The sequence below is a fragment of the Odocoileus virginianus genome, unplaced genomic scaffold (genome assembly GCF_023699985.2).
Source record: "Odocoileus virginianus isolate 20LAN1187 ecotype Illinois unplaced genomic scaffold, Ovbor_1.2 Unplaced_Contig_23, whole genome shotgun sequence".
Lineage (NCBI taxonomy): Eukaryota > Metazoa > Chordata > Mammalia > Artiodactyla > Cervidae > Odocoileus > Odocoileus virginianus.
In genome coordinates this window covers 1,198,808-1,266,299 of record NW_027224340.1, presented here as the reverse complement: position 1 = coordinate 1,266,299, position 67,492 = coordinate 1,198,808, and the positions used below count along the sequence as shown (strand labels likewise).

General features: G+C 55.6%; 6 protein-coding genes across 19 annotated transcripts; 5 read left to right on the top strand and 1 right to left on the bottom strand.

Annotated features, from left to right (window-relative positions):
* Window positions 1-10,628: 10,628 nt before the first annotated feature.
* Window positions 10,629-41,995, bottom strand: LY6H (lymphocyte antigen 6 family member H). 7 transcript variants are annotated; one of them, XM_070464438.1, is made up of 5 exons: window positions 41,905-41,995; window positions 33,644-33,724; window positions 13,492-13,619; window positions 12,650-12,769; window positions 10,629-12,353 (listed from the first exon to the last, which is right to left on the bottom strand). In XM_070464438.1, exons 3-5 carry the CDS (start codon window positions 13,556-13,558, stop codon window positions 12,118-12,120), a joined length of 423 nt encoding a protein of 140 aa, XP_070320539.1. In that variant the 5' UTR covers window positions 13,559-13,619; window positions 33,644-33,724; window positions 41,905-41,995; the 3' UTR covers window positions 10,629-12,117. The 7 variants fall into 7 exon arrangements, with proteins under 7 accessions (XP_070320539.1, XP_070320537.1, XP_070320538.1 ...); XM_070464436.1 differs by lacking the exons at window positions 33,644-33,724; window positions 41,905-41,995 and adding exons at window positions 14,144-14,215; window positions 14,487-14,606; XM_070464437.1 differs by lacking the exons at window positions 33,644-33,724; window positions 41,905-41,995 and adding exons at window positions 14,096-14,215; window positions 14,487-14,603.
* On the top strand, window positions 24,985-27,133 carry GPIHBP1 (glycosylphosphatidylinositol anchored high density lipoprotein binding protein 1). Its single transcript, XM_020881064.2, has 4 exons — window positions 24,985-25,297; window positions 25,851-25,970; window positions 26,573-26,683; window positions 26,786-27,133. The coding sequence occupies exons 1-4, from the start codon at window positions 25,246-25,248 to the stop codon at window positions 27,019-27,021; spliced, it is 519 nt and encodes a 172-aa protein (XP_020736723.2). The 5' UTR covers window positions 24,985-25,245; the 3' UTR covers window positions 27,022-27,133.
* Window positions 31,961-39,725, top strand: ZFP41 (ZFP41 zinc finger protein). Its single transcript, XM_070464432.1, is given in 6 exon segments — window positions 31,961-32,475; window positions 36,906-37,110; window positions 37,113-37,311; window positions 37,314-37,398; window positions 37,400-37,542; window positions 37,545-39,725. Coding segments are annotated over 5 exon segments (675 nt in total). The 5' UTR covers window positions 31,961-32,475; window positions 36,906-37,083; the 3' UTR covers window positions 37,766-39,725.
* A 2,363-nt stretch (window positions 41,996-44,358) lies between the features above and the next one.
* Window positions 44,359-50,652, top strand: GLI4 (GLI family zinc finger 4). 8 transcript variants are annotated; one of them, XM_020881051.2, is made up of 6 exons: window positions 44,431-44,467; window positions 45,107-45,176; window positions 45,764-45,932; window positions 47,429-47,604; window positions 48,748-48,820; window positions 49,589-50,652. In XM_020881051.2, the coding sequence occupies exons 3-6, from the start codon at window positions 45,803-45,805 to the stop codon at window positions 50,509-50,511; spliced, it is 1,302 nt and encodes a 433-aa protein (XP_020736710.2). In that variant the 5' UTR covers window positions 44,431-44,467; window positions 45,107-45,176; window positions 45,764-45,802; the 3' UTR covers window positions 50,512-50,652. The 8 variants fall into 8 exon arrangements, with proteins under 8 accessions (XP_020736708.2, XP_070320517.1, XP_020736712.2 ...); XM_020881049.2 differs by lacking the exon at window positions 45,107-45,176 and having other exon boundaries at window positions 44,359-44,467; XM_020881050.2 differs by lacking the exon at window positions 44,431-44,467 and having other exon boundaries at window positions 44,474-45,176.
* Window positions 50,653-54,240: 3,588 nt separating this feature from the next.
* ZNF696 (zinc finger protein 696) lies at window positions 54,241-65,356 on the top strand. Its single transcript, XM_070464381.1, has 4 exons — window positions 54,241-55,147; window positions 55,756-55,827; window positions 61,047-61,150; window positions 63,727-65,356. Exons 1-4 carry the CDS (start codon window positions 54,711-54,713, stop codon window positions 64,797-64,799), a joined length of 1,686 nt encoding a protein of 561 aa, XP_070320482.1. The 5' UTR covers window positions 54,241-54,710; the 3' UTR covers window positions 64,800-65,356.
* Window positions 65,357-66,666: 1,310 nt separating this feature from the next.
* On the top strand, window positions 66,667-67,166 carry LOC110129604 (large ribosomal subunit protein uL24). The gene has a single exon (XM_070464441.1). The coding sequence runs from the start codon at window positions 66,699-66,701 to the stop codon at window positions 67,134-67,136; it is 438 nt and encodes a 145-aa protein (XP_070320542.1). The 5' UTR covers window positions 66,667-66,698; the 3' UTR covers window positions 67,137-67,166.
* Window positions 67,167-67,492: the final 326 nt, after the last annotated feature.

Below are 67,492 nucleotides of genomic sequence, written 5' to 3'. Positions count from 1 at the left end.
CAATAGCCAAGTCATGGAAGAAACTTAGCTTCTGTCAACAGACAGATAGAAAAGCTATGATAACATGGATGGACCCTCAGGGCTTCGTGCAAAGTGAAATGTCAGGCAGAGAAAGACAATACTGTATGATCTCACTTACATGTGGAACCAAAAACACCAAACTCATAGACACAGGGAAGAGACTGGTGGTTGCCAGAGGCAGGTCATGGAAGGTGGAGGAATGGGTGAAGGTAGCCCAAAGGTAAAAGATTCCAGTTATAAGATAAGTAAGACCTGGGTTACAATGCACAGCACAATACTGGAGTTAACATTGCATCATGTATTTGAAAGTTGCTAAGAAAATAGAGCTTAAAATTTCTCAACATTAGGAAAAAATAATTTGTAACTATGTGAGGTGATGGATATTAACTAAACTTACCATGGTCACCAATTCACAATGAACAGCCATATCAAATCATTGTGTTATGCACAGTAAATTCAATGATATCTGTCTGTCAATTATATCTCAGTGAAACTGAGAAAGAAACATAGCCTTGATTTATGTGTGTTCCTGTTTAAAGACACCATATTTTATATATAATGTTGATTCATGAGCACTGAAATGGTCATCAGCACTGGGGCTCATGCTTGAACAACACACGTGTTTTCTCTGTATGGCACATCTCTGCCTTCTTATGCTCAGGACACTAGACAGCACTTCAGCTCCATCCCTGGGGGCCACTTTAAACAGCATGCTCACCAACAGAAAGCACAAAAAACCCAAAACAACCTGCCACCAGACAGACCAAGAAACAAGAAAGCAGAGCCTCCTCTTTTCAGACTCAGTCAGGGACAGGCGTCTATAGGACAAGTCTTCTACTGCTCTCCGTACACCTTCAAACATCTGAGGAAGGATGGCGGCTGTTGATTTGAGTTACAAATAGACGTTAGCGAGTAGGCAAATTCACAAATACAGAATCTGAGTAAGAGGATCAACTGTAAGTAAATCTCAATGGGCACGAACGGTGATCTCTTGGTACCCAAAGAGCTTTCCATGAACACCAACCACCAGGCACCAAAGGAGCTAAGAGAATTGCTGTTTGGAATAACCAAAATCTAACAAAAGGTTAGATTCATTGGACAGACTGATGCTGAAGCTGAAACTCCAATACTTTGGCCACCTGATGCGAAGAACTCACTCACTGGAAAAGACCCTGATGCTGGGAAAGATTGAAGGCAGGAGGAGAAAGGGATGACAGAGGATGAGATGGTTGGATGGCATCACTGACTCAAACTCGATGGACATGAGTTTGAGCAAGCTCCAGGAGTTGGTGATAGACAGGGAGGCCTGGTATGCTGCAGTCCATGGGGTCACAAAGAGTCGGACACAACTGAATGACTGAACAGAAAAGGTTAGGAAGAAGTACCAAAATTAAAATCCTATTTTCTGATCATTTAATCTGCAACCCTTCTTTCTAGTCTAGTCATAAGCCCGCAGTCTCATCAGCTGTCCCCAGCTGAGACTTCTCCTGAATCAAGACATAAACCCGTCGTTTTCACGTCCAGCTCCAAAGCGCTTCTCCCTTCCTCCCCCAGGTCACCCCTGCCACCCCTGACCCCTGGTCAGCACCTGCTCTCACCTGGACGCTGGCCTGGGCTCCCTGGGGCCCCCCTCTGCTGTGTTTGCCCCTCCACTGCACCCTCCCCTCCAGAGTCTGAGTGGGCTGGTCCAGGAGGGAGGCAGTGGCTCTGCGCGAAGGCTGCTCTGTCTGCATCACAGAAACATAAGGAAGCGTCAAGCTCACTTAGCAGTTTCAACGCCAGGGTGTCTCGAGGACACATTCCCTTCAACCACCAAGTGCTTCACAGCCACAGAAATCTGAACTGTCTGCAGACCCTGGAGCCCACGGCTGCTCCCGACAGCCACCTGCCGCCCTGCCGCCCGTCCTCCCGGCTACAGCAGGTGCACAGCCCCCCGCTTAGCAGGAGCAGCCTGATCCTAGGTGTGAAGCTGAGGGCTGACTTGAGTGCAAGGGACACAGCACAGAACGGGCGCACAGGGTCCCCAAAGGAACCTCAGTGTGACCTCACTTGGAAACAAGGTCTTTGCAGGGGCAATTGAGATAAGAATGGAGGTGAGACCACGCTGGCTGAGAGAAGACGTGCATGCTCAGTCACTTCATTCATGCCCGACTCTTTTCAACCTGGCAGGACTGTAGCCCACCAGCCTCCTCTGTCTGTGGGATTCTCCAGGCAAGAATACTGGAGTGGGTTGCCATGCCCTCCTCCAGGGGATCTTCCCAACCCAGGGATCGAACCCATGTCTCCTGTGTCTCCTGCATTGCAGGCAGATTCTTTACCCACTGAGCCACCTGGGAAGCCCAGATAGATGATAGGTGATTGATAGATAATAGATAGATAAGTGACAAGTAGATAGATGATGATGATGGTAAATAGGTAGAAAATAATGATGATAAAGATGGCTAGATATTTGATAGATAACATAAAGTGTTATTGTCTATAAAACGTTTTCTATCACATCTGTGTAAAACAGTGGTATGAAGGCATGTATGTGTGAGTATCAGCTTTCTGTGATATAGTGCCAATGTGCATCCAAGTTGGTTTGTGACACCTGCTCATTCATAGCAGCTGCTGTATCATATCCCTTCCTGTGACCTGTGACCCCATCACACCTCATCAACCCACTCCTATGGGTGGGCATTTGGGCTGCTTCAGGATTTCTGCTCCTGTGAACGGTACGACCATACACATCTTCTTGGTACACACACTGACATTTCACTGCGTGATGTGCCAGAAGGAAATGGCTTGGCTATGGTAAGCAGAATATTCAGCTCCAAGAATACAACAGGCTGTGTTCCACAGTGGCCATTCCAGAGGGTCTCCAACCTGTGAGGTACAAGAGGCCCACGTGGTGTACATGGACTTCCTTGGGGCATTGTCAGACAGAGTCTGTTAATCCGAGGCTAGGACTCCGCGTCTGAGACTCAAATCTGCCTGGCAACTGTGGAAGCGGGACCTCTGTTCGTGTGCAAGTGACTTGACACCAGTGCGTGTCTTTGGAGGTCTCAGGACTCTCCTTGGCCTGACAAACCTTTGCAAAGTAGAAACAGAATGCTCGACTTGAGCAGGAGGGCTCTGCAAAAAGACTCAGGGGATTTGAGACATGGTAACCATGGTGACTACTGCAGGGAACACTGGGGGACATTCACCAAAACAACCACTTGATTTCTGATTAGCTGATCTCAGTCTCCTTCCCAGCTGTGCTCCCTCAGATGGACCAGCCCTCCCCCTGGGGCCTCCCCTGCTTCAAGACCCCATGTCTCCTCAGGAAGGCAATGTCTTTCTGTCCATCTTGAAGTCTGTCTGTCTTGTTGCCTAGCTGGGCCAATGCTGCCCGGGGCCCTGTGCTCTGGGGGGAGGGAGCAGGGAGCCACGGGCTTTCCTCTCAGCCCAGGGAGATCCGGGCAGGGGGTTGGTGGGCATGCTGACCCTGGGCTGCAGCCCAAGGAGGGCTCACTCCACCAGGTACGGCTGCTCCCCAGCACGTTCAAGAAGCCCTCTTCTCATCATCCGTGATTCTTAACGTATCTGACTTCTACTCTTCATCCCACACTCACTCATTTTTATTTTACTCATTCATTCAGCAAAATCGTGCGTGCTTGCATGCTAAGTTGCTTCAGTCGTGTCCAATTCTTTGCAACCCTATGGACTGTAGCCCACCAGGCTCCTCTGTCCATGGCTGGCTCTCAAAGTCAGTCCCAGCTGGTGGTGAGGAAGATCCAGACCCACTTTGCGGCCCTCACCTCCCCCCTCCTCCCTTGGTCAGTTCATTGTGGCAGTTCCTGTCTGCACGTCTTAGGGACAAATGCATAAACCAACAGAGAGAGTGCATGAGTGAAGGGCTCTCTGAATGTACAAACTCTGCCATTGACTGCAGAGTTCGGCTGGTGGGAGTTGGGCTGGCTCCATCCTTCAGGTAGGAGAGACGACCACACTTGTCAGTGACAAAGGCCCAGGAAGACCAGCCCTGGGGCTGGTTCCCCAGAAACCCTTGCTGGTGATGTATCGAGGCACTGGGACAAGAGCACACGGAAAGACAGCCTCCGCCTGCATGAGCTGAAGCCCACGGCAAGCTGGGGGCTAGACACAGTGCACCATGGGAAGGAGCAGGGGCCCCTCCCCATTGGGGTCTGGGCGCAGTGCACCATGGGAAGGAACAGAGACCTCTCCCCACTGGAGACACCTGCCTGGCTCCTCCTCAGGGCGACTCATGAGAGGTGTGAAAATGCAGGGAGAAGAGGGCCCTGGTTTTGCATAAAGACACCTTGGGGACTTCCCTGGTGGCCCAGTGGTCAAGGACCTGCACTTTCATTGCAGGGGACATGGAATCCATCGCTGGTGGAGGAACTAAGATCCCACATGTCTCGGGGCAACTGAGCCCTCACAGGGCAACTACCGAGCCTGCACTCTAGCGCCCACGTGCCAATGCACCACAGCAAGCCCACGCACCTGAACGAAGACCCAGCGCAGCCCAAAAAAGGCCCCTTGGGTGGACCCAGAGGAGCACGGGGCAGACAATTCTCGCCTGTGTCATTGACCGAATATATTAGCTATGGCGGAGTCCCTCACCTAATTCACAGGACTTCGGCCCCGGTGCTCCTCCCTGTCCCAGGCTGCCCCTCCGGGAAGGGTAAGGAAGCCCCTGGCACCCTCCGCAGGGGCAGGGCCCAGACTGTCTCACCTGTCTTACTCCCAGCTCTATCCCGACGCCTACAGCCTAGCACCTGGCTCCCAAAAAGTAGTGTAATGAATAAATAAGCACATGAAACCTCAACTCGTCCTCCAAGCTCCTCTGGTGGGCACCCACAACTTACCATGGGGTGAGGGTGGTGCAGACTCCTGGGGCACTTGACATCAGGATTTCTGGGCACAGGGCCTGGGCGTCTGCATTGGCACCCTCACCTGAAGGAATCCTGCTGGAGTTTCAGAACTGGTGCACGGAGCACCAGGGGAGGCTTCTCGAATCCACCTTGCTTCCTTACCTGCCTTGGTGGTGGGGCTGGAGGTGAGGGGGCGGGCACTCCTGTCCTCCCACCAGGAGAAGCCGTAAGAGCTGGGGGCTCTGTCCAGCTCAGCTCTATTCACCGATGCTTACCAACACCTGGCGCATGCAGGGCTGCACCGCCAGCTGTCCCGTGGGGCCCAGGAGGGAGGAGGAGACAGGAGCACCCAGGTGGGGGTGTTGGAGGTCTTGGGGAGAAACAAGATCCAGATGGGATCAGAGGCTCCTCAGGGGGCTGGTAGCACAGGCCAGGAGGGAGGGTGTACCAGGAAGTACACTTTGCCTAAGAGCCTAAAGTCTGGAAGGGGCTTGGACGGAAGTGGGGAGGGATCAGGGAAGCCTCGAGCCCTGAGGGAACTTAGGGGGTCGCTCACTGTCCTACACCCCCACACTTCCACCACCAGTGTTCTGCCAGCAGGGACAGAAGTGCCCAGAGCCTGGCTTCTAGGCTCAGCCCCTCCTCCACGTACAACTCTCCAGCAAGCTGAGTGTGTCCCCATCTCACAGACACAGAAACCAGCTCAGAGGGGAAACAGAACTTGGCCAAAATCACACAACAAGGAGGTGTCAGAAAAGACACCTGGGTCCAGGCATTTCCTGCAGATTCAGTGATGATTTAGGTTTGTCAGCATCTTACCTCTTCCAGGTCTGCTTCCTAGGTGTCAAGTGGGCATAGGAAGACCTATACTTGGGCTGCTATCAAGCACGAGTGGGGAGGAGATGGACAGATGCTCTGAGGGACAGACCCAGCAGGCCCGGAGTGGAGGGGGGGGAGGAGTGGCTCAGAGCACTGGCCAACCTGCAGCTCTCCTCGGTCGGTGCCAAAGACCCCCCCAGCCCCACCGAGAGGGCACTGGGAAAATGGGCCCCCAGGAGCAGACTGCTCCGGAGCATGGGTGGTGGGAAATCGCCCGTCTGTTCCACAAGGCTGCCAAAATCTTGAGCTCACCTCTGACAAAGGTATCCCAAGGCAAAGCAGTCACCAGTCTCAATCATGACTCCGGTGCAACCGTCACACACACAAACTTATTTGAAGCCAGAAGAGGTTTAAAAGAACACTATGCCGTGATCACTGGGGTTTGTTTGTGCCACAAGCACCATCAGGATATGGAACGAGAGAACCCGCAGTATTAACTACCAATTAAATGAGGGAACGCAAGGTGATAACGATAGATGGTGAAGGGTATTTCTTTTCAACTCATCAGACATTCCTAATAAAGAAATCTAATTGAAATATGAATAAATAAAGGGTCTAAGCTGAATAAAGACAGATTATCAAATCCAAAAGCAAACATCAACTCAGGGTGCGACAGGGAAGATCTTCCATTAACACAGAGGCCGTGGATCACTGCCACTATTCAACGATGCTTTGCGGGTCCCAGCTAATGCAATAGAAAACAAAATTAAAGAAGCAATGAAAATATTGGGAAAACATAGCCAAATGGTCTTCATTTGTAGATTATCTGATTGTATGTATGTATCATGCCTTGAAAGTTTAAGAGATTCTGATAAAAATAGAATTTAGGGAGATACGCATTGGAAAGTAAGCCTCTTTTCCTTCATCTGGTTGCCCGACACCCTCTGCACCAACTTGATAGTCCCTGTGTTGTGAACCCCACTTGTCTGGAGTCCAGAAGCTTCATTCTGCAGCCCCCAGCCCCTCAGGAGTCACTGCGTGGCCTCAGTTCTGCTGAGGGGATGCCTCCAGACAACACCCGCAGACAGCTCCACCGGGGCGAGGGGCAGTGCCCAGCCCACCCACTCTGCCACCGAAAGAGGCTCCCCGCTTCCCCTCAGCAGAGTCCCTGCTGAGGCCCCTCCAACCCAGGGGGCCTCTGGCCGATACACTAGAGGGTGTGAGCACAGCCCAGCCTCAGGAGAATGAGGGGCAAACTTGAATCTGTAACAATTACTCTCTCGAGACCTGTCTTACCAGGTGGTGGAAACCCGCCTGTCTTGGCCCACCTTCTTTCCCTGGGCTGTGCCCAGTGGGGGTGGCGGACACATCGGCTACAGTGCCCCTCAGCTCGACCCAGCCTCACACATCCACCAAGGCGTTCGGGCTGCACGGGTCTCGCAGCTCTAGTCTGTGGGTCTCGCCTCCAGCCAGCAGGCGTGAGCCTGTGTGTGGCCACCTGCTGCCCCCTCACCCACCCATCTTGCTCCAAGGCCCCGCCCTTCAGGAGCTTCTCTCTGGGACCCAGACCACCCTCCACTCCTTCCAAGCTCTTCCACCCAGGGGTACCACTGCCTCACCTTCAAGAGCTCCCCCAGCGCCGAGTCTGGAAGTGTTTTGAGGGGCTTCTCCCTAGACTCGCTTGGTCTTGACATCTCTCTCTGAGAGGCCCACGGCACAGTGGTCGGAGGATTTGGGAAACACAAAGGCCAGCCTTCTGAGGGCTCCTGTGGATCCTCAACCCCTTCCCTCGTCGTCCTGCTGGAGTGGGGGCCTGGTGGGGGCTGAGTACTTCTGGAATAAACACCATGAAGAAAATGAAAAACATCACCTCAGTACACCAAAATGACCTTAAAGGAAAATGGAGGGAATCAAATCCCACTTCCAACACCACAAAAACTACAGATTACTCAGAGTAAATATATCAAGGAAGATACAAGGGCCACATGAAGAAAATGATGCACTTGTATGGAGGGACTAAATACACGGTGAGATACATGGAGCTTCTGAGTGGCAGGACTTCCAACAGTGAAGAACGCTTCCTTCCCCAGCTTCAAACGGAAATGAATTAAAGCCCAATCAAAACCCCCTGAGGAGGGTGTGGAACTAGACAAGTGGGTTCTAAAATTTATCTGTTAAGAATAAACTGCCAGAAGTGGCAAGAGTCTTTTAAAAAGAAGAGAAGGCAGGCTCTTGCTCACCAATTGTTGAAACTAGCGTGGAGGCAAGCAGCTTGGTGGGACCCAAAGCGGGAGGAGGTCCCCAGGAGGGAAGGGGGTCCCCTGCCATTTGGGTGCAGACCCAAAACACACACACACATGTAGAAATGCACCCTGTTATCCACATGGTACTTAAGTCACCAGGGAAAGATAGCTTATTCAAAAAATGGCATTGAGCAAAATCACACGTGTTTCGGGGAAGTCCCTGCCTCCTGCCACACTCTAAACTCCAGGACTGGATATCTGAATGTGGTGGCCACATCTGTAACAATATTAGGAAAAAATGCAGAGATTATTTTCCTCAGGAAAACGTAGAGGACAAGTTCGTAAGACCTGAAACCCAGAAACCATAAAACAGCAATTAGATTCAGCCACACGAAACTTGAGAAACATATGTACAATGAAGACATCAAAAACAAAGATGCAAGGAGATATTTGCAAAACACACACCATGGGAAAGACTGTTTCCTTGACACACACATGAGTCTGACAAGTCACAGGAAAAGACAAAGTCACAATAGTAGGAGTGGCTATTGCCGAATCACAGAAGAAACACGGGGGCTGACACGCTTAGGACATCCAACCTCACTAGTAACTTCTTTTCAATATTTACTTACTTGGCTGCACCCAGTCTTAGCTGTGGCAGGTGGAATCTTTTTAGTTGTGGCATGCCAGCTCTTAATGTGGGATCTAACTCCCTGACCAGGGGTCAAAACCAGGCATTGGCAGCGTGGAGTCTTAGCCACTGGACCACTGGGGAAGTCCCACTAACAACTTCTTAAGTGGTGCTCAGAGTAAGATTCTTAAAAGTCCTAAAGTTGAATAATACCTCTGTGAGGGATGCGGATGAAGTTGGTGTGACTATGACTTAACGTGGTCCTTTCTGAGGCACCTATTTCATTGTTAGGTCAATGTCCTCTCCAGCTCAGCTGTCCTCATCTCGGAATGAATGTGACGGAAATAATCGCCTGACCCCCATAAGGATACGGGGACTAGCACGGTCACGGCAGTGTGTGCATGCTCAATCACTTCAGTCGTGTCTAACTCTTTGCAACCCTATGGACGGTAGCCCACCAGGCTCCTCTGTCCATGGGATTCTCCAGGCAAGAATCCTGGAGTGAGTTGCCACCTCCTCCAGGTGATCTTTCCGACCCAGGGATCAAACTGGCATCTCCTGCACTGAAAGTGGACTCTTTACCCACTGAGCCACCAGACAGCCCCAGTCACTGAAGTACTACTGGTGAAATACACTGAGGGGACCCCTGCGCCCTCCAACAAGGGGAGGCCGAATGAGTCCCGGCTCATTGGTCTAGGGGCTACTCAGCCGCTGGCACTGAAAGAGAAAGGTCCATCTAGACCTCCTGACCTGGGAAGGTGCCCTTGCTGAACTGTCCAAAAGAGGAGTCCATGGCACTCTGGTGAGAGACTCAATTCCTAGATAGGTTGATAAGAAGTTCAGGGTCCCCGAGGAGGAGAAAGGTGTCTGGGGCTCTCAAGGAGAAAGGGAGAACTTTTTTTTTTTGCTTTGTCTTAGTCAATATAACAATGTATCTTGCTCAAGGACATGTTTCTCCTTAACAAGAACCTTCTGACTAATCTTGTTATCTTAAGACTTATATTGTGGGAGTGGGTCTGGTAAGACCTTTCTATTGTTAGTTCTAATCTTGTTAATTTAAGATGTATGTTGTGGGAGTGGGTCTGGTAAAAGTATATAGTGTGTTAGTCGCTCAGTGGTGTGACCCCATGGACTGTAGCCTGCCAGGCTCCTCTGTCCATGGAATTCTCCAGGCAAGAGTACTGGAAAGTGAAAGTGAAGTCTCTCAGTCGTGTCCAACTCTTTGCGACCCCATGGACTGTAGCCCACCAGGCTCCTCCATCCATGGAATTTTCTAGGCAAGAGTACTAGAGTGGGTTGCCATTTCCTTCTCCAAAAGTATATAAGGCCTTGATAAGACTAGTGAGTTTGGGCACTCTCTGTCCCCCTTCTGATGTCTATGTCAGAAGCTTTCTCTGTCCCTTTTTATACTTTAATAAAATTCTGCTACACAAAAGCTCTTGAGTGATCAAGCCTGGTCCCTGGTCCTGAAGTTAAATCTTCTACTTCGGAAATCACAAATCCGACATCGTTCCACATAAGCTGTCACTGGCTGATCAAAACGAGTGTGCGCATGCCCCAGGGCCAAGCCGGCACACAGGCGGCGGACTTCGATCCTTCCGAGAGCTCACAAAGGTGGGGGCTACTGAGAAGCCCTCAGAGGTAGGGGTACAAGCTCAGGTCCAGTTGTGTGGAAACAGGAGCTGAGGAGTCAAGGCCGGGCTGTCTGGGCCACAGTTCCCTCCCTCTAAGCCCCCCGTCCACTCGGAATCATGCATCTTTATTAAAAGACCCGGGAGAACTTCACACCTTTTTGTGTTTTAAACACTTCCCTCAAATAACAAATTCAGCAAAGACTAGGTAGAGGTTGGTTTGAACCCCATGTCCCTGGGGTGATCCGTCCACATCCTCCCAACACCTCCAGGCATCCCATTGCTCCAGACCGCCTGGCTCCAGCTCCAGCCTCCCCCAAATCCCCAAGGTTTTCTGCCTGCTTCCCCTGAGCCAGCCACGTCTTCCGGGTCACCCACCAGCAGCACCCAGTCCCGAGGGTCCCAGAAGGAGCAGACACACTCAGTGGGTAGCACACTTTACTGCGGTTTGGGGGAGGGGTACATCGCAGAGCAGCAGAGCAAACTTAAAACGGAGAGGGAGACACCCCCCAACGAGCCCCTTGGCCGTCTCCACCAGCGGGAAGTTGGCACCGAGTTGTATCCACCGACCCTACTCTCCCCCGGTTCGCTCCCCCGGGACCTCCAGACCCCTCTCCATCATGCTTGCAGAGAAGCCCAGGGAGGAAGGCCAGGGCCAGCCCTGAGGAGAGATCATTCATTTACCACTATCATTCATTCCAGGCGGTGCAGGACCCAGGAGTGATCATGGGCTGGGTCAGCCACAGAGGGACGGAGAGGAACTGGCCAAGGACCAAACCCCAGGGAAAGCCTGGAGTGGCCGCGGAGCCTCCCGTGGCGAGCCTGGACCACAGGATGACTCACGTGGCCGAGGGGTGCAGAGGCTGGCTGGACGCGGGTGCAGGGACGGACAGAGGGCCCACTGTTGGAGCAGAAAAGGCCAGGAGAAGCCGCACTCTCGGGTCAACCTCCAGAGCCCTCCTGCATCCTCCCACCCGAAGCACCCAGTCTCTCTGCCATCCTGCAGACCCTGGTCGGGGGACTGGCCTTCCAGACCCTACCTGTGGGGGCACCCGACTCAGGGTGGGGATGTGAGTGTGCCTGGTTCTGTGGCAGACTCCTGGCATGTGAGCCTGAAATGGCCCTGACAGCTCTCGGGGAGCGGACCACCCCCAGCAGGAGAGGGCATGTGAAGCCCTGCACACAGGACCGTGGCTGTGTGTTCTCATCTGCACACACACCTGGGCCTGTGTGATTTGCCTGTGCTGGGGCATACTGATTCAGGAGCTGCTGTGCCGCAAATGTGTCAGTGTGCGAGCGCGGCGGGGGCATGAGCATGGTGTGGTGGAGAGTGTGCCCTCAGTGGGCACAGGCGTGAGTCTGGTGTGTCCATCTCCCTAGTGTGTGCACAGTTGCAAGGCCTCACCCTCAGGCCCACCCTGTGACCTTGCTCAGCCCAACACTCACCGCCCTTCAAGCTGTTCCCAAACCTTTCCAGGCCCACAGTCCCCTGGCAACCCCCAGAGGACCCGCACCAACCTCCCTGCATCCGCTCACCTGCACTTTCTCTGCCAGGAACCCCTCCCTCCCCAAAATCCCCACCCAGGCTCAGACCCGGGTATCCAGGCTCAGAAGTGATTTTATTTCTCTGCAGATATCCTCACAGCCAGGCTGTTGGGTTGGGCCCGGCTTCCCCTCAGGGACCCAGGGGCCCAGCCTCCTGCCGGACGCCTCGTCCCTGAGATGTCCTGTAGCTGCAACTTGGAGCTGGTGGGGAGACAGGGAGGTCTCACAGCTGGGGCGGGCAGGAGCCACAGGCTGCGGAGCGGAGCCAAGGCTGCCCCCAGTGCCAGCCATGCCAGGCTGGGGAGGGGGCAGCCACAGGCTCAGGTGTAGGGGGACAAGCTCGGAAGCCCTGCGAGGGGGAGGGGGCCTCAGGGTCCAGCCCAGAGGAGGGCAGGCCCCAGGCTGAGCAGGAGCCCCCCGGCCAGGGCCCAGGGGCTGCGCCCCACCTGTGCCACCCCGTTGCACAAATCCTTCTCGCAGCAGTCCACGTCCACTTTCAAGATCCCAGAGTTAATGAAGCCCATCAGATAGTCTGAGAAAAAGTGCCGCTTCACAAAGTCACAGGATGAGGCACACATCTTGTTCACGGAATGATCCTTCCTGCCTGGGGATGAAGACGGGGAGCCTGGGATTGGAGCCCCACTAGCCTCTCAGCCTCGTTTCCAGGACCCAGCCCAGGGACCCTCCAGGTCAGCTCAGGACCCCGGAACAACACAACTGAGGCTTCAACCCACCCATGCTGTCCCCCAGCTCCGCGGAAAGAGTCAGAGAGAGTCAGGTACCTGCTGACTGTCACACAGCAGGGCAGGGTCAGGCCCCCAGACACACGCCATTGTCCGAGGCCAGAGGGACTCTGATGACACCACCGATCCCCACCTCCCAGCCTGGAGCCTGACTTACTGCTGCTGGGGTCTGTGATCCAGACAGTGGCACACACCGTGTCCGATGGATGGCACTGCTTGGGAGTGCAGTGGCTGGAGTTGGTGGTCAGTGTGCAGTCCTGGCACCACAGGCCGTGAGCTGGGCAGGGCATGGGGAGGAGAATGACTAGAGGAACCGGGGCTCGGGCCAGCCAGCCTCCTGCATCCTCCCCAGCTGCCTCATCGCAGGTCCTAGCAGAGCCGCGTGGCTGTAGGAGGCCAGGCACCCCCTGACCAGGAGTGACCAGGCCAAACTGGCACCTGGAGGACAGGCTGGGAAAACCTGTGTGCCTTTGGGCAGGTTGGGGTGAGGGTGCTGCCGCTGGAACTCCGGAAGCCCCTCTGCACCCCCAGGCCCCACACATACGCACAGTACACACGCACAGAGTCACACACATCACACCTGTGGTGCCTTCCTGCACACTCCTCCCCCCAGTTCACATCCCCCAGAATCCAGTTGGTTTGATCCAGGAAGGGCAGACAGGACTTGATGGGGAGCCGAGGGGCTCTGAGAAAAGTGAGGCCAAGAATGCCGTCCCCAGGCCAGGGCATCTGCACGGTGGCCAGCCGCCGGACCGAGGCCCAGGAGGAAGAGCACGCACGCCCTCGGAGCCAGGAGAGACCCACGTGGCTGCACCCGGGGCAGCCCAAGCAGAGGGTCACACGGTAAGGGCAAGGCTGGGGTCGCAGGGGTGTGGTGGGGCGGTGGCTTGGTGGGTATCATAGGAGAATGGCCGCCCCACACCTGGTTCTCTCCGGAGCTGTCTCGCACAGACTCTCAGGTGACCTGGACTCCCCCCCGCCATTGGCCCCCAGACTTACCGGGGGCCGAGCACAGCAGAGCGGCCAGCAGCACCAGGCCGAGGCCCTTCATGGCTGCAGGCATCATGCTCCAGGCGGGCCTCGGGGAGGCGCGGGGGCTGCGTGCGGGGGTCGTCTGGGACACCGGCCTGGCAGGGAGAAGACTCGATCAGGAAGGAGTCCAAGCCCCCTGCCCAGCTCGAAGGTCCCTCCCCTTTTCTGGCATCCCAAGGCAACCTCCATCCTGGAATCCAGAGCCTGGGGTCGCCGGGGAGCTCCAAAGCCCCGCCCCCAGCCCATCCGCGAGAGCATCCACCATGGCTGCACCCCCTCCAGGGAGAAGAGGCCTGCCCTCTCGCTGGGGGACGGCCCGAAATGCCCCCTTCTGGCGCTCCGCACCTGTGGGATGAGGGGTGGGGAGGCGGGGGTGGTCGGGAGGCGCGTCTTGTCCCTGGGGAGCCGTGGGTGCGTCCGGAGAGGAAAGGGCCGGATGAGGTGCGAGTGGACAGTACCTGCCGGCGAGGGGAGGGGCGCGCGCTACCCCCACCCCCACCTCTGGGCCGGGGGCCCGGGAACCGGCGCTGAGCCTCCTCCCCTGTCTCCTCACGCGAGCCTTGGCTCTCACCGCGGGTCTAGGCTTGGAGCGCGGGCCTCGGGTCGGGGGCACACTCACATCCCTGGGGTGCCGTGACTCCGGGGCTCCGGGCGGCGGGGGCGGCGCGGGGAGCAGTGCCCTTCGGTCTCCCTGCGGACTGGAACCCGGGTGCAGCCGTGTCTTTCGGGGAACGCAGCCGCAGACACGGACCCCGCGCGAGGGGCGGGGCGGAGCCGGGGCGGGGGCCGCGCGGGGGGCGGGGGCGGCTGGAGTCGCGCGGATGGGGGCGCCTGGGACTCAGGGCCCCGCAGGGTCACCGTCCCGGGCTGTCTTGGGCCCCCTGGCCAGCAGGCACCCCGCTCCCCCGCCCGCGCGCGCGCCCTCTCCGCTCCCGATCTCTTCACCCGTGCGCTTCCCCTACCTCCGCCTCCCCCCACCCGGGCACGGGCAGGTCCCTTCCCCCTCAGCTTGGCTGAGATCCCCTTGGAATTTCTCGGAAGAACGTTTACTGCGAAAGGAAACGAAAGGCACAAAGACGCAGAGAGGGAGGGAGGGAGGGAGCGCGGCAGGTACTAGCCCAGGACCCTGTTCGCGGCCCTTGGGCCGCCCCCCCTCCCCGACCCCATCACGATCCCGATGGTTCAAGGTTATTCTCCGCGCCCCCACCCCCACGACGACCCCACGAGCAGCCGCAGCCCCAAGGACTGCTGCCTCCAACCACACCCACACTCAGAGGGCAAGTCCCAAACCCTGGTCTTGGCATTCAAGGCCCTCTGCCACCTGCTCTGGTCCACTTCTCAGCTTTGTCTCTTGCCTTCTGCTCCCATCACGCCTGTCCTGCTGTGTTTTGCGCCTGCTGTCCCTCGTGCCTGAGTCCGGTCTCTGCTGGGCACTGCTGTCCGCTGGGCGAGGAGCAAGTGCTAACGTCCTTCCTTCAGTCCCGCCCTCATCTGTCCGACAAATATTTATGCAGACAGCCTGGGACCACACTCAGGTGTGTGACTGCAGGCACGATGCCTGCTCCCTGAGCCTCAGGTCCTTATCTATAAAATGGAACCACGAAAGCGTGTGAGGGCTGCACCAAACCCACAGGGAGAGAGATCACTGGGCACCCGGCCCAGGGCAAGTGCCGGCGAGAGGGCAGGCAAGCAGGGGACAATGGGGCAAATGGACAGGGGCTACCGTGGGATGAGGAGTAAAGAGAGAGGCCGGGGTGCGGACAAGGCCTCTCTGATGGAGCCAGTGATCCTCAGGAGGAGTGTCCGCCAGCTCCAAGATAAAGAGAGCAGGAGTGTTTGGGGGAGGGCTGGGAGGATGGCTCAGGCCACAATATGGAAAAGGGTTAGCTTTTGTCCCAAAACCTATTCGGCTGGGCAGAGTCTTAAGTCTGGGCTTGAGTCCAGATCCAGCCATCCTTGTGAGAATTAACACATGCATTTCAGATTTAACACAAGGCCTTCTCCAAGGGGCTGGGGCAGGGCAGATATCCTGGGTGCCCTCCCACAAGACCGGCCTCTACACCTTTTGGTCAGGTGGACACTGACTCTCTGTCCAGGATTGGGGTGATGGTGGGGTGGCACTTGGTGGCGGTCCCTGCAGATCACAGCCAACCTGCTCCTGGTTTGGGAATCTCTGCTGAAGTTCTGTCAGAGACTTGGAAGATCCCTGCCAGACCTAAGGCAAGGCAACCCACCCCCAATACCTGGGACTGGTAGTGTGGGGGCAGGCTCTCAGAGCCCCCAGTGACCCTGGGGTATTCTTGCCCTGGTGTATCTCCTTACTTTTTTTTTTTTGCCATCCCATTTAGCTTGTGGGATCTTAGCTTCTCAACCAGGGATCAAACCCAGGCCCTTGGCAGTCAGAGTGAGAGTCTTAACCACGTCCAGGGAGTCATCCCCTCCCCACTGAGCATGGCTGGACTCACTTCCAGTGAAGAGGGGGTGAGACCAGCGGGATGTCACTTCTGAGATCAGATTATTGAGACCGTCGCTTCTGATGTGGGCTCTGCCTCCCGTCCTCTCTCAGATTGCTCATCCTGCTGGCAGCCCTGTGCAGAGGCACCGAAGCCTGCCAACAACCACCAAAGAGACCACAGAAGTGGACCCCCCACAACCAGTGGAGCCCTGAGACGAGACCACAGCCCCAGCCAACAGCAACTTCATGAGAGAATGTGAGCCCGAGGTCCAGCACTTGAGTTCCTGACCCTTGGACACTTTAAGAGCATGAACAGTGTTGTTTTAAGTGCCTATGTTTGGGGGAAGTTTGTTATGCAGCAAAAGATAGCAAATGAGTAGGTTCTGGATTGGGCATGATGGGGGCAGATGCCAGATACCCAAAGAGTAATGCCCAAGGAGTTCCCCCCCCTCCTCCAGGGAATGCAGCTCAGGCCTGTTCCTTGGAGAGCAAAGACCCTGCTCTCCCCATGCTGGGCTTGGTTGCCAGGGAGAAAGATATTCCTAACCCAGTTTCCAAGCTACTCTGCCTTCCTCCAAATACACGTGAGATGATGTTGCCCTATCAGGATTTTTGCAGACAAGAATAAAAATCAGTCATGATGGGCAGAAGAAAGGGCAGAGTGTCCATGTGTGGCCCTGGCCCTTGCAGTCTGGACAGCCCCTGCATGGAGCTGTCCTTGACCTTCCTCCTCCCCACCTGACCTGGCCCAGGTGCCTAGATGCTGGTGCTGGGATCTGGCTCTGCCTGGAGACACTCTGACAAGTACCCACAGTCTGTAGGGTGACCATGTGACTGTTGCCCAAGTCTCATGCTCTACTGAGGGTCGGGATGATTGGTGGCCAGATGCCCCCGCAGCAGAGCCGCCTCGGGTGGTCAGAACCATGGACAGCGTCAGAGGCGGGGCATGGGGGAGTTCGCTGCTGGCTGCCTTGCCTCTGGAGTCTGGAAGCCAACAGCAGCAGAGCACCGGCCTCTGGGTCAGGCCCTCGCAGGAGAGGGGCAATGTTGCAGTCATGACTGAGCTGTGCTGCAGGGTTTCCTGGCTTGTATTTTGGGCCGACACCATCAGAATCCCTCCCAGCTGTCCAAGGGTGTGGGTCTGACCGTGGCCCCACCACCCTGCCTCACGGAGAGGGCCAGCCGAGGGTGGGCAGGGACATTTGTTCACACAGTGAACACTTTAAGAAAGGCTGCTGAGCTCAAGGAGAAAGTCCTTGATCCTCAGGATCCCTAGAATAGTGGGGAATGGCCAACAAGATGAGTGCTGTGCTGAATGGTGGCCCCCCAAATGATGCCCAGAATCTGTGAAGGTGATCCTGATAGGAAAATGGGACTTTAAGGATGAAATCAAGTTAAGGATCTCGAGATAAGGCCATCCTAGATTTGAGAGGTGGGGGCCAGATCCAGTGTCTGGTGTCCTTATAAGGTAGAGAGACACAGAGAGAGGCCACATAATAGAGGCAGAGACCTCAGGGCCACAGCCACATCCAGGGATGCCTGGAGCCCCCAGAGACTGGAAGGGGCAGGAAGGGCCCCCCCTGGAGCCTGTTGGTTGTTTTAAACCACAAGTTAGAGATTTGTTGAAGCAGCAGCAGGAAAGAGTACAGAGTGCAAGAGGCGCTGAAGAGAGGAAGGCGCCCCCTCACCCCGCCCCAGCCAGCCACCCTCCTGGAGAAGCTGGAAGGGCCTCCTGTGTTCTGAGGCCCCCCGCCTCTCACCCAAGCTCCTCAGGCAGTGCGCAGGGCCCTGAACCACGGCTTCACAGCCTGCCTCAACGCCACCCCTTCCCCCGAGCGCAGGACCTGGGCCAGTCCTGCCACCCCTGAGCCTCAAATTCCTCATCCACACGTGGGGAGAGGCACACCCCTCCCCAGAGAAGTGAGAGCTGGCCCCTCCCTCTCATGCCCTAGACTCGGGTCCCAAGAGGACAACGGCGAGAAGCCATCCAAGGTGGTCATTCCTTACCTGCGGTGGTCACAGTCACTTAGACTCTGGGCAGGCTTGGAGAAGAAGCAGAGCTGGGGCTTGGCCTAGGACCACTGCCACACTCCACCCTGACTTGGGCTCCCCTAGGCCACCCTCCCCACTCCCCCAGAGGTCTAACCTCGCCCCTCTCCCACCACCTCCTTCCCCATCAAAACTGCTGGCAAAACCCTTGTACCTAAAGTTCTGTCACACAGCTGCTGGGAGCGCAGGTGGGACGTCCCTGGACGGGCCGCGGGTCCCACTGCTCCTGCAGTGTGCCGGAAGCAACCCCCGAAGGCCTTCCCCCCACGGCCCCGGGAGGGGCTCCTGCCCGGCCTGGGCCACTTCCAGGCTTCTCGCGGAGGCACGTCCCTGCCACCAAGTTTGACGTAAGTTATCCTCTGCAAGTTCAGATCCCTCATCCCAAGCTCATCAGCGTCTTCCCTTTCTTCCTGGAGCCTTAGGCCCAAGCTTGCACGGCAGGCGGGGCCGCGCGGTCCTGTGCAGATGTGAGGTTTTGCACAGTGTCAAGCCCCCTCCCAGCGCCCCCTCCCAATCCCCCCTCTTGCACACAGCCCCTGCCTCGCCCATGTAACCTCTCCCCGGTTCAGGACACAAAGAGCTTCTTCATTCCTTTCTGCAGCTACAGAGAATCCCTGCAAAATTACTTTGAGAGTTAACAAATAACTGCGAGGGAGACGGCTCCCTGCTGCGATGGAATTAAATGCCCTGCAGAAGGCGCCCCTAACGGGTGCGTTATCCCAAGGGGGCGCCAGCAGCAAGGCCTGAAGCCTCCGGCGGGGTGGGCGTGGCCGGGGGCGAGGCGGTGGGCGGAGTTGGAGGTGGGCGGGGCCAGCGCAGCCTCCTCCCAGGTCAGGGTGCGCCCTCGGAGTGCCGGCGCGTGGAGAGCCACGGATCAGCAGTGGTGTCAAGAGGTCTCAGCTTCTAGCGCGTGGAGCTGTCCCCACGGCGCCCCCCGAGAGCTGCACAAGGAAGGAGATGCGAGAAAGTTTGGGTGGAGAATTAAGGCAAAGGGGTGTTTTCAGGGGCTTTTTATTTTCTTAATGAGAGACGCCTGAGTGTGTTTACCTGCAGGAGGAGAGGAACCAGTCCGGAAATTAAACATGGTATCACCGCACAATCCAGCAATCACGCTTCTGGGCACAGACCCCAAGGAATTGGGGGCAGGGACTGGGAAAGCTGTTAGCACACCCGTGGCCACTGCAGCATTATTCACAGTGCCTAAAACACGTTGCCACCCCAGGTGCCCTCGGAAGATGAAGGCTAATATGATGGGGTCTATACATACACCAGAATATTATTCAGCCCTACAAGGCAGGGAAATTCTGACACACGCTACGACGTGGGTGAAACGTGAAGACATTAGGCAGGGGAGAGGGAAGGGGAGTGAGTGTTTAATGGAACCAGAGTTTCGCTTTTGCAGAGGAAGGGTGGTGACAGCTATACAACAACATGAATGTCCTTCATGGCACTGAGTTGTGCATTTTAAAATGGTTACATGGCAATTTTTTTAAGTATTTATTTATTCATTCATTTGACTGCATCAAGTCTTAGGCAGGCTGGATCTTTGATCTTCATTGCAGTGTGCAGGATTGCTGGTTATGGGCATGCAGGATCTTTTTTTTTTTTTCAGTTGTGGCACACAGCGTCTTAGTTGCAGCGTGCAAACTCTCAGTTGCAGCATGTGACATCTAGTTTCTTGAACAAGAACCAAACCCGGGCTCCCTGCATGGGGAGTATGGAGTCTTAGCCACTGGGCAACCAGTAGATGTCCCAACATGGCAAATTTTACATTATGTGCATTTTACCAATTAAAAATATGAGGGATCACCCACCTTCCAGAGTAATGGAAATAAAAGCAAAAATAAACAAATGGGACCTAATTTAAACTTAAAAGCTTTTGCACAACAAAGGAAACTATAAGCAAGGTGAAAAGACAGCCTTCAGAATGGGAGAAAATAATAGCAAATGAAGCAACTGACAAAGAATTAATCTCAAAAATATATAAGCAGCTCATGCAGCTCAATTCCAGAAAAATAAACAACCCAATCAAAAAATGGGCCAAAGAACTAAACAGACATTTCTCCAAAGAAGACATACAGATGGCTAACAAACCTATGAAAAGATGCTCAACATTACTCATTATCAGAGAAATGCAAATCAAAACCACAATGAGGTACCATCTCACACCAATCAGAATAGCTGCTATCAAAAAGTCTACAAACAATACATGCTGGAGAAGGTGAGGAGAAAAGGGAACCCTCTTACACTGTTGGTGAGAATGCAAACTAGTACAGCCACTATGGAGAACAGTGTGGAGATTTCTTAAAAAAACTGGAATTAGAACTGCCATATGACCCAGCAATCCCACTGCTGGGCATACACACACCAAGGAAACCAGAAGTGAAAGAGACGTGTGCACCCCATGTTTATCACAGCACTGTTTATAATAGCCAGGACATGGAAGCAACCTAGACAAATGGATAAGAAAGCTGTGGTACATATACACAATGGAATATTACTCAGCTATTAAAAAGAATGCATTTGAATCAGTTCTAATGAGGTGGATGAAACTGGAGCCTATTATACAGAGTGAAGTAAGTCAGAAAGAAAAACACCAATACAGTATACTAACACATATATATGGAATTTAGAAAGATGGTAATGATGACCCTATATGCAAGACAGCAAAAGAGACACAGATGTAAAGAACAGTCTTTTGGACTCTGTGGGAGAAGGCGAGGGTGGGATGATTTGAGAGAATAGCATTGAAACATGTATATTACCATATGTGATCACCAGTCCAGGTTCGATGCATGAGACAGGGTGCTCAGGGCTGGTGCACTGGGATGACCCTGAGGGATGGGATGGGGAGGGAGGTGGGAGGTGGGTTCAGGATGGGGAACACATGTGTACACCCATGGCTGATTCATGTCAATGTATGGCAAAACCACTACAATATTGTAAAGTAATTAGCCTCCAATTAAATAAATTAAATTAACAAAAAAAAAGAGGGAAAATAAAGGAAGAATCAAGAGACAGAAGAGAGGGGAGCTGGAAGCATGGAAGCACAGGAGAGCAGAAGAACGCCTGGGGCGGGGAGGCTGGAGTGCCGGGGAGGCCACAGCAGAGGAGGGGGCATCCAGAGGGTGGGCGACACTGGGCATAGGGTGGGCAGGGTGCCAGTCTGGACGTGGCAACCTCGTGGCCCTTGCCTGAGAGGCCTGGCTTCTCATAGAAATGTGGGGTGGGGAATCTGAAGGTGCAGGGGCAGGGGTGCTGACAAGCACCGTGGGTGGGGGTTCCACCACAGGCAGCCCCGAAGCAGGTGCTGCACACTAGGGATCCCTGGTGGGGCTGGGGCGGGGGGTGGGGGCAATGGCAGGTGAGACTCTCCGGAGTCAGTGTGGATGGGCTGAGAGTGTCCAAGGGTTAGAGAAAATTGATCTGCGGTCTGGACGTGTGGAGGCGGGAGAATGAGCAAATGGAGGGTGAGCACCTGCAGTCAACAGGGGCTCCTCCACCCCAGTGCGTCTTCTCACAGGGTCCTGGGGTACGGGCGAGTGGGTCCCCTAAGACCGCCCAGAGCCTACTCCCTCTGATCGGCCCACCCCTGCCCGCCTGTTTCTTGATAATGGATTTCAGGAGAGAGGGAGACTTGGACCCCATCAGAAACCCTGGGAGCTGCCTCATTGGCCAGTCACTGTGGGGCCATCGGAAGCAGAGAGAGAATCCATAAGAGACCTCTCGTGGCCCCTGCCCGCCTGGGAGGAGGATCTGGACTCTGATCTAAGAAGGAAGGCAGTCTCTCTTCTCCCAGAGAGCGTGGGAAGGAGCCCAGAGCAGGGAGTGGGGCATGAGGGCCAGCGCATCTGCAGCCATATCTGCCCTAAAGGCCCCCCTCCCCCATGGCTGTGTGCGGCCAGCAGGGCAGATGCCTTTCCCACCCCCAGGATGCCAGACCTCAGCCCCTCAGTTAGAAACACTGAACATCTTTTCCCTGGTCTGGGTCCGATTCACATTGGTGACCCCAGAGACCTGGGGTAGGGGCTCATAGCCCAGGACAGGGCCACACAGCTCCCCAAAGAGAGCAGGGCCCATGCCCACCCCCTCCAGCTCCCCCTCTACCCAGGCAGGAGGGGTGTGGACGGCCAGTGGGCCAAGGGAGGCCAGGGCAGGCTGGGAGGGGACCAGACCAGCAGCGCCCACGAGGCCACTCTCGGGAGCCAGCCCAACTGAGCAGGGCAGAGCAGGCAAGGCCAGGCCCATGTCAGGCATGGGTCTCTGGGCTGGAAGCTGGGCCCCAGGCTGCCTGTGTGTGTGGGCAAGGCCGAGGGAGAAAGCACTGACGTCCAAAGGCAGAGGCTCTAAAGTGGGCCTCAGCTGCCCACGGGGCCTCCAGCCCTCAGCCTTGGCCCTGGGAGTTTGAAGGAGGTATGTCTCCACCCCAGGGGTCTTCAGGGAGGCCCTTGTCCCTGAAGCCTGGGGTCAGAGAGTGCCAGGAGGGGTTGATTTTGCGGCCAGAATGCTTGAAGACAGCTGGGTGGGGACGGAGCCGGCATATACTCACTCTGACCTGAGGACTAGGGGCCTCGACCACTCCTGTGGGACCCCAGCCCTGGCCTGGCCTGGCGTGTGACTGCGTCTGCGTAGGGGGGGCCAGCCCCCGTTGCCTCTCCTGGGACGGGATGAGGGAGCAGGGCAGGGCTGGGGGAGAGGAGGGGGGAGGGGCACCCTGGGGTGGAGGGGTGGTGAGGAGGGGGCAGAGTCCAACCCTGGCAGTAATTCCCTGTCAGTAAAGTAGCGATGGTAACACTACACACCCCTAGAGTTGTTGAGGACCAATAAAGTGGTATATAATTTTAACTAGTGAATTAAATGATGTTATTTTTTATTTGCATCTGGGCCAAGGAGGAGCTGAGCCTGTCTGGGGGGTCAGGCGGCAGGTGGAGACCCCCTGCTCTCTAACATTTCTGGGAACCCCCATGGGGCCCTGCCTGGGAGCAGCTCCTGGAAGCCCAGGTCAGAGCACCTGCAGGAGGAAGGCAGTGTGCAGGGCCAGCATGCAGGCCACCACGAACACCAGCCTGAGGAATGCAGAGGGCAGGTCCTGGGCCATGAGCACGGAGGATGACCCTGTCTGGAGAGTAATTTTGGCCTCCAGATGGGGGTGGGCTGGGGACAGCTGACAATCAGAGACTAGAGGCCAGGCAGCTCCCCGCAGAAGCGGGGGCTGTTCAAGCAGCCCAGTGCCCACAGGGAGAAGACAGTGCACTGGCTCAGAGGAACGGGGGCGGGAGGATGATGCTTGGTGGCTGAGACTTCAGAGGAAGGTCATCCCAGCCGGCCCTGGGGGGCACTGTGCCAGGCACTGTTCTACAGGCCAGCAGGCACTGGCTCTTGATGGCCATGACCGCTTCGAGAGTGCAGAAGCCCAGTCAGGGGAAAGAGGCCTGGGCTCAGGCTCAGACGGTCTCACCCAAGAACCAGCTCTCAGTCTCTGCTCCAAGTGCCCCCGAGGATGTCCCACCCACGGGGAGACTCAGGCTGGGCAAGTTCAGGGAGCAGCCCCGGTGAACAACGGGGGCAGGCTCGCAGCCCTGACTCCAGGCCTGAGTCTAGCCTCCTGCCCTGGCCCACCTTTTGTTGGCCTCAAGGAAGGGGCTTCTCAGCGCCCACCCTGCAGCCCACAGAGGAGGAAGGGGTGAGCGGGCAGCCCCCTCACACAGTGCAGCGCTGGCAGGAAGAGGCAGGCTCCCAGCAGTCCCGGAGGCCGGCTCCAGAGGGCAGGAGGCCAACACGAGGGATGGAGAGAGAAGGAGGAGTTGGTGGCATGTGACACGCGCATGTGGGGCTCTGCGGTAGTCAGACATGAGCTGCAAGGAGGTGACAGAGGCGGAAACACAAGAGGTGGTGGATCAAGCTAAGCCCCAACCATCTGAGGACCATCCCACCCCGACCTCATCCAGAAGGGGCAAAACTATGGTGTGGCGGTGGGCAGCTTACCCTGATAGAGAGACAGCACGGTGACACAAGAGAACGCCCACGGCTGCCCGTGCCCAGACTAGACAGGCATACAACCTCTCGCAAATCCAACTCATTATACCAACGTTAATAAAGCCTACAGGTGGTTTCGTGCTCCACTGGGTGGGCTGTTCTTAGCAAATCAAGGGTAAGGGTGTGTGCAATAATGAACTTGTTAGAGAACTCGCAACAGGAGAGCCAAGAGCCATCACCGGTTACTCACCCACGATCGCACCGCCTCCTCCCCCATCACTCCCTAACCCTAACAGCTGCCTCCTCAGCGAAACACTATCACCACCCTGAAGCCAGTGCAGAACGGGCTGGTTTCTTTTTTTGTTTGTTTTTGGGTTTTTTTTGTTTGTTTGTTTTTGTTTTTGTTTGGTTTTTTGTTTGTTGTTGGGGGGGGCTGGTTTCATTTCACAGAAACAGACGGCTCTTCCTCTGAGAGTCTTTATCCTTTATCTTCCTGTACTTAAGCAGGAAGCGGTAGTTTGCAAATATTTGCTAGCTATCACAAGGACTCAGATGTCTGGTCCAGTCTCCCACTGACCTCCTTGGTTGAAGCTCTCTGTCTGACAGAGGGCATGCCACCCCGGGACAGGACAGCCTCGGGGACATCAGCAGGGGCCGCATCCCAGGGAGAGGAGACAGCAGCGCGGAGGCCCTGGGTGGGGCGGAGGGCAGCGGCGGCCGGCGGGCCCACACAGTGCTGGTGGGACAGGGAGGCCTACCGGGAGCACCACAGCCGTATTTCACTCTGAAATGCTCTTAACAAGGTCCCGGGAGAGGATGCAGCCGACTCGTGGTTGACGGTGCCGCTCAGCGGTCTGCAGCTGGAGGGTCCACGAGGCCAGGCTCCCATGGCTGATGCCCGGACCTGGGTCTCAGGGGGAGACACGGGGCGGGGACTGGCCAGCCCGCACTGCAGGGCTGAGGCTGCAAGGCTGGGGCGGAGCCGCTCGGGAGGGCAGGACACCCCACCGGCCGCCGCAGTGACTTCCCTTCCCCCGCCTCTGGAGTCAGGGTGGGAAATGACCATCCCTGGCCCAGTGCCTGGCCTGGGGGCCAGTGTGAGGTCCATTGTTTGAGACTGGAGCTGGGGGGCCCGGGGCCCTGGGAAGCCCCCAGCAAGGCCCTTTGTCCCACTTCCCACAGATCCAGAGGCCCGGCGAGGCCCTGGTGAGCAGACGCGGCAGAGGTGGTAGCCCCGCAGGATGAAGGCGCTGGCGGCTGTCCTGCTGGCCCTGCTGTGGTGCGGGCAGCAAGGTACCTGGGGTGAGGGGCGGCCCTGTAGCGAGAGGGACGGCCCGGTCCAGGCCACAGGCCCTCAGGGTCACCTCACCCAGGGGCAAGACGTGGCTTGGGGAGGAGGACAGGGGGCACCTGCAGTCCGAGGCCAGAGGGAGGTGGGTGGGCTGTCCTGGGTCCACACGGGTCCCCAAACCTGCAGCCCTGGCCCCAGCCACACGCCCAGGTGCCAGCGATCCTCCCCACCCAACCCCACCCAACCCCACCCAGTCTCAGCCTCTCAGGCTTGGCGGTGCCCGCCATCCAGGGGCCGGAGTGTGGGGCTGTGAAGGGCCAGCGCCCAACCCCTAGTGTTGCTGGCAAGGATGCCGCCAGGCTGCACGCCAGTCAGGAGGCGGGGCCGGGGCTCGGAGACCCAGGCAGCGACCTCACCAGCTCGGGAGGCGGCAGGGAGGTCAGAGGGACTGGAAAGGGGGTGCTGGACCGAGGGGAGAGGGCACGGCACTGGGCCCCGAGCCTGTGTTCTCTGTGCCCGGGTAGTGGAGGTTTACAGGCGTCCCTGCGCGGCCAGGGAGAGGGCGGGCACAGGAGGACGAGGATGACGACCCGGACGCTGGGCGCGAAGGCTACGACGATGAGGAGGACGAGGAGGAAGAGGAGGCCAGCATGCCTGCGGGCAGCAGGGGCTCAGGTACCTGCCCACCCCGCCCCAGCGTGGGGGCACGCCACCCTCTTTCTCAGCGTTTGCCTGCGTGCCTCGAGGCTGACAGTGAGGAACCCACAGGAAGAGACATCCGCTGCCAGCGTCCCTGCCCTCAGGGCAGGGGAAGGGGGAAGAGGGGCCCCTGACACTCAGCACACCCTCAGTTCTCACCCTGGCAGTGACCCCCAACTGCCATCCAGAGGAGGGGGCTAGAGAAGGAGCCGGTCCTGGGAAGGGCAATGGTGCTGGGGCAGAGAGGTTAAATAGGAGTTCACCAGGCAGACCGGGGCACAGCAGAGCCCCAGGATGGAGAGACCAGCGACCCTGGGTGTGGAGTCCAGTTCAGAAATACACAACTGTCCCGGGGAGGCAGGGCGGCGGGGCGGGAGAGCAAGGGGGCCAGTCCTGAGGTGGGGGTGCAGGGGGCTCCAGCAGGGCAGGGTTTGAGGGGTCAGCAGAGAGTGGGAGAGGCGGACAGGAACTGGGAAGGGACCTCGGAGGGGAAGAGGCTGGGAAGCGGCAGGCCTGGGTGAGCTGGGGGTGCTCCGGGGCTGTGCCCCTCACGAAGCTGAGCCCACCCGGCCCCCCAGGGCCACAGTGCTACGCGTGCCAGTCCCTGCACAAGGGGGAGAACTGCCGGCAGGTGCAGAGCTGCGCGCTCCCCAAGACATGCAAAGCCATTGTCTCCTCCTGGAACGCTGGTGAGGAGCCACCGGGGGTGGCGGGACGGCGTCACCCATGCCTGTGAGGGGCCCCGTCCCTGCCATGTCCTGTCACGTGTGACCTGCTCTCTCCCCCCACAGAGTCAGGTCCCCAGACCACCTACTCGGGGTGGTGTGCAGACACGTGTCATCCCACCAGCAGGACTGTGGAAGGATCCCTGACGACCATATCCTGCTGCCAGTCCAGCCTGTGCAACACCCCACCCTGGCAGGACCCCCAGGGGAGAGGGGCAGGCGGCCCCCGGGGGAGCCTTGCCACTGTGGCTGCCACCCTCCTGCTCATCCTCCTGGCCGGTCTTCAGGCGATGGCGCTTTGAGTGGGGCGGTCCCTCCTCGTGCCCAGCCTGGCTTGCACCCTGGCTGGCCAGCACTCTATCCGCTGTCCCCTCCCCTGGACCATGGAGAATAAACTGGAAGCACCTGTGATGACCCCGCCGCACTGGTTCCTCTCGGCCACGGCTGCCCTTCCTCGGTTTCCCCTTCCAGCATCCTGACCTTCTCTCCCTGCCTCTCCCTGGCAGATGGCCAGCACGTGGGCCTTAGGTCCAGGCCTCAGCGGCTCACAGGGTGGGTCCACACGGCTCCCCGCCCCCAGGAGAGAAAACACTCACTGCATGCCAGTGGGGAGCCCACCCCAGTTTGCTCCCCAACTTCTTGCCGGAGAAAACCTCCATCCATCCATGTGACGGGCAGCCCTTTCAGGGAGGAGACTTGGGGAGGAAGGTTTCCTTGGCCTACAGGAGGAAAGGGCCCCACCCAGGGCTGCTTGGGGGTGAATGGAATTAATGAGGGGCTGGAAGACAAACAGAAAAGAGAGGGAGGCAGGTGGTGTGTGGCTCAGATGGGACTTTGCAACCAACCACTCAGCTTGCGGGGGGACGGGGCAGAGGAGGGGCAGTCAGGGAGAAGCGGCAGGGCAGAGCAGGAGCCCCACGGCTTCCTCAGTCTCTGCTCCACTGGACGGGTGTCGCTGGTTGCTGGGCGCTCGGCCTCTGTGACTGGTGCCTGGACGGAGCCAAGCCCCGGAGAGGGCTGGGCTTCAGTTTCCCCATCAGAGCGGTATGGAACAAGGCACAGAGGACCCTGGTGCCCACCAGCTCAACATCCTGTGCAGGGAAGCCCAGACCTCCATCTTGCCTGCCCAGCATCCCTGCAGGCAGAGTGGCCTCCCACCGTCTATTTTCCCCTTTCCTCACTAAGGGAAAACTCTTAGTAAGGAGGTTTGTCCTCCTCACTGTCCTGGCACATAACAGTCCACCCGACAGAGGCGACATGTCTGCCCGGGGCCACGCAGTCGGTGGTGGCAGGTCCGGGACCCAGCCCGGGGCTTCTGGTCAACAGTGGCCGCCTTCCCGGGAGGCCACAGGCCGGTGGACGGCAGAGCCAGGGCACCTGAGCCAGAGGTTGCAAGCAGCTGGATGGCGGCCAAGACCCAACTAGATCCCCAGGCTGAGTCCAGTCTGAGGTACCAGTGGACAGTCACAGCCAGAGCCTCGTCACAGGGCTCGGCGTTCAAGGCCAGTCCCCGGAAGGAGAAGCCAGAGGCCCCGGGAAGCTGTGTGGTCAGCCCCTCCCTCCCATCCAGCCCAGCAGCACCTCTGTGCCTTCCCAGAAGGCTGGCGGGGAACACGTCCATCCAGATCAGGGGCCCTGCTCCCCATGGCTGCCGAAGCAAATGACCACAAACCACACACACGAGTTATCTTGTGGTCCGGAGGTCAGAAGGAATGGCAGGGCTGTGTTCCCCTTGGAGGCCATGATAGTCCATTTTGTGTGTCAGCGTGCCTGGACTAAGGGATGCCCGTGAAGCTGGCAAAACATTATTCCTGATGTTTCTGTGAGGGTGTTTCCAGAAGAACTTGGCATGCGAACGGTGGGCCTGAGAAAGATCACTGCCCCATGTGAGTGGGCATCACCCAGGCCATCCAAGGCCCAGACGGAACAAAAGGCAGGAAGGACCAATTCCCTCTTCTGGAGCTGGGATGCCCATCCTGTCCTGCCTGCCAACATTAGAACTCCTGCTTCTCGGGCCTTTAGGGCTCAGAGGGAATGACACCACCACAGACCCGCTCTCCTGCTTCCAGGGAGTGGACTGGGGGCTTCTTGGCCTCCAAGACTGTGTGAACTGATTCCTCTGTGTGTGTCTGTGTCCTGACCTGCTCTGCTAATAACGACACCAGTCAGCTTGGGTTAGGGCCACTCTCATGACCTCATGTACCTTAGTTCAGTTCAGTCGCTCAGTCGTGTCCAACTCTTTGCGACCCCATGGACCACAGCACACCAGGCCTCCCTGTCCATCACCAACTCCCAGAGCTTACTCAAACTCATGTCCATTGAGTCGGTGATGCCATCCAACCATCTCATCCTCTGTTGTCCCCTTCTCCTCCTGCTTTCAATCTTTCCCAGCATCAGGGTCTTTTCAAATGAGTCAGTTCTTCACATCAGGTGGCCAAAGTATTGGAGTTTCAGCTTCAGCATCAGTCCTTCCAATGAATATTCAGGACTGATCTCCTTTAGGATGGACTGGTTGGATCTCCTTGCAGTCCAAGGGACTCTCAAGAGTCTTCTCCAACACCAGAGTTCAAAAGCATCAATTCTTTGGCGCTCAGCTTTCCTTATAGTCCAACTCTCAAGTGACTACTGGAAAAACCATAGCTTTGACTAGACAGAACTTTGTTGACAAAGTAATGTCTCTGCTTTTTTAATATGCTGTCTAGGTTGGCCATAACTTTTATTTCAAGGAGTAAGCGTCTTTTAATTTCATGGCTGCAGTCACCATCTGCAGTGATTTTGGAGCCCAAAAAAAAATAATGTCACTGTTTCCATTGTTTCCCCATCTATTTGCCAGGAAGTGATGGGACCAGGTGCCAGGGTCTTAGTTTTCTGAATGCTGAGTACCTAAATCACCTTTAAAAACCCCCGTCTCCAAACACAGGCCCATCCTGAGGTCCTGATGTTAGGACTTCAGCTCATGAATCTGGGGGCACAGTTCAGTCCGTCATAAGCGGCTAAGACAGGGCTCTGTTGGGGGCACAGAGCACAGTCAATATCCTGAATTGAATTTAAAGGAAGTGTTTGCCAGAGTGGTGGAGATGGGGAGGAGGGGCAGGGGCCTGGCAGAGAAGGCTTGGCCCAGGGGGATGTGCAGGCAGACAGGAGCTGGGATGGCTGGAGCTTGGTTCAAAAAGCCAAGACTCGACTCCTGAGCACCAGGCCCCATCTGTGCCCTTGACACGCACAGCTGGTGGCCAGGCAGGGTCGCCTGCTCCTGCTGGCTCCCACAGTACTCTGTCCATCTGCTCCTAAGGTTGCCTATGTCCCCCACAAGCCCCATGGCAACAGCAGCCAAGGTTGGGGCGCCAGGTCCTTCCCACAGATCTTCTTCATAAATGCAAACAGGCCTCTGCCGGCCTGCAAACCCCATCCCCCGGGCCTTCTCCACCCCCTCTCCAGCTGCAGCACCAAGCCCACTAGAAACCACCTCCTGGGATCCCCTCAGGTCCGGTGTCCCCACCCAGCCCTGGAGTTGGTAGCAAACTCAAGGAGAATGCTGTATTTCCTTCTTTGCTGGGCTCACCCAAGTTACCAGTTGGACAAGGGGCTCGGGGGTCCTGTCCCAGCAGGCAGGTCCCCCGTGGCCACCCCACCCCACACCGGTTCCATTCATTTGGTGTTTTTCTCCGGACTTCCTCAGCACAGGAAGCAGGTGGCCATGGTCACATTTCCTGTCCTTGTTCTCAACCATGAGAACTGGGTGAGGATAAAGCAGTGATCCCAAAGCAGGACATTCCTGAGGACAGAGATTCCCGGCCGTCGGCCTTGGACAGACCGAGCGGCGCCCTCCGGGGACCGCCAGGGTTTGCAGAAGCTGACGGACTCGGGCACTGGTCAGTGGCAGGAGTTGAGCGAGGCCGCTGACTCTGTGGCACCCAGTCCCACCAGGAACTCTCCGGAACAGAGGGGAGTCAGAGCCATGGCACTGGAAGGCATCAAGCCTGAGAACGAGGGGCTGGGGGGGACACGGGGATGCAGAAAGGCGTTTCAGTGTCAAGGATGGCGGTCAGAGCAGAGCAAAGCTGCCCTCACCTGTGGGACCAGGGCGGCTCTGGGTTCCCACAGGTGGAGAACTGGGGCGGGGGCTATACTGGAGTAACGTGGCAAAAGCCGCCCCCTGGGGTGCCTCCTTACTCAGCTTCATAACCCTCCCAGAAAGAAAGGCCTGGTACTTGGTGGAGGTGGAGGCAGGTGGGATCTCAGCCCCACAGAGCAGGCATCCTAGAGAGGAGCAGGCCTGTGAAGTCCCAACCTCAGGACATCCCGGGCGAGAAACCCTTGAAAGCCGCGGCTGCTGGGACACCCCCAGGGCCAGGCTGTGATCCACCAGCTGCAGACAGAGCCCGCCTCCGCCCAGGGTGCACGCATACCATGCGGGAATGCCCAGCTTCCCTTGCCCGACCCTCTCCCCATCCAGGCTCAGGATTGCCCAAGGATTTACCTCCTAGTAAGTCTGTAAGTGCACGAACATCGGTAAAGTTACAGAATTGGAAAATGGATATACTTACCACCCACCCCTCGCCATCAGCTGTAAGCCTGAGGGGGCAGATGTTAGCTTTCCTAAGTATATTTGTGTGACACGTAGTAGAGGAAACGAAACACCCACAGTTCAGTAATCAGTGTCTAGGAAGAACCACAATAACGTCGCCCGACTCCTCCGGTCCAGTGCACGCCTGCAGCACTCTCTGGATTTACCTCCGAGCCACGACAGCTCCAATTTCCTGAATTGCAATTCCTTGGGCTATTCCCAAATAAATTTGCTTTTGCTGGTAAAAGACCTGGCTACCACTCTATTATCGAATATAGTATAGTAGCAACGAAGAGGGAATAGAGTGGAATTTGGTCTTGAGTATGTTGAGACTGCAGTACTTGAAGCTCCTGCAAGGATAAAGTCTAAGGGACAGATGCACAACAGGAGCCAGAGCCAGAGACACGTGAGAGAAGGCAGCATCTAGGGGCATCAGGGCCAAGTGCCCATTCACTGAATTGCCATAATGAGAGCCCCACCAGGCTACTGGAAGGACACGTCAGGAAATAGAGAAAGCAAAACAGCCCACCCCCAGAAGACTTGTTTTTCTGGTGTGGGAAGGGAAGATGAACATAATAAACACAATAATAAGGAAATTACATAGCCTGTTGGAAAGTGGAAAGTGCTATGGGAAAAAAAAAAAAAAAAACATAGGGAAGGGTGGTACCAGGAGGTGGAGGAAGAGGCAGAATGCTGTGGTATTACAAAATATGATCACCAACAGTGCCGGTGGCGTCCAAGACGTGCTCCTAACCAGTGGACTATGGCAGAGGTGATGGGAGGTTAGGTCTCCTCCTTACTAGTCTCCTAGTAAGGAGACTTCACCCCAGCAGACTGGGGCCAGAGGTTTTCCGCTGACCCTAAAGGAGCACGGAGCGGGCCACGTGGCAGGCAACTGTGGGGGATCTGAAAGACCTAAGGTCAGCCGCCCGACAGCCCAGAAGAAGCTGGCCCTCAGTCACACAGCCACCAAGAAAGGAAGCCTGCCAACATCCACACGAGTGTGGAAGATCCTCGCCGCACGCCAAGAACCTTGATTGCGGCCTTGGGAGACTGCGCAGAGGACCAGCTAAGCCGCGCCTGGACTCCTGTCCCACCGTGATATATAACAACCAATGGATAGGAAAAGTGATATAACCGTGATAGAGGAACCCGTGATACAACAAAGGAACCCTGATATCACAAACAGGTATTGTTTTGAGCTGCTAAGCGTGTGATAACCAGAAAACTCACACCCCCAGGGCAGTCAGAGGTAGGGGTCCCCTCTAGAAGTGAGCTCTCCATAGGCGGTAAGTGGGAGTGAGCCAAGAAGACAGCTGGGGACAAGTGTTCCAGGCAGAGGGAGTGGCCAGGGCGGCTGAACGCAGGCCACGGCAGGCCTGCTGCTTCTGTGGAACTCAAACAGGTGGCGGGGGCGGGGGGCACGAGTGAGGGAGGGGGTGCAGAGGGGAGCGAGGAGGGCTGGGGTGAGTGATGGGGGCAGGAGAGGAAGGCAGGGAGTGCGGAGGTCAGTGGGGCGAGACTGGGTGGGCGGCCGGCGTAACGGGCCGTGCGTTGCGACCCGAGTGAGTAGGAGGAGCTCGCTCGGGGGCGGGGTCACCCGTGGCGCACCACCGAGAGGCTGGGGCCTCGCCGCCTAGAACGGCACCGGAAACGGCCAGCGTGGGAGCCGGCTCTTCCTGCGGGTACCGAGGGTGGGCTAGGGCGCACCACCGAGAGGCCCGCGATTTCGCTTCCTAGAACGGCGCCAGAAAGGGCGGGGCCAGCGGCGGGCCTTTCCGACCGGCGCAGAGGCGCAGCTGTTCGAAAGAGAAGATTCCCCCGTGCTCTTCGCCAGGCAGCTGGGGTGCGGCTGGCCTTGATAAATAAGGACGCGTCCATTCCGGCCCAGGGACCCTGCGGGGAGCGCACCCGCCCCGACCTCCATACGGGAACTCGCTGGGTCCCTCTGGCGTCCGTCCTGTGGACCCCCCACCCAGGGCATCGGCCACCGCTCTCTCGGCTCCCTGGTTCCGCGGGGACGAGGGCGAGGTCCGCGAGGACCTGCTCCGTGCGAATCGAGGTGAAGGAGATCTCGGCCCTGCACCCGCGGCTGGGGAGGCTGTCAGGGTCCCTCTTCTCGGCTTCGACACTGCTGCGGGCCCTCTGACAGGCCCAGGGCCTACAGACTGCTTGGGTGCATGTTTGCCCTTGGACCTCAAACCCCCTAGTAATCCCATCTCTTACTGAGACCCTGGCTTCTAAAAGCGAGTGAGGTTACCAGGGAGTCCTGCTGCAGCTAGATACCCAAAGTTTCATGTTCCAGGCGGTCTGGCCCAGACAGTGAAGGAGCTACACTGGAGTGACAGAGCACGTACCTTTAGGTCAGGGCTGTGTTCTGCTCTGGCAAGGTAGATTGCGTTTCCTGCGTGGCTGTAGCGGTTACCAGGGCTACAGATCTGTGAAATGAGACCAAAACAATGACCTCAGATCGGTTCCACTTCTAACAATTATTGCTTGGTGTGCACAGGGCTTAGAGAAGTGAATATGTCCAGTCTCTGCCATTAAGCACCTGCTTGAGTTAGGCAGACAGGATGATTATCTAGAATATTTTGGGAGCAGCAGTGTGTACAGTCTCCAGCCAAGTAACTAGGGATTCCGGGATGAAAAAAACAGGATCCTTGCCCTCAGCTCATCAGGAGACTGCACATCAGTGACAAGCCACAGGTAGAATGACGAGAGTCCTTGTGGGAGAACAGTCCTTGGAGCCCAGCCAGCAGATGCCAGGCGCAGTGGGTCCAGGGACCACTCCTCTCCATCGAGTGCGTCAGCATAGAGCCAGGATGAGTTTACATCTGCCCTGGAGAGCCATGGGCTAGAGGGTTGATGGCACTTTCCTGTTGGTCTTGGTTTTCACCTGTTTCCTACTAAAACTAGACCTCAGCTCAAACTGCAGCCTGGCTGACTGGGGCTCTGATCCTCTGCCCTAGTTCTACCTGCCTCCCCAGCAGAGATGCCCCCATATTTGTATGCTTCCCTCAGCCTAGATAACCTGCCATCCTCAGTTCTGGCTCCCACCTAATGCTGAGAACAGCCTTTTCCCAGAAGCTACATCCAAGAGAGCCTTCAGAGAGTGACATTGGCCTGAATCTGAGTCAAGTGTATGTACACATTTTCATTTAGAAGAAACCAGACTCTCAAATTCTTGTCAAGATGGTAAAACTGTCCAGTCATTTTCTGTGTTGCCTCTGTGCACGGGAGACTGGATGAAGACTTAGTATCCGCTTTGACTTAAAGGAAGTGCAAAGGATTTATCCCTCAAAACATACTTCACTTGGAATGTTACCATCTAGAGCACCACATTTTGGGGTGAGACAGCCTGGCAGAATATGAACCTCCCGGGAGATCAGGTGACCACATAGGCCATGGGAGGTCTCTCAAGGATGACTTGAGGACTCAGAACAGGATCTGCTTTCTTGGGAAAGTGCTTTCTCCTATCTTGTGAAGATTTCTTTTGCCTGCGGTTAAAGAGCCTGAAGTTTGTCAAGCTTTATCCTAGAAGTCCATTTGTTAGCACTGAGGGAAGAGGTAGGTTAAGGAAGCTCAGAAATAATACAGAAAAGGAATAGGTGAAGCTTCTTAATCATGCTGGTATTGCTTCTACAGGTAACTGGGCCTGACCTGTCACTGGGACTGACTGATTCCTGTTTGAATTTGTGGTGATATTGGAATGCTTTTAGATGGGATTAGGAACAGAGGCTGTCAAATTTTTTTAGACAATGCACTTAAGAGCCTAGTTGATGGCTCCCTGGAGCTTTGGCGCTCAGTGGACAGTCAGCTCCAGTTAAGGCCACAAGGAGAATGAGAGCCTGGTAAGGAAACAGGGCATGGGGTCAGGGAGGCTTCTCTGAGAAGAACCCTCAGAGCAGAGCTCTGAGTGAGTGAGGGGCCAGCACCAACCAGTTCTTAGGACCTGTTTGTGGGCAGCCAGGTGCTGAGGCAGGAAGGACTTGGAATGTGTGGTGAACCTAAGGGTGCTTGGGAAGGGGCAGGGCAGCAGTGTGAGGGGAACCATGGGGGATTTGGCCAGGGATGTGATGAGGTTCACTAGCTGCTGGGTGGAGGATGGACTCAGGAGGGCCAGGGTGAGGGTGGGAGTGAGTTTCATCCGGGTGATGGGCAGTTAGAGGAAGCACAAGCTGGAATCAAGACTGCTGGGAGAAATATCAATAACCTCAGATATGCAGATGACACCACCCTTATGGCAGAAAGTGAAGAAGAATTAAAGAGCCTCTTGATGAAAGTGAAAGAGGAGAGTGAAAAAGTTGGCTTAAAACTCAACATTCAGAAAACTAAGATCATGGCATCTGGTCCCATCACTTCATGGCAAATAGATGGGGAAACAGTGGCTGACTTTATTTTGGGGGGCTCCAAAATCATTGCAGATGGTGATTGCAGCCATGAAATTAAAAGATGCTTACTCCTTGGAAGGAAAGTTATGACCAACCTAGACAGCATATTAAAAAGCAGAGACATTACTTTGCCAACAAAGGTCCGTCTAGTCAAGGCTATGGTTTTTCCAGTGGTCATGTATGGATGTGAGAGTTGGACTATAAAGAAAGCTGAGCGCTGAAGTAATTGATGCTTTTGAACTGTGGTGTTGGAGAAGACTCTTGAGAGTCCCTTGGACTGCAAGGAGATCAGTCCTGGGTGTTCATTGGAAGGACTGATGTTGAAGCTGAAACTCCAATACTTTGGCCACCTGATGCAAAGAGCTGACTCATTTGAAAAGACCCTGATGCTGGGAAAGATTGAGGGCAGGAGGAGAAGGGGACAACAGAGGATGAGATGGTTGGATGGCATCATCAACTCAATGGACATGAGTTTGGGTAGACTCCAGGAGTTGGTGATGGACAGGGAGGCCTGGTGTGCTGTGGTTCATGGGGTCGCAAAGAGTCAGACACGACTGAGTGATTGAACTGAACTGAACTGATGGGCAGTACCTTCTGTGAGGGTCGCACATGGCTCTCATGGCCTGTAGCTCTAGAAGCACATAGTCTGGTCCCAAATATAAGAAGTGGAGAAGGAGCAAATAAAGGGCAGGGAAACTCCACAATTGGGGGCCAGACAGCAGTCATTGGTCCATGGTGCACATGAATCCTGCTGGACGCAGGTGTGGAGATGCCACCCCTGGCAGAGGAATAAGAATTCTTTGGTTAGAGACTTCCCTGGTGGTCCAGTGGCTAAGATGCCACCCTCCCAATGCAGGGGGCCCGGGTTCAATCCCTGGTTAGGGAACTAGATCCTGCATGCCACAACTAAGACCTAGCAGAGCCAAAGAAATAAATTTAAAAAAAAAAAAAAAGAATTCCTTGGTGAGTAACTGAGTAAATGATGACATTTACCCAGGTGAGGAAAACGGAAGAGTGAGATTGGAGTGGGGGTGTTCTGGGAGATCAGTTCTTTGGTCATGTCCAGCCTGAAACATGAGATGTCTGGGTGGCATATACCAGCAAGAAAGGAAGGGGGCCCTGTCCGCATGCCTCTGCCACCCCTTTCCCTGCCCATCTGTCACTTTGTAACTCAGTTCCTCCCAGACATTCACTTAATCTAACAGTTCATGGTCTTGTTTCTCTCCAGCCTCAGAAGGGTTGCTGGCACTCTTCTGTTCCAGAACTTCAGTTCCAAGCTTGGAAAAATAAAGTCCTTTCTGAAGAAGTAAATTTACAAGGGACTTTGTAGGCGAGAGGATTTTGCCCTTGACCATTCTTGACCCTTGCCGGCTTCCAGGGGGCCTTCCTGTGCCCTGAAAACAAGGATGGAAAAGCCCACAGGCAAAAAAAAAATAAGACCCGGACCCCAGAGGCAGAAGTGCACGTGCAGAAGGACACTGCCAAGGAAGAGAAGGCATCTGGGAAAGAAGAGCCAAACCAGAGCCCCACTTTGGCCCAAAAGCACAGGAAGGAAGCCCGCCTCAGTCCTGAGAATGAGGAGCACATATGTGAGGCCTTTGATGCTTCGTTTAAAGATGACTTTGAGGGAGTTCCATGTTCACTCGCTTCCAGAGGAAGAAGCCCTATGAATGCAGAGAATGCGGGCGCATCTTTAAGCACAAGACGGATCACGTTCGTCACCAGAGTCCACACTGGAGAGAAGCCCTTCCGGTGTGCCCAGTGCAGGAAGACTTTCAGGCACAGCTCTGACGTGACCAAGCACCGGAGGAGTCGCACCGGAGAAAAGCCCTGTAAATGTAGCGAGTGCGGCAAAGCTTTTAACTGCAGTCCAATCTCCTGAAACATCAGAAAACCCACACTGGAGAGAAGCCATATGGATGTAAGGAGTGTGGGAAGACCTTTGCCTACAGCTCATGTCTCATTCGCCATCGGAAATGTCACCCACAGAAGAAGCAGACCCTTTGCCCACTGTGTCCCGAGTCCATCTCTGTGCAGCCTGGCAGGAGGCCTGTGTCCCTGGGCTGGACAGCAGTGCTTCTGCAGTGAGCACCGGGGACCCCACTGTCCCCCCCACCTCGGCTGGCTGTGCCAGCAGTGGGGTGCTTTGTCCTGGTGCCTTCCCTCCTCTGCTGGAGCACCATTCCTTGAACTTGGCTCCCATCCCCAGGAACTGGACTCCCTGTGTGTCTTCCCGGCTCAACCACCATCCCAGCTGAGCAGCCTGGCTTACCAGGTGGACCACTCAGGACACTAAATGCTGCCACCATGGGCACTTCCTGCCCTGGCCACGTCAGCTCCGGGATCTTGATGGCAGCTTGGATCCAGCTTTTGCCTGCATTGCAGCTTTTCAGACACAAGACAGAAGGCCAGCTCTCCGTTCAGGTGAGTTCCACTTCTCCAAGCCTGGCTCCCAGGTTCTGTCCCACATCCTGCACATCCATGTGCGTGCCTGCCCTTGTCTTCCCTCCAGGAGTGGTCTGGCTGGGCCTTCATGCTCTCCTGGGTGGGGGTGTGGCTTGCCCCAGAATTTTGGCACAGTATAAGAGGGATGGGAGGGGCCTGTCATCCAGGAAGTAATACAGCTTTTTATCAGTAAAATGTTGACACCTACATTTTCAGCTGTTTGGACCCAGAAAACTAATAATGACCCTGGTCTTAGGGCCTCCTCCATCAGAAGACAGGAGAGAGTGCTCCCAGTGCAAACGTCTCTCCAGGTTAAGAGTGCTGTTCTTTCTAAAAGCTACAGCACTACAACAGCTCTGCCTGCACCAGGCACCTCCATTCCACAGCTCAGTGGGCCCTTCTCCTGTACCAGCAGCCCGGCCCCAGGTGTGGCCGGGCATAACCTGGCACTGTGATCCTGCTGGCACAGTCCCAGAACTGGAGATGTGATGAGGCAGAATTGTTCAAACAGGTGCCGGGGGGCTGGCTTAGGGAAAACACACCTGGGATCCTGGTGGGAAAGGTTGCTGTAAGGGATGCTACTGGGACATTTGGCAAACCTTGGGTCTCGGCTGTCCACCAGTGGGGGAGGGGGGACATCAACATCCAAGCTCCCTGGTTTGATGGCCTGCAGCCATCTCAGACAATGTCCTTGTCATGAAGGATGTCCGCTGTGGTCTTCAGGGCCACAGAACAAGGTCACAGTGTCTGCAGTTTGCTCTCAAAGGGTGAGCAAAGAAGCAATAACAACAGTACACAGACACTGAGTGAGTGACAACGCAGGCTGGCAAACCTTCTGTTAGGGGATGGATCATAACTGTTCTTGGCTTTGTAGCCACAAGATCTCTGTCACAACTCAGCTTAGCCATGACATGCAACAGCAGTCAGGCCACAGAAACAAACAAGCACAGCTCTGTGCCAGTAAAGCTTTATTTTACCAAAGCAGGTGGTGGGCCAGATTCTGCTGATTCTAGATGAAGGATATGTGATATGTCCTGGGGGTTTGGCTTGTTTTTTATTAATTATGGTTTATAATATCCCATGATGAGTATATTGTTACATATAAAATATTGTTGTATATAAGATATTGTTGTATAACACACATTAATACCATAGATGGAAATATATCACATGTACTGTAGAAAAATTATCACTCTCTATGTTAGTGTGTCTCCCATATTATTACAAATAGGAAGCGCTTTTTGTGGCTACCTAATGATCCGTCGTAAAGGAGATCAGTCCTGGGTGTTGATTGGAAGGACTGATGCTGAAGCTGAAACTCCAGTACTTTGGCCACCTCATGTGAAGAGTTGACTCGTTGGAAAAGACCCTGATGCTGGGAGGGACTGGGGGCAGGAGGAGAAGGGGATGACAGAGGATGAGATGGCTGGATGGCATCACCAACTTGATGGGCATGAGTTTGAGTAAACTCCGGGAGTTTGTGATGGACAGGGAGGCCTGGTGTGCTGCGATTCATGGGGTCGCAAAGAGTCGGACACGACTGAGCAACTGAACTGACTGACTGACTGAATGATCCGTTAAATAAAAAGCCGACTTAACCATTTCCTAACATGTAGGCTCTTTCTAGTTTAGGTCACTATGAACAATGCAGGAAATATCTTTTCCACATTTAGGGCCAATGATGGGTTGCCAGAAACAGACTGACGGATGGAGATCTTGCTGGCAAATACTTCCCTCCGGGTTGTGGCCCAAAGGTGCTCCAGCAGCTCATAGACAGCAGGTGAGTTTTAATCTCACCAGTTTGTTAGAAGAGAAGAAACACTCTAATCTGATGTCATTGATTTCCAGAAAGGAAGCGGGTGCAAAGAGCATAGTCCCTCGAGCCGGGGTCACCGACTCACCCTCATGCCTGGAGATGTGGGGCCTCGGCCGGTTCTCACCTCCTTGTGCCTCCAGTTCCCCAGACATCGGAGCATTGACGGTGCTCAGCCTGGTCACTGCCTGTGTGTGACCTCAGTGCCACGCTGACCCCCAGTTTAGCCTCTGTCAGCTCTGGTCACGTGTTAGTGTCCCTAGTGGGGGGACATTGGCCCAGAAGCATGAGAGGTGGCCGTGCAAGCAGACAGCCTTCAGTGCCTCTCCCAGGAAAACAAGAGAGACATGAGAAAACAATCATGCAGCCCCTACAATCAGCCACCGGCTCTTCTGCCGCCTGGTGTTTGGTACAAACTGATGGTCTCATTTCTCATTTCTTCTGAATTAACCATTGTGACACCACACTACCTCCAAGCACTGAACCCCACATCCTTCAGATATAAATCTATTTTGATGGTTTTGTTGGCTATTGCTTTTCAAATGAAACTCAAATTCCAGAAAAAGAAAACCTTCTAAGTAACCTGAGCCAAAGAAAAAACCATAATGAAAGTTATAAAATACTTAAACCTGAATGATAATGAAAATACAGCTTGCCGGAACCCATGCATCTGTGGTCAGTTAATCTACAACAAAGGAGGAAAACTGTACCATGAAGAAAAGACAGTCTCTTCAGTAAGTGGTGCTGGGAAAACTGGACAGCCACATGTAAATCAATGAAATTAGAACATTCTCTAACACCATACACAAAAATAAACTCAAAATGGATAAAAGACTTAATGTAAGACCAGATACTATAAACCTCTTAGAGGAAAACAGGCAGAACACTTTTTGACATAAATTGCAACAATATCTTTTTGGATCCACCTCCTAGAGTAATGAAAATAAAAACAAAACTAAACAGATGGGACCTAATCAAACAAAAGTTCTTGCACAAAGAAAGGAAACCATAAAACAAAAACACAAGCTACAGAATAGGAGAAAATATTTGCAAATGATTCAACTGACAAGGAATTAATGTCCAAAATATACCGACAGCTCATGTAGCTCAGTATCAAAAAAACAACCCAGTCAAAAAATGGCAGATCTAAATAGACATTTCTCCAAAGAAGACATACAGATGGCCAACAAACATATGAAAAGATGCTCAACATCACTAATTATTAGAGAAATGCAAATTAAAACTACAGTGAGGTATCACCTCACACTGGTCAGAATGGCCATCATCAAAAAGTCTACAAATAATAAATGCTGGAGAGGGTGTGAAGGAAAGAGAACCTTCCTACATTGTTGGGTGGAATGGAAACTGGTGTAGCCACTGTGGAGGACAGTATGGAGGTTCCTTAAAAAATGAAAAATAAAGATACTATATGATCCAGCAACCCCACTCCTGGGCATATATCCAGAGAAAACCATAATTCACTGAACAGAGGAATGGATAAGAAGCTGTGGCCCATTCACACAACAAAATACTATTCATCCATAGAAATAACTGAGTACCACCACCCTCTACAACACGGATGATGCTTAGGGTAAGAGCCAGGCACGGAAGGACAAACACTGTATGACCCCACTTACATGAGTCCCATCTCGCTGTGTGTGTTCATATAGATCAGTTGCCCTGCAGCGGGCACATGTGTAGGAAGTGGTTACCAGGTGGGAGGAGGACGTTGAGGGTTTGACAGGTACTGTTTCTGTTAGGTAGGGGTGACAGGCACACAGCACTAGGAATATTTAATGCCACTGAATTACTTACAGTTGGTTAAAATAATAAATATTATATATTGTTTTATCACAACAAAAAAAGTCTGTTGAATTTGATATGCTAGTAACAAAATGCAACTTTCTAAAGCTGTCATCCATTTTAGCAACAAAAATGGCATTTTCTGGCAAGTTGAAGATGTGCTTACCTGCTGACCCAGAAACATCACTTGCTGACACGCCATAGAGGAACTGTGGAACATGGGCCTAAAGAGACATCTACAGCAGTATTTACGCTGAAGTGGGTAAACAGGCATCAGTGTCTGCGGGTCTCAGACACAGCACTGCACAGACAGGAGGACACGCAGTACGATTTCAGTTATGACCTTGTGCAAAGCCGAGAAAACAGCATGTCACTCGGGTGCATATGGGGAGAAGCAAGAGCAGCTCCCCAGCAGGCAGGGCTCGGCGCCTGGTGGCCTCTGCTTCCTGAAGTGGGTGCCAGCCGGGCGGGCTATGGTCCACCCCCATAGTTTCATCATAGTACATACACCCTATGAAACAGTAGGTTGTTTCCTCACAATCCTGTTGCCAACCAGGGTGGGGTTCCCCACGCTCCAGAGCAGCATGGTCCTGTGACACCTTCCAAAGCTGAAACGGCGGAAAGCAAAGAGGCTGCTACCTCGTTAGAACACATCTCATTCAGGGTGCACAAGACAAATCAAGATGACGCCCCGAGACACGGTTAGCAGCCCTCATGCCTTGGTGCTGAGCCTGGATCCGAAGGAAGGAGCTTGGCGTGGCCGCTCTTAGCCAGTGGCTGATTATAGACTGGCTGCGTGATTGTTTTCTCAGGTCTCTCTTGTTTTCCTGGGAGAGGCACTGAAGGCTGTCTGCTTGCACGGCCACCTCTCATGCCCGTGGGCCAATGTCCCCCAACTAAGGACACCTGGAAGATGTCCTGCTGGAAGATCTGGAGAGGAGGCAGCTTTCAGCAGAAGCTTGTGCGCTTGAATGCACAGAAGCCCATTCAGGCTGGGAAGGCTGGCAGGGCCCAGGAGCCCTGGACCTGGGGCAGAGATGGGCAGAAAAATGGTGATTGGCTGAGAGTAATTAGATCCCCTCAGGTCTCCCCACCCTCGTAGGAAACAGAAGCCTGCCTCCATCCCTCTGAAACAAGGAGCAGGACAGAATGAAGAAGAGGATGGGTGAAAGTCCAGCCCACAGCCACCTCTGTCCACCATCAGGGAGGGCACACTGGAGGGCTGTGTGCACACTCATCACCAGCACCCCCTCCCCAGCCATCTCCCATCTCTGGAAGCAGCCACCAGCCACACTCCAGCCAGAACCCTAAGGTGTCCTCACGCCCACATCCCAACCAGCAGCGGATACGGTCAGTTCTGTCCCCCGCACGCCCTCCCCCAGCCTCCTCTCCACCTCGCCCATCTCTCCCTTCTCTCCTGCCTCCCCACTGCCCTGAACCCATCTTAAATGCACTCTTCACTCCCTGCTCAGGACGTTTGGTGGCTCCTGGTACAAGAAGAATGAAATCCAGGCTCCAAATTGACTTTAAGACCACTGTCCAGCTTGTTTTGGAGTCAGGGACCTGTCCTGTTCCACATTGTACCCCAGCCTGTGACTCAGGACCTGGTACCAGGTCAGGCAGAGGAGGGCAGGGCCCTTCCAGAACCTACAGGGCTGGGACCCACCTCGAGTCTGGGGCAGGAATCAGCTTCTCAGGCACCTTTTTCTCCAGCTCCAGGTGTGCTTCAGCCTCTTTCTCAGTTCTCATCCTGGTCTCACCACCCACCAAGGAAGGCCCCTCCCCACACACTTGGTCCTTCACATGTCCCTGGTCATCCAGTTTCTCTGCTGCCGTGGCAGCCACCTGGGACCAGATGTCTCCTTCTCCCTGATGAAACCCTCAGGCCTGGGGCTGTGGCTCCTCTCTTGCTGTCTTCTGTCCTGTACCTGCCCAGACTCAGAGGTGGCCATGGGGAAGCAATTCCGCTGGACATCCACCCCTGGTGGATGTTCATGGAGTCCTCTTTCAGCTGTTGCTTTTCCCAACGAGAGAGTGAGTCCACTTCTCTTTCTGGCTGTAAGATCCGGAATGAGAAGGAGACTTACTGAACATCAGGAAATTCAGGAAGAATTCCATGAAAAGGTTATGGGAAAATCTGTAACACTCCTCAGGTCCTAAAGTTTGGGAACACACTTCAATGGCAGGGTAGTTTAGGGGGCATTTGAGACACCCCAAAAAGAGAGGAGGACTGTCTTCAGCAAGTTCCCTAGCAAATGATGGCCGTCCATGCTAGGGAAAGAGATACTCCCGAAGATACTTTGGGTGGAACTTTTCTTCTTGCGGACGGGAGCACTCCAGTGACTATAAGAACTGTGCTTGTAGAATATGTGTGAGCCATCCCTGCCAGGCGCGCGCTGCTCTGGAAGCGTGTGCAACCGGGGACTGAGAGCTCAGCAGACGAACCTGGGGCGACTGACCTCAACAGGCTGCGGGCTCCGGTGATCAAAGGCCAAAGATACTTGTGCGGCAGCCCCACTCGGCAGCGGACCAAGTCCCGGCCTCCGGCCGGCGCCGCACGGGTTAAGGAACTCCCCTCCCACCGCGGTGCCCCGCCCACCGCCCCGCGAGGTCACCGAGGCAGTGGTCCTCCCAGCACCCAGAGAGTCCCGGAAGTGCGAGCTGCCGGGCGGGGCGGGGCGCGGGTGCACTTCCGGCCGGCGCCCGGGCGGCCACCTCCGGCTAGGAAGGTGAGTGGGTACCGGGCAGCGGTGGTGGAGGCTGCCAGGGCTCCTAGCCCCCCCCTGGTTCTCCTGCGTTGTCCCCGCGGGCTAGGCCCCGCCCCCGCAGCCGCCTCGACCGGGGGTGGGGTCCGCAGCGGGCATACTGTCCCCGAACGGTCGCGGGTGCCCGTTTGAGAGGCGCCTCCCCACGCTCCCGGAACCCCGGGGACGGGAGCTGTGGCGACCCCACTCTGCAGACGGGAAAGAAGCTCAGAGCCGCCTCTGGCCCGAGGTCGGTGGCCGGACGCAGCCCGGGCTGCCTGCTCTCTGCTGCGAGGCGCCCGGAGTTCGGGCCCTTTCCCACGGGTCACAGGCTTCAAGCTGGGGAAGAGAGAGTAGGCAAGGTTCGCGCCCGGGCCAGGGCTGTTTGTGTCCCCTCCGCCTTCAGCCTGTCACAGCAGCGTGGAGGTGGAGGGTTTGCGTCCATGTGTGACTGCCACCTCCCCTTAGACAGCCCGGGTAGGGGTGGCCGTGCCTTTGCCCGGGTAAGTTCCCCGGACCTTAACTATGGGTCTTAGAAGGGATGAGAACCTGCACCCAGGTTCAGGACTGCAGCCCCGCCCTGTGACAGTTTACCTAGCCGCCGGTGACCTTTGCCATCATTAGGGGCTGAGATCTGGTGGGGGCTGACCCGGAGGAGCCCTGTGGCTGCTGCCTCCCTGCCTACTTGAATCAGGTACTGTCTGCACCATTGCTGGATGTACGTTAACTTTGGTCTTTCCCCTGCCCTTTTTTCACCCCCAAATAAGACCTTCTACTTCATTAAAGTGTGAAAGAAAAACTCTCCCCTTGGTCCAAGCGGTTGTTGCAAAGCAGATTAAAGGAGGGTGTTTTTGACCCGGAGGAGACTGAGCATCAGGGTGTGCTGGGGCCAGGTCTGCGGCCTCTGAGGGCTCCGTGGAGGGTTTCCTCTCTGGAAGAATCTCCTTGAGAGTTAACCTGGAATGTTCATGCTCCAGCAGGCAGGGTTTAGTTTTTGTCTTCCCCAGAGCCAGCGGCCCCTAGCTGTGACAGGTTTTTCTGGAAGAACAGCCTGCTTCTCTCCATGGGCAAGGCCTTGGGTTGGGAGAACATTCTGTTCTTGCAGGTGTGCTGGTGCTGTGCACCTGGGGGGACGAACAGCTCCAACACTCTGGGCCCCACAGGTTACCTCTTGGTATCCCTTACCCCGGGAGGGAGGCTCTGCCTGCGGCTGATTGCCACCCCCCAACCCTGGCACATCCCTCTCACCCCCTCATCCTGCCATGGTTTTCATTTTCCCAGGTCCCCGGTGTGCACTCCTTCAGCAGGCCTTGGGGGAAGATGGCGGCCCTGGGGGATGGTCAGGAGCCCCCTCATGTCCTGTCCCCGGTCAGTTTCGAGTCACCCGGGACACCTGGAGCCCACCACCATGAAGCCCAACTTCACCTCCACCTCCACGGTCATCAACATGGTACTTGCCTCCCTGCACCATCACTGCGGGCAGGCAGCTTGCTGGGTACTGGGGCTCCTGCACCCTGGTACTTGAGTTGGGACTCGGGCAGTGGTGGCTGAGCTTTGGGCTGAGCTGTGTGAGCAGTAGCTCCCTAGGGGACAGTCCCCTGGACTGTGTTTCTTTAGGGGATCAGTGCTGCAAAAAAAGCAGCCTTGATGGCCAGGCCTGTGTGACAGAAGCAAGTCACCTTGTCTCTCCCAGCCTTTGCTCCCACGCCAGGAAATAATGTTTAGAGATCTGGGCAAGCTGGTTTGGGTGGGGACCCCTGTGGAGATGGAGCCACCAACCTTGCTCCAGCCCCCAGCAGGATCTTGGGGTGTCCACGTGTAGAATAGCCAGCAGCTGGTTGGGGAGGATGCCCCAGCCCTGTGGCATGTGGTGCCCCGGACCCTGCTCACACTCAGTCATCAGAGTCCGGGGCTTCCTTCCCTGTCCCACGTTCCACAGGAGGCCTGGCCTCACTCCTCTCACAGTGGAGGACACAGATATGCTGGTGACAGCTGGATGGGGGCCCAGATGTGTTCCATTGCTCTCAGGGCAAGTCTGAGCCTGTGCTGCTGTCCTGAAGAGCTGGCAGTGTGCCCAGGGCCCACTCTGTGCCCAGGGTTCTCACTCTTAGCAGGTCCTGGCATTAGAGCAAGTAATGTTATGGCAGCTGAGATGGGCTGAGCACCAGCTATGCTGGGTGGCAGCTGTGTGCTGAGGGCTCTGTGTGGGGCCAGAGGAAGCCAGGGGTGGGCGCTAGCACACAAGGACAGTGAGGCCCACAGAGGTCGAGGGGCGGCCTGAGGTCACACGCAGTCAGAGGTAATGGGTCAGTTGAGGACTGGAGTAGGAGCTTCTAGCGTGCCCTGTGACGGCCAGGCTGGGGCACGTGCAGTGGGTGTGGAGCTGGGTGCTGTCCGCAAGGAGCCCAGACCCTGCCCCCCGGGCACACACCTGTGTGGGGCTGGCAGAGCCAGCTGCCTCTGCCCACACAGCGGTTTCAGGGCCCCCACACTGCCCCTGGGGGCCTGCACTTCACCTCCAGCTCCTCATGTCACCCTCACACCAGCCTGGCGAGTAGGTCCTCCTGTCGCCACATATCTGATGGGGACCTGGAAGCCCAGACCTGAGGCTGTGGAGACCAGCAGAAGCCAGACCCCACAGCCTGACTCAAGCACTTGCCCTCAATGCCCTTGCGGGCCCAGCGCGCCATAGCTTCTCCCCGAGGAGGCAGACCAGCAGGACACAGGACTCAGGAGGGGCTGTCCTGAGGATAAGAAAGCTGGTCCCCAAGCCCCTGCAGAGCAGGGCTGCCCCGACCTAATCTCGCCCAGCCACGGGCAGCACAGGCCCAGAGGCCGGTCTTGGGTGCTCTGAGCCATGTCCAGGTGCCCTGAGGTGCCTGAGGGTTGCCCAATAGGAGGGAGTGGGGCTTCACCCCTCCCCACTGCATCCAGGCTATTTTCCAGGGCCGAGAGAACCCCTCAGGCTCTCGAGCCTTTCCTCTGCTGCTGAGGCTTCGCTCTTCAGGGGTCCACAGAGGCCTCTGCAGGAAAGACCCCAGCATCTCAGGAACCTGCCCAGAGCCCTCCAGCCAGTGAGGCCAGGACTTCTGGACCCCCAGCCTCCCAACTCCCAGGTCCAGGTTGGTGAGATGGGCCAGAAAGAGCATTCGGGGAATCCACTCTGGCAGGCCTGAGGGACCCTCAGACACAGCCAGGCCTGAGCCCAGTGACCCCCCAGAAACCCACCCCACCTCACCTCAAGGACCATTTCTGAACCTACAGCTGAGCACAGTGCTGGATGCCAGGGAAGGCCAGAGGGTGTCCTTAGAAGGGAAGCCCTGGTCAGCTGGAGTGGGGCAGGGAGCAGCATGGGCCGAGGGGACGGGGCCTGGTCCGTGGCAGGGATGCTGGGGGAGCGGTGCAGGCGCAGGGCAGGGCGCGGCTTCTCTTAGATCGCTGCTCCCAGAGACTAAAGCGGAGCCACGCCCAGCTCCACTGGGCTGGGCAGCGGGCCTGGCGCAGTCCCTCAGGGAGTAATGCCCTGCAGGCGGAGGGCTGGACCCCTGGGGCTCACCGGCTGGAGGAGGGAGGGGCCCCTGGCCAGGAGGCAGTCTTTGTAGAGGTGCCCCTGACCTGGCGCCTGAGACAACTCCAGGTGGCCAGTGGCCAACCCCACCCCCCTGCTCCTCTCCTGCAAGTGCGTCCAGGCCCAACAGTGCACTTTCTGGGCTGTTTTACGAGGAAAACTTTGAGCCAAAAAACCACCCACTGCCTTCCCCCTGGAGCAGCGGCCACAGTAGCGCGCTGTCCACTTGAGCCTCAGGCCTGTGGGCCGCGGCCAGGGTCGAGCAGGCCTGTCACTGTTGCTAGTTAAGAGTGGCCTGCCTTCGGGCCAAGCTGTAACCCTTCCATCACAGCCACCCTGGAGGTGCCCAGCGTAGGGGGGCATAGTGCTGAGCTCTGAGAGGCTGTGTCAGGATGCGGCCGTATGAGCAGGCTGTCCACCTAGCGGGACGCCCAGCCAGCCCCAGGCTTGGGTGGTTGAGTGACAGCGGCTGAGGGCAGCAGCCCAGAGCTGCCGGTGCTCCAGGCCCGGCCCCCCCACCTCCCCCACTGCAGTGCAACCATGTGGTGTCTTGGGGCCCCTCACACACCCGTCTCCTGAACCCTCCAACCCGTTATGGCTCTCAGGAGCCTCCAGAGGAGGGGAGATGAGCCCAGGCCCACTGTGACCCCCAGGCTTCCCCAGCGGCAGCCCTGAGGTGCCCTCTGGGCCCCCACAGGAGGCGAGGCCATCAGACCTGGACTTCCAGGACATGGCGGAGGCCCGGATCTGCAGAGACACCTGCTGGTCAGGTGAGTGAGTAGGCCGCACCAGGGCCCTGCCCGCAACAGTTACCTATGGCTGCTGCCCGCCAGGCTCCAGGCTGTGGGAGCAAGGTGGGCTGTGTGCCCACCACACAGCCAGGCCCCCAGGCCTCTCTCGTCCCTGACTCAGAGCACTTCCATCCCCCACAGCCTGTACCCACTGACACCCATCCTGTTGCCTCCACTGTCTGGGCTGTGAGTGCTGCCCAGGCCCCTGTAGCCCCCACCTGTCCAGCTAGTGTCTGCCCTAGCATCGCTGCCACCCCAGACCGGCGCTCAGGGAGTCGTCCTGGCCCCCCTTCCCCCAGTGTATCCGCCCGTCTCCGGTTGCCCCCTAAATCAAGCTCTGGCCCCATCCCCTTCTCCCCAAGGCCTGAACCTGGCTTCACCCACCCAGGCGCTCAGCCCCTCCGTGTCTCTGCCGCCTCACCCTGCCCCGCCTCTCCCCCAGGGAAGCCCTTGTGGTGTCCCCTGGGGGTCCGTGAATCAGCTCAGGGGCCTGGAGAGGTGCCTCCTCGGAGGACAGAGCGGCAGCTGCTGGCTTCCCGGCTGGAAGCCTCGCCCCTGCAGGGCAGTAGCCTCGGGAGTAGGGGCTTTTCTGTTTGGCTCCGAGTCTGAACCTCCTGTCTGCCCTGCCCCTGAGCAGTCCACGCAGGTCCCATCCGCTCCCACCCTGGCACAGGCACCCGGGGTGGGACGGGGTTCCGTGAGGGACGGCCACTGAGAGCCATCCGCCTCTCCTGCTTCTCTCTTCAGGTTCGGAGTCGGAGCCAGAGCAGGCCCCGTCGTCTCCCTGCCCGCACGGTCCTGAAGATGAGGTGCACCAGGCTGGGGGCGTGCTGAGGACCCTGCTGAGGAGCCTTCCCCGCAGACCCGGGGTTGGGGACCACTTTGGGCAGGAGCCCAGCCTGGAGCGGCCAGCAGGCCAGCCACCGAGGGCCGGGCCCCGTTCCCAGAAGAGAGGCACCTGGCTCGGGTCGCAGGGAGCCTCCGGAACGGAGGGCAGCCCAGGGTGCACGGTCGAGCTGGCGGGCAGCCTGAGCCGGGGCTCGGGCCTCGGGACCCAGCAGGGCGGCCCGCGGGGCGGGAAGCCGCACAGGTGCGAGGCCTGCGGCAAGAGCTTCAAGTACAACTCACTCCTGCTGAAGCACCAGCGCATCCACACGGGCGAGAAGCCCTACGCCTGCCACGAGTGCGGCAAGCGTTTCCGTGGCTGGTCGGGCTTCATCCAACACCACCGCATCCACACGGGTGAGAAGCCCTATGAGTGCGGCCAGTGTGGCCGCGCCTTCAGCCACAGCTCGCACTTCACGCAGCACCTGCGCATCCACAATGGGGAGAAGCCTTACGAGTGCGGTGAGTGCGGCCAGGCTTTCAGCCAGAGCTCCAACCTGGTGCGGCACCAGCGGCTGCACACGGGCGAGAAGCCATACGCCTGCAGCCAATGCGGCAAGGCCTTCATCTGGAGCTCGGTGCTCATCGAGCACCAGCGCATCCACACGGGCGAGAAGCCCTACGAGTGCCCCGACTGCGGCAAGGCCTTCCGCGGCCGCTCGCACTTCTTCCGGCACCTGCGGACCCACACGGGCGAGAAGCCCTTCGCCTGTGGCACCTGCGGCAAGGCCTTTGGCCAGAGTTCCCAGCTCATCCAGCACCAGAGGGTCCACTACCGGGAGTAGCGGGCGCTGGGGACGCGGGGTAGCAGCCTGGGGTTGAGGCGGCATTCCCGCAGCGGGCTCCTGCCTGCGCGCCCTCCTGGTTGGCACAGCTGGCATCACATGCCATGTCCCGAATAAATTTTTTGTACTTGATGGAGACAAGAGGAGGCCCAGGAGCTGACTTCATCACCATTTTGGGCTCTGTGCAGGGGGTGGTGCAGATTGCATGTGCATGTGGGTCAGTAAATAACAAAAATGGACCTAAACCTGGAGATTTCAGTTGGATACAGGGCTTTTTATTTTTACACGAATAGAAGCAGTGTACCATGCAGGGTATGAAAACCGACTGGAATCTAAAGCCCAACTCTACACTTAACTGTAAGGTTAGACAAGTTAATCTCTCCAAATGTGTTTTCTAATTAGGAAAAAAAGATATATTAGGGCTCTCAAGAGAAGCAGAGGCAGTTGGAGAGACGAGTAGGTTAGGAGTTGGCTCCTGAGGTTACAGAGGCTGAGACGCCCCAAGACCTGTGTGGGCGCTGCTGGAGACCTAGGAGCATCAATGGTGTAGCTCCAGTCTGGAAGCAGGCAGGCCTAGGACCCAGGAAAATGCAGTGTTTCAGTCCACGTTCAAGGGCAGAACCAGACTGATACCCCAGTTCAACAGTCAGAAAGGAGAAGTTCACTGTTACTCAGCCTTTTTGTCCTATTCAGTCTCTCACACATGAAGGTGAGAAGCCCCAGTACTTTACTCAGTCTACTGACTCAGATGACCATCTCACCCAGAATAATGTTTGACCAAATATCTGGACACCATGTGGCCCAGTCCAGTTGATACATAAAATTAATCATCATTAGCAAGGATAAGATCATACTTGATGCTGTAGAGTTGGCCTCATTCCTCCTCCTATGGGTGTTCTCTCTCTCTGGGACACAGACTAGAGCTCAAAGGAGCCCCAGATCTATTGCTTCTATTTTACACACTAGAGGGGAAGGGAAACAGTCCAGAGGGGTTCTGCTGGGGTCTTAGGCCACTTACTGTCCATCCCTGGGCTAGGGGCTCTAACCAGGGAGATGGGCTCGGAGATTGCCATTCAGCCTGATTCAAAGTCACACCGGTGGCTGGTGGCAGGATGCTGGAATGAGCAGACAGAACCACAAGTTCCTCTGCCCACATTTTCAATACCGTTATTGTCCATGTGCTTGTCTTTGTCAGTTGCAATGCATCATTCCATATGGGGCTACCTCAGTATCTCATAAGTCTGAACTGGACGAGGGGTTAGGATGGACCCAGACTCCTGAGAAAGGAGCATCTCCAAGGCCGGGGTCAGAGCTTGCTGAAAAACATCCCCAGACCCCACATCAGGGAAGACAGATTCAGTAGACCTGTGGTGGGGCAAGGGAATCTGGATTTAGCTCCAACACCCCCAGTGATGACAGTGTGCCAGGCTTGGTGGCCTGTGGCCTCACCCAGCCCCTCAAAGCAGGTGTTTCTGCATGGGCGACAGTCCCAGCCCTACTCAGACACCATCTGGAAGGGGGCCAGCACCGTTGGACTGCCTGGCTGAGGCCAGGGGTCTGCCCTCCAGCGCCAGCCCTCCCAGTTCTGCCCTCTGGGCCTGTCATAGCCTGGCTGTACTCAGCGGAGGAAGAGCCCTCAGGACTTGAAGGTGGTGGTCACGCTAGAGGCCGTCTACTCGCGTCTGCGGTTCTTTCCTAAGCGCTGGGTTCCTGGACTTGCCTCAGCCGCGGACAGTAACGTTCTCACCTCAGACCGAGCCTGCACGCGCCCTTCCTCCCCTGGGCCGCCCCAACAACCCAGAACTCTACTCCGCCTCCCAACCCCATCCACCAGAGTCTTCTGGAGTCACGAGTTGGGTGCTGTCCCTTGCTTGCTTGCTTTCCAGAGTCTCTCCTACCGCGCTTAGGGCCCTACGCGCCGAGCCTCCTTGCCCTTTCCCTCCCAGGCTCTGTCTCACCGCCCGCTTCTTCGAGGCCCCACGGCGAGTTGCCACCCAGCACCTCGGACAGCTCCAGGGAAGCGCGCAGGTCCACTGTCCCGAGGCTCGCAGGCTCAGCCCAGCGGCTCCCGGGGTCGCCTCTCCGGAGACCTCTGTCCCTGGCCGGGTTCCCCGCGGGCCCCCCGAGCTTCCAAGAGCTCCGGGAAGTGCTGGCGGCGCGGGGCGGGGCTCGCTGTGGGCGCGGCGCGCGCTTCCGGCTCCCGCGGGCGCTGCGGGTCCCTCGGCCCTGCGGCCCAGCTGGCGGTGGACGCGGTGTCACGGCCGGCCCCCGCGGGCCTTCCTCCCACAGTCCGCAGAGCTGCGTCCGTGCTCCAAGAGGGCCCCCCCCCCCCCCTGCCCGGTGGGCCCAGGGACCGGACGGCCGCAGGCCAGGTTCCCAAATCATGCTTCTCTCTCATTTTCGGGAGTCCGCTGGAGGAGTTGACAATCCCGGGAGAGGCCGGGTTTCGCTTTGGAAGAAGCTCGTCTGGGAGTGTGCGGGCGGAGCTTGTGAAGTCCAGGCCGCTGCGCCCCTGCGGGGAGGCCCCGAACACGGCCCCATCCGCGCCGCTGGGGTGTGTTTCCCTGAGACCTCCCCACGGGTCAGCACGACGTCACCCGCTGTGACCTCACCTCCCACTCCGCCTGCCAAGGGCACCAGGCCAGGCTCTCCTCTTCTGGAGGGGGGGACCCAGTGACACGGTACTCCCCTCTCGAGCGCCGGGCTGTGTCCCTTTGGCCATAGTCCTGACCTCGGCATCTGTCATTCAGTGTACGGCCCAATCTCCTCCCTGCTGCCCTGCCGCCTCGTCCCAAGGATCAGCCAGATTCCGGGTCTCAGGGGAAACTGAAGGCTAGTCCTCAAGCAAGACAGGTTTTAACAGATCTTTTAATTTTTTTTGTTTTAATTTTAAAAGTTTATTTGAGCAAAAATCATTTGGAATCAGGCAGCCCCAGACCGGAAGTGGTTAGGAGGGCTCCCAGATTTCCGTTTCTTTAAGGACATTGCCGGGGGTGGGGAGGGGTGGAGACAGGTAGTGAGTTGGAGATCGACTTGTACACACTGTTATATTTGAAATGCTGCTGCTGCTGCTAAGTCGCTTCAGTCGTGTCCAACTCTGTGCGACCCCATAGACGGCAGCCCACCAGGCTCCCCCCGTCCCTGGGATTCTCCAGGCAAGAACACTGGAATGGGTTGCCATTTCCTTCTCCAATGTATGAAAGTGAAAAGTGAAAGTGAAGTCACTCAGTCGTGTCCGACTCTTCCAGACCCCATGGACTGCAGCCTACCAGGCTCCTCCGCTCATGGGATTTTCCAGGCAAGAGTACTGGAGTGGGCTGCCATTGCCTTCTCCTTATATTTGAAATGGATAAACAGCAAAGACCTACTGAACAGCACAGGGAATCCTGCTTGATGTTATGTGGCAGCCCGGATGCGAGGGGAGTTTGGGAGAAAGTTAATACCTGTATATGTATGGCTAAGTCGCTTTGCTGTCCACCTGAAACTATCACATTGTTAATGGGCTTTACCCCAATACAAAATAACATGTTGAAAAACATTTTTTAAAAAGAAAGAAACAAGATGAAAAAAAAATATTTTGGGAATTTGTTCCCTTCCTCCCCCTAACCTTGATCCCTGCATAACCCCACCCCAGAAACGGGGTTTAATTCCCTTGTTCCCTGAATTAAATGAGATGACGTGCCTTCCCCAGGTCTCTGCATGCTCCGGTTCAGAGGCTGCTGTCATCTGCTGCCTCCCCTTCTGGCTTCAGCTCAGAGTGAGGAGGAGATTCCAGGGCAGGAAACCTCAGAGAAGGCAGAACCCCAGTGTGTCCAGGGGACAAGTCTCAAGTCTCCAGCGGCGGGGCCAGGGACCTGCCGGACTGTGCAGAAGCCATCAGGGTTCCCAGCTGGCAGGGCTGCCACAGGAGACCTGCCCGCACCAGGGGCAGGAGGAGGAGAGGAGCCAAGACCTTGAGACCGGAAGCAAAGCCAGCCTCACCGCCAGCCTGTGACCTGCCAAGGAGACCGCACAAGAGGGAGGCTGGGAGTGGTGAGCCCTGCTGTTTAAGCCACTCCGAATCTAGCAGGCATGGGGAGCCCCGGTGCGGGAACCAGCTCTCCACCGGCCTGTGGGCCGCAAGGCCTCCCTGCGCGGACCAAGGCCTGGAGCGGCAGAAGCTTCCAGGTGGGGAGAAGTCTCACCAGTGCGGCCAGTGCATGCAGGAGGGTTTTCAGGTGGACGTCGGACCAGAGGATCCACACTGGCAAGAAACCATCTCGTGTAGCCAGCGCGGGAAAGCCTTTGTGCACAGCTCCCAGGTCATGCAGGCCCCGCAGTTCCACAGCAGCGAGAAGCCCTTTGCGTGTCCGCAGTGCGGCCCTTCCTTCAGCCAGAGCTCCAGCCTCACTCAGCACCAGCAGGGCCACCCCGGGGAGGAGCAGTATGCCTGCCAGGAGTGCGCGGCGCCTTCAGCATTAGCGCCTTCCTCAGCGAGCACCCGCGTATCCACACCAAGGAAAATCTCTGAGTGCAGCGGCATCCTCGGGGCCCTGTTGGATTTCTTCCGGCACCAGAGGGTCCACACCGCGGAGAAGCCTTTCGCTGTGCTGAGTGAGCAGGTTCTTCCTCTGAACTCACACCTGAGCCAGCGCAGGTATGTTCATGACAGAGTGAACCCAGGCAGCCAGTGGCAGGGTGGTGCGCTGCGGCCTCTGCTGCACCGAGGTGACCCTGCACCGGAAGGCGCTGGAGACGCTGCGGACGCCTGCGGTGGTTTGGTGCAGGCGTGGGGAGAGCTGCGCTCAGACGCGCCCTGAAGCTGGCTCGGGCACCTGCACCCCGGTTAAGACGCCTGCGCTGGCTCCCTCGCCCGCCGCCCTGCCAGGCCTTCACTGCCCCCTGGGCCGCCCGGTAACAGTGCGAACAGAGTCCCACTGGCTCCCCCTGGCAAGTGGGACGGGAGGTCGCAGCAAGGCGGCAGGGCCCTTTCACTCGCCGGTAGATCTGACAAATACGCTGTTGAAATGAGCTCCGTGGTCCCCCTGATGGCAGCCCTGAGAAAGGCCTAGACCAGGGGTCAGGCAATGGGAAAGAACACTGCGGTACACACCCTTCAAGCGGCCAGTGGGCTTTGCATATGTGCGGACGACGAACTCTTTTCTTTACCCAAAATTTGCAGGCGCCGACCGTGCGGGGGCGCCGAATCGCAGTCTAGCTGGATCAACTCTTCACTGTATTTTGAGGTTTGTACTGTGTTTTCAGCCTCGTGGGTCCTTTTTGGTCATGGAGCTGGTCCAATAATGCAGTGCATAGTCCCTGGCTTGGAGAACATAGGTGAGAAATGGTGGCCGTGGCAGGACGGTCATGTTTTCAGGTGAGGCCCCGTGTCTACTTGGTGTGTAGTGGGAGGGAAGGTTCTGGTGCGGGAGATGGGGTTTGCGTGGTTGGAGTATTTCTTTTGGGAAGAGTGGTCCTTCAGAAAATTGCAGGTTTTCCCCTAAGATATGTCTTGAATCTTATTTCTAGTTTTTAGGTCAACTTTTTGAGATGTTTTCATTTTTACACACGCTTTCTGATTTTTACAATGTTACACATAAATAATGCAGTGCGCGGCTGGGCATGTATTCAGTGTTTACTGATGCAGGAAATGCCTCAGACACAGACTCCTGAGGATGGGCTGGTGGGAGACAGGTGCAGGGAGCCCCGTTTGTTGGAGATTCTGGAAGAGTGTCCAGAGGGGCCCCCGGGGATGACAGGGAGTCCAGGGCTGGAAGAGTCGCGGGCTGCAGGTACTCTGGATGCTGGCGATGGTCCAGCTTCTGCCCTTTGGGCCACCTGGCTTATGTATGTATTCTGCCCTCTGCCCTCATGTTCTGAAGCTGTTTCTGAGCCCCAAAAGGTAATGTCTAGGCAGTTGGTGGGGCTCCAAACCACCTGTTCCCTCCCCTCCTGGCGTTTTTGCTGCCCAGCTGCCCACCAGAAAGCCTGTCCTCTGTACTTGGCTCCTTCATCTCCCCCCACCACCCATCCGCCCACCCCCCACCCCACCCCAGCACCGTGGCAGGTCTGCAGGCTCCAGCGCTCTGGGCAGTAAAAGGGAATTGGGAAAGCCAGCAGGCTTCGTTCACCTCTGTGTCCTGCACCTGCAGTGACCAGCAGCAGCGTTCCAGTAGTGCCTGTTCCACTGACTGGGCCCTGGAAGGTGGAAGGTGGGCAGAAAAAGGCGCTGACCAGGTCTCTCTCTCTCTCTCTCTCTCTCTCTCTCTGTTGTTAATGTCAGAAGAGGTGATGGACCCAGGGCAGGGCTCTCCAAGGAGAGTGTGGCTGAGGGCAGGCAGGAGCGGGATTTGCACTGTTCCCCAGGGGATGTGATTGGAGGAACAGACCCGTGTGTGGTTGTGGCCAGGCTGAGTTAGCTTTCCCTGCCTCGGGCTGGCCCAGCCCTGGCAGAACTGAAGCCCCTTCACTCATCTGGGCACTGGCCAGCTCTCTGGGGCCCAGAGCCTGGACCTGGAAGCCAAGTGGACCCCCTACCCACTCACAGAGCAAGTGACACTGGCTCGGGTAGCACATGGGGTCAGGGGGTTGCTACTGGAACCCCAGGAATCTGAGTTTTCTGGTTGTCAGGGAGGTCTCTGTCCCCTGCCCACCCCTCGTCTCTGCAGGCCCCTGTGGCCTCAGGCTCCAACTGCTCAGGTCTGACGCCATCTCAGCCCAGGCTGCAGAGGACACAGCCCTGTCTCCCGCCACCCCCACCCCACCCCACCCCCGGCTGCTTTGCAAACCATAGAGAGTCAGGTCACAGGCCCATCCTGGGAGGCTGGTGGTTCCAGAATGATCTAAGGAAGAGAGGGGAGGGGCACTCCCCAGAAAGAAGGGGTCTCAAGCAGAAGCAAACAGGCCCCCCAGAGGCACCCCTGGTCCTGCTGGGGAAGAAAAACCAGTGCATATCCCACGAGAAAGCTGTCGCTAGAGCCCAAATGAGAAAGCTCGCTCTGGCACCTGGTAGTGGAAGCGACAGACACATGATGGGACCCCGTGGGGACGTCTGGAGGAGGACAGCCTCCACCACCGGCGTCCTGGGACAGCAGCGTCGGCCTCTTTGGCCCCATCGGAAGGCAGCCTCAGTGTGCGGCTGATGGTCTCCTCTGGGGCCTGCAGAACAGACAGGCTTAACCCATTTCTACAAGGTCATCCACAAGCTCTGTTTCTCAGGACTTTGCATATTTTTTTTTTAGGACTTCACTTGTTTGATAAAACTTGACAAAGCCCATTATCCCTCTTATATAAACAGAATATCTTGTAGAAAATTTGGGAAATGCAGAAAAGTAGAAAGAAATCACACTAGTGCACATCACATAGCAGAACCATACCTTTTAACTTTTTATATCTACACAAATTCTTCTTTCCCCAAATCTTTTTAGAATGGATTGCATCCATTATGCCTCTTAGCCCCATAACCCTTTAGTGTGTGTTTCCTACACTCAGGGATGTTCTCTTACAGACCCACAGTGCAGGTACCAAGTCCGGGTAACTGGACACCGACACAACGCCCAGCCAAGTGGGGCCTCTCATCCTGTCCATGGTATTTTCCTTCCAACCCAGTATCCAGCGGGGTCACATCTTGTCTCTGACTGCGATGTGTCCTTAGGAATCTTCAGTGTGGAGCAGTTCCTCAGCCTTTCTTTTCTCCCCAGAGATGGTTTATTAGTTGCAGGGGAAACATGGTGCCCACAGTCAGAAAACCAGACAGCAGTGACCATGTGATCGAAATGACCTCCAGCCAATGACGAGTTGGTGGACACCATGTCACTACACGTGACACCCAGAGGACACATCATTGCAGGATTGCAGCGGGAGAGGCATGGCCTGTGTCCAGTGATGAGGGAAGGGAAGGGAATGGGCCAAGGCTCAGAGCCAGGCAGGAGCCAGCCGGGCGAGGTCAAGGACTGGTGACTGGTTTCACAGCAGGAAGAGCTGGAGGAAGAAGCAAGACTGGAGAAGGGGTGAAGGCTAGGGGCCAGCGACGGGCTGAGGGAGGGGAGGCCTGCTGCTGGCCGCCCACTGGGCCTGGGTGCTGAGTGGGCTGAGAGTGTGGGGCGGCTGCCAGACAGAGCAGAGGGATAGTGCCAGTGGCTAGGGTCATTTCAAAGGTTCTCTGCGCTGTGGGGGTCTCAAAAGGTTTTAGGATGGGGTGGCTGAGGAGCAATACAGGAGTGTCTAAAGGAAAGTGCCCGGAGCACGGAGAGACAGCACAGGGCCACACTGGGCACAGGACACCCCTCGCCCAGGCCCAGACCTGTGTCTGAGGCTGACGCTGGAAAGGTTTCTTGGCCAGGGTTCAACACAAGACCCTGTGTCGATCCACTCTGCACACGACCCCACAGCTGCAGCCCCACCTCGCCTATGGAGCCTAGAGAACGCCTGTCCTCCGGTCCTTAATCCTGCCCACAGGCTCGTGAGCCAGCATGGGAGACCCCAGTGGCCAACACCTCACCTGGACGTAGGAGGGACTCCAGGAAGGGACTCGCCAGGCTGTGCCCTGGCTTGTGCAACCTGAGGACACCGTGAGATCGTAAAGCCCTCAAGTGTGTGGTCGCTGCGGACCAGCGGGGAGGCAGGCCCAGGGACACAGGGCAGGAGGGAGGAGGGGGTCCACCTGCCAGGACCAGCCGCCGTGAGGCTCCGGCGCCCTGCCCTCGGCGGATCTCCGTGGGGAGGGCGGCCCAGGGGTCTCTCCGGCTCTGCCTGCCTCTTCCACCAGGCGCTCCCCGCTTTCTCCACGAGCGCTGGCCTTCTCCGTCCGTGCCTTCGCCCACTGCGCAGTCAGCAAGGTCACCATCCGGAGTGACTACCGCGGCCGCGGGCCCTGACCCGGTGGAGGCCACGGGGCCGGCGGGGAGGCTCGCGCGGGAAGGGGAGGGCACGGGAGGCGTCCCGGAGGTCTGCGGAGGGAAGCCCAGTAGGGGCAGGAGCGGTGAATGTGAAAGTGGCCGGACAACCGCCGAGGGTCGTGCACGCAAAAGCTAGGGAGCCCGGCCCGGACTCGCGCACGCAGGTCAACCGTCCCCGTGGCTCCAGAGGCCGCCCGCGTCCCCCAGGGCAGCCGAGTGCCGGGCTTCTGGCGCCCAGAGCGTCACCGGAACTGCGTGCGCCGCTGGGGAGGGCGCTGCTTCCCGCGAGCGGAGGGGCTCCGGGTGAGTGCGGACGAGCCTGGGGCTCGGCGGCGAGAGGGCGGGGTGCGGCCGCCTGGCCGCGCAGGGGCAGGAGACCGAGACGGGCCCCGGGGGCCGGGCACGGGGGCTCTTGTCTGTCCCGGGCTCCGCTTGTGAGAAGGCTCACGTCCCGGAGGAGAGCGGAGGCGGCTGGCTGCCCTAACCTCGTCGGGGCCAGAGAGAGCCTCCCCCGCCCAGCGCGACGGCCCGGGACAGCCTCCCCGCCCAGGGTGACGGCCCCCTGACAGCCTCACCCGTTCCCTGAAGTGGAATCAGTCTGCCTGAAAGGCCTTTGTAAATTGTTGAATTACCAGCAGTGGAGGGCACCTTGTCCTCTCCCAACGGTGCGTGAAGGTACTTGTTTCCCTAATTGTCTCAATGCTCCTAAGGGCCACTGCTTTTAAGCCTTTGCTACTTTTAGACTGAAACATATTTTAAATTTCATTTTTAATTGCCAACAACGTGGAACAATGTGGGACCTGTGTTTAAAATATATATATTGGCTGCTTGTTTTATTTTCTTCTCTGGTTACCTGCTCATAACTTTTACTAGTTTTTCATGCTTTATGTATATATAGTGAGATATCTTGAGGTTATGAATCCTTATCTGTGTTGCAGGTATCTCTCCCGGTTTTGGGGGGCTTTTTTTTTTCCATCTTTTTTTTATTCTAAATGTCCTGTGTAGTTAAGTCTGTTAGACTTCACCTTTGGTGTCACACTTAGCAAAAGCATTCCTCAATTCAAAATTACACCATTCAGATGACTTTTTATTTTTTTTTTTTTTTTGGTTTCATGTTTTTATATTCAGATCTTTATCAAGAAAAAATTTAAATAGATAGAAATGTCTCCAGACATTTATGCATGTGTGCGTGCTAGGTCTCTTTGTGACCCCGTGACCGTAGCCTGCCAGGCTCCTCTATCCATGGGATTCTCCAGGCAAGAATACTGGAGTGGGTTACCATGCCCTCCTCCAGGGGATCTTCCCCACCCAGGGATCGAACCTGCATCTCTTATGCCTCCTGCACTGGCAGATAGGTTCTTTACCACTAGCGCCACCTGGGAAGCCCAAGGACTGCTTAAAGTGCTCGTTCATCCCTCGTGGATCTGAGACCACAGCAGGCAGCTGACAGGTGCTGCCTCATTGGTCTGGGCTCCTCATCTGCTGGGAGGCTGGGGTGAGGGGAGCTAGCGTGGCCTAGACAGAGTTCCCACTAGTTTGTGGAGTGTCTGCTTATTCAGGACCTTGGTTGATAGTGAGGGCAGGCTCTGAACCTCCCTTCACTGAAGGAGCTCTGACTTCCCCCCTGTCATTTTCTTCCCTTTTTCCTCTTTCTCCCAGGCAGGGGTCTCACTGTGGGCATTTCTGCAGGAAGCAGCAAACAGAGCCCGGCCTGGGTCTCCAGACCACCACGGAGAGGGCTGCCCTGATGGACATACGCACAGGTGAGGGCATGGGGTGGCCCGGTCCAGAAGGCTGTCCTGAGCTCAGGGATGTGAGGACAGCTTAGGAGTTGGAGCTTCCCCATCGACCTGCCTGGCGGCTGTGGAGATGTCACTGGCAGCTTCTGACACTCACAGCGCCCCACCTTCATGCCTTTGTGCTCCCCGAACCCCACGTCCTTTGCTCTCCGGGCCACACTTTTTTTCCATAATATTCACTCATCCAGCTGTGCTGGGTCTTAGTTGTAGCACGCGGGATCTTTTAGTTGCTGTGTGTGAACTCTCAGTTGCGGCAGGCGGAGTCTAGTTCCCCTACCAGGAGTCAAACCCGGGCCCCCTGCATTGGGCGTGCAGAGTCGTTTCTCCTAGCCACACTCTGCAACCTGCTCTCTCTCTGGAACCCTGACCTGGATACCTCTGAGAACAAGAATTTTGTTTTTTAAATTGTAGTTGATTTACAGTGCTGTTAGTTTCAGGTGTATAGCAGAGTGATTCAGTTATATGTATATTCTTTCTCATGTTTTTTTCCATTATATGTAATAAGATATTGAATATAATTGCCTGTGTTATACAGGAGGACCTTGTTTATCCATTGGGTTGCCCAAATCATTTGGGTTTTTGGTAAGATGTTACAGAAAAACTTGAATAAACTATTTGGCCAATCCCAGTTTTGTTTATATTGACTTCCTCTATTTTTTTAACCAATATTTTATATATAGTACTTTGCATCTGCTAATTCCAAACTCCTAATTTATGCCTCCCCCCTTTGCTCCTTCTCCCTTTCCCCTTTGGTAATCATAAATTTGTTTTTGATGTCTGTGAGTCTGTTTCTGTTTTGTAAATAAGTTCATTTGTATCATTTTTTTTTTTTAGATTCCACATATAAGTGATATCATGTATTTGTCTTTGTCTTACTTCACCCAGTAAGGTAGTGTCTAGGTCCATCCAGTTTGCTGCAGATGGCATCATCTCATTCTTTGTGGCTGAGTACTATTGCATTGTCTGTGTGCACCACACCTGTCATCTGTTGATGGACATTTAGGTTGTTTGCATGTCTTGATTGTGAACCCAGTGCTGCTGTGAACACTGTGGTGCATTTATCCTTTTGAGTTTGAGTTTTCTCCAGATATATGTCCAGAAGTGGGATTTCTGGATCATATGGTAATTCTGTTTTTAGTTTTTAAAGGAACCTCCATACTATTTTCCATAGTGGCTGCACCAGTTTACATTCCCACCAACAGTGTAGGAGGATCCCCTTTTTTCCACACCCTCTCCAGCATTTGTTATTTGTAAACTTTTTAATGATGGTCATTCTGACCAGTGTGAGGTCGTTCCTCACTGTAGTTTTGGTTTGTATTTCTCTTAATAATTACCAGTGTTGAGCATCTTTTCATGTGCCTGTTGGGCATCTGTGTTTCTTCTTTGGAGAAATGTCTGTTTGGGTCTCCGGCCCATTTTTTGATTGAGCTGGTTTTTTGTTATTGAGTTGTATGAGCTGTTTGTATATTTTTTAAGTTAAGTCCTTGTCAGTCGCAACACTTGCAAATAGTTTCTCCCATTTCTCTCTCTCTTTTTTTTTTTTTTTGTTCCTCCCATTTCTGTAGCTTGTTTTGCTTATGGTTTCCTTTGCTGTGCAGAAGTTTGTAAGTCTGATTAGGTCCCATTTGTTTTTGCTTTCATTTCTTCTGCTTTGGGAGACTGACATAACAAACATTGCTATGATTTATGTCAGAATGTTTTGCCTGTGTTCTCTTCTAGGAGTTTTATGGTATCACATCTTAGATCTTAGCCTTTAGGCCATTTTGAGTTTATTTTTGTGTATGGTGTGAGGGAGTGTTCTAACTTCATTGATTTACATGCAGCTGTCCAACTTTCCCAGCACCACCCTATGGGTGCTCTGGGACAGAGGCTTCTCTGCTGGAGGTGGCCTGTGGCTCTGGGGCATTGAGCAGCCTCCCTGGCTTTCCCAACTTGCTACCAGTGTGACCAAAAGTGGGGTCCAGCTGCTTACCCCCTCAAAAGCCAATAAAGAGGCAAGGTTGGTGGAAAGGAAAGTTTGCTTTATTTTGGATGCCAGCAACCTAGGGGTGGGGGGCTCTGCCCTTTGAGCTGGGGGACGGGGGCAGTCAAGGCCACAGTGTTGTCTTGGGGAGCCCAGGGTCCGAGGAAGAGGCTGGATCCCAGCGTGTGCCATCAGCAGTGCTTGCCCCTCTGCTCCGGGGCCTCTGCCTTGTTTCCTTTGCTCTGCTGCCGACTGCTCTCTGGGCTCCAGTCCATGTGGCCAAACCAGGAGTCACCAGACCCTGGCTGAGGGTCTGTCCCCAGGCCTGAGACCAAGCAGACTGAGATCAGAGGCTTGGGCTTTTCTGGAGTCTCAGGGGAGGACCCTGACCGCCCTCTCCTGGTCCCTCATCCTGAGACCACAAGGGTTAGAGGTGGAGGAGAACTGGGCAAGACCAGGACAGGCAGGATCACAGGCATCTTGCTGTCAGCTCTGTCAGCACACAGCTCTCCAGCACCACCTGTGTGTCCTTAGCCGAGTTCTCTTCTGAGTTGTGTATCTCTGCCTTCTTTTCCAGCTTTCCAGGCATTGAAAGGAAGCCACTGGGCTTCCTGCTGTGCAGCTTCAGCAGCTGAGCACGGGGCTCAGAGCGCAGGGCTGATGCCTCGGCAGGTAGCCCTGAAAGAAGGGGGCCATGGAGAGGCCACGCCAGGACTGTTACAGGGTCCTTCCCGGACACTGGGGCTTCCAGACCCTTGTGGGAATAAGGAAGCTGCAGAGAGGCCCAGAGGTTCCCCTTGGGTACCGGCTGTTCATGAGGACAGAGTGTCCAGGTCAGAGGTCACCCTGAACACAACATCTGCAGTCGATGGGAGAGGCCCCTGGAAAGGGCAGCCTTACCGATGCAGCACCTGCGACAGGAGCTTCAAATGCTATTCAGACGCGGTGAAGCACCAGAGCATTCACTCTGGGGAGAAGCCCTATGAGTGCAGCGACTGTGGGAAAGCCTTCATCCACAGCTCCCATGTCGTCAGGCACCAGCGCATTCACAACGGGGAGAAGCCTTACGTCTGTAAGGAGTGTGGGAAAGCCTTCAGCCAGAGCTTCAACCTCATCAGACACCAGAGGATCCACACAGGAGAGAAGCCGTATGAATGTGCTGAGTGTGGCAAGTCCTTCAGTCAGAGGTCAGACGCCGTGAAGCACCAGAGGACCCACACGGGGGAGCGGCTCTACGAGTGCAGCGAGTGCGGGAAGACCTTCATCCACAGCTCGAACGTCGTCCGGCACCAGCGGATTCACCACAGAGAGAACCCCTACGAGTGCAAAGAGTGTGGGAAAGCCTTCAGCCAGAGCTCCAACCTCATTCAGCACCAGCGAGTCCACACAGGGGAGAAGCCCTATGCCTGCCAGGAGTGCGGGCGCGCCTTCAGCCGCAGCTCCTTCCTCAGCGAGCACCGGCGCATCCACACTGGGGAGAAGCCCTACGAATGCGGCGAGTGTGGCCGCTCCTTCAGGGCCCTGTCAGGCTTCTTCCGGCACCAGAGGATCCACACCGGGGAGAAGCCCTTCCGCTGTGCGCAGTGTGGCAGGGCCTTCCGCCTGAGCTTTCACCTTATCCAGCACCAGCGAGTTCATGGCACAGAGTGAACCTGTTGTGGGGTGAACATAGAGTGAAAGTTAAGTAAACAAGGCTGGAGGGTGGGTAGCACGCCCTTCAGTTTTTGCCAGCCCCCCGAGGCTTGTGCACTGTGCTCCACGGCCCACAGGAAGATAACACTGTCTCATGGTCTGTGAGCTGGCCGTGCAGGCCTGAAGTCTACCACCGCCTCCGGGAGCAGCAGAAAGGAAAGGGGCTGGGGAAGGAGACTTGATGCTGACATGTGCCTCTGAAGCTGCTATACTTCATTTTCACAGCACTGGGGTTTCCTGGAGCATAGTTTACATGTGGTGTAATGCCCAGCTCTTAAGTGTTTGGTTATATAACAAATATAACCTGTTCTGACCTTTATGATACCACACTATCAAGATGCTGACTATTTCCATCAATCCAGAAAGATTCCTCAGGCCCTTCATCCTTAGAAACAACCAACAGTGTTGTTTTTGTCACTATAATTCTGCTTGTTCTGAAATGTTATATAAATAGTGATATAATTTATACTCTTTATGTATTTTTCCCTGTGCTTAAGTTTTGAGGTTTATCCATGTATCAGAAGTTTGTTTTCTTTTTTTTTTTTTATGTTCATAGCACTTTTGAAAAGTGGTCACTGTTCATGATCTAACACCTCAGACATCACAATACAGCAACTTTACAGACACCTGTAAATGTTACTTGCCAGATAGGAAGGGAGAGGTGTCTTTGTTGGGGATGATACTCTGCGTATCATAAAACTCTGCCATAACAAGCTGAGTGAGGTCGTGTTACTGAAAGCTGACTGTAATGTAACCTGGCCACAAGTTCTGGGGGTCCAGCTGCAGGACCCAAATCTGTCATGGCCAGGCTGTGGTTTGGTGCCCCTTCATGGAACTGTCTACTCTAGATTAACTCCTGACTGAATTATGTAGGTCCTATAGCTGGCTGGGATTTCCAAAACAGTAGCTCAACTTGGGGGCTTCTGTTGGTACCTGTTTGTTTTATGGTGTCCGCTCAGGTGACAGGGCCGTGGAGCCTGTAGGGACAGAGGTTCCCTCAGAGTGGATTCAGTGGCTCCACAGCAGTGGGCTGCTGGCTCCTGGGCCAAAGTGAGGTGGGAAGCCGAGCCTGGGACTCCCATGCAGAGCCAAGATCCGGGTTTGTGCTACCTCCCAGGTATAACAGCGCACTGGAGGAAAGCTTCCCCCACTTAGACTCTGGCGGCCCTGGATCACGAGGTCAAAGCAGTGAACTTAAGGAAGCCACCAAGCACACAGGACAGCATCTCACTGACCGAGCGTTAACAAAATCAGCAAAGAACAGATACAGGCCCCAAAGAACTGCAGATTATTGAAGCTACCAGATAATGCAGGCAAGAGAATAGTTACGTGTGAATGTTTAAAGAAATATTAATAAGACATCTTCCCACTAAAATCTGGAACAAGACAAGGATGCCCACTCTCACCACTTCTATTCAACATAGTACTGGAAGTCCTAGCCACAGCAGTCAGACAAGAAAAAGAAAACATACCCCAATTGGAAGAGAAGAGGGAAAATTACCATTATATGCAGATGACATGATACTGTATATGCAAAGCCCTAAAGAGTCCACACAAAAACACTAGAACTGATAAACAAATTCATCAAGGTGACAGAGTACAATTAACATACAGAAACCTGTTGCATTTCTTTACACTAACAATGAAATACTGGAAAGGTAAAGTAAAAAAAAAAAAAAAGTCCCTTTTAACATCACATCAAGAAAAAATAAAATACTTAGGAACAAACCTGGCCAAGGAGGTAAAAGACACACACTGAGAACTGTGAAACAGTAACACAGGAAACTGAAGGTGGTTTACAGAGATGGAAAGGTGCGCTTCCCTTCTGTGGCCATCGCTGAAGTGCCAGCGGCCAAAATGAAGTTCAATCCCTTTGTGACTTCTGACCGAAGCAAGAATCGAAAAAGGCATTTCAATGCGCCTTCCCACATTCGCAGGAAAATTATGTCTTCTCCTCTTTCTAAAGAGCTAAGACAGAAGTACAACGTTCGATCCATGCCCATCCGAAAGGATGATGAAGTTCAGGTTGTACGAGGGCACTACAAAGGGCAGCAAATTGGCAAAGTGGTCCAGGTTTACAGGAAGAAATATGTCATCTACATTGAACGAGTGCAGCGGGAGAAGGCTAATGGCACAACTGTCCATGTGGGCATTCACCCCAGCAAGGTGGTTATCACCAGACTAAAACTGGACAAAGACCGCAAAAAGATCCTCGAACGTAAAGCCAAATCTCGCCAAGTAGGAAAGGAAAAGGGCAAATATAAGGAAGAAACAATTGAGAAGATGCAGGAATAAAGTCATCTTGTCTACAGCTTTCATTAAAAACTGTTAAAATGAAAAAAAAAAAGAAATGGAAAGGCATGCCCTTGGATTGAAAGAATTAATATTGGTTAAAATGGCCATACTACCCAAAGCAATCTACAGATTTAATGCAATCCCTATCAAATTACCCATGACATTTTTTCACAGAACTAGAATTAAATAATCCTAAAATTTATATGGAACCATAAAAGACCCAGAATTGCCAAAGCAATCTGAGGAAAAGGAACAAAACAGGAGGCATAACTCTCCCAGACTTCAGACTAGACTACAAAGCTACAGTGATCAAAACAGAGTGGTAATGGCACAAAAACAGACATATGGATCAATGG

Bases quoted from the DNA above. Each gene is read 5' to 3' on its own strand.
- LY6H (XM_070464436.1), bottom strand. The intron at 12,770-13,491 runs GTAAGTCTGGGG...TGCCCTGCCCAG, and splicing joins TCTGCTGTGCTCGGCCCCCG to CTCACGGCCTGTGGTGCCAG. The intron at 12,354-12,649 runs GTAAGTCAGGCT...CTTCATCCCCAG, and splicing joins GATCACAGACCCCAGCAGCA to GCAGGAAGGATCATTCCGTG.
- GPIHBP1 (XM_020881064.2), top strand. From the start codon at position 25,246: ATGAAGGCGCTGGCGGCTGTCCTGCTGGCCCTGCTGTGGTGCGGGCAG. The intron at 25,971-26,572 runs GTACCTGCCCAC...CCGGCCCCCCAG, and splicing joins TGCGGGCAGCAGGGGCTCAG to GGCCACAGTGCTACGCGTGC. The intron at 26,684-26,785 runs GTGAGGAGCCAC...CTCCCCCCACAG, and splicing joins TGTCTCCTCCTGGAACGCTG to AGTCAGGTCCCCAGACCACC.
- GLI4 (XM_020881049.2), top strand. From the start codon at position 45,803: ATGGCGGCCCTGGGGGATGGTCAGGAGCCCCCTCATGTCCTGTCCCCG. The intron at 45,933-47,428 runs GTACTTGCCTCC...GCTATTTTCCAG, and splicing joins CCTCCACGGTCATCAACATG to GGCCGAGAGAACCCCTCAGG. The intron at 48,821-49,588 runs GTGAGTGAGTAG...TTCTCTCTTCAG, and splicing joins CAGAGACACCTGCTGGTCAG to GTTCGGAGTCGGAGCCAGAG.
- ZNF696 (XM_070464381.1), top strand. From the start codon at position 54,711: ATGCAGGAGGGTTTTCAGGTGGACGTCGGACCAGAGGATCCACACTGG. The intron at 55,828-61,046 runs GTGAGAAATGGT...TCTTTCTCCCAG, and splicing joins CCCTGGCTTGGAGAACATAG to GCAGGGGTCTCACTGTGGGC. The intron at 61,151-63,726 runs GTGAGGGCATGG...CTTCTTTTCCAG, and splicing joins CCTGATGGACATACGCACAG to CTTTCCAGGCATTGAAAGGA.
- LOC110129604 (XM_070464441.1), top strand. From the start codon at position 66,699: ATGAAGTTCAATCCCTTTGTGACTTCTGACCGAAGCAAGAATCGAAAA.